This window comes from Electrona antarctica, assembly GCF_951216825.1.
Source record: "Electrona antarctica genome assembly, chromosome: 21".
Taxonomy (NCBI): domain Eukaryota; kingdom Metazoa; phylum Chordata; class Actinopteri; order Myctophiformes; family Myctophidae; genus Electrona; species Electrona antarctica.
In genome coordinates, this window is record NC_136802.1 from 1,370,710 (window position 1) to 1,440,396 (window position 69,687).

Sequence of the window (69,687 nt, forward strand, 5' to 3'; positions counted from 1 at the left end):
ACACTTATTGAAACCAAAGTGTTAACAAATAGATTCATTGGTTGTACTTTTATTGTTGACCAAAGGGTGGCGCTCTTTCACTCATCTGTGATGAGTGAAAGAGCATCACATTTGTGATGACGGCTATGGTCGTTTTTAGCCCAATGAGTGTTTTTTGTGCATAACTAATGCTTGGAATGGATTCAGAATCATGACAACCCCCTAGTTTGACACGTCACATGCTACTTAACACTTAGTCCACCATTGCTCTTCAAAATAAGAGTTAAACGGAATAATGCTGGCATGAATTATATCACAAGTTATCAAATGCTGGCGGCCTAATCGTTAAAGCATAATGAAATGTTGACATCTTGCCGTATATAGGTAATGATATGGTCACATATAAAACCTTATAAAATAGATTGCTCAATACCGACGGCCGGTCAGCAAGTGGACTCATTAATTTATGTAAGTATATAGGCAATATTTTAGGCCAACGATATAACACATTTCCTTCCTTATTCACTTAATTTCAGACCGGAGTCCAGACTGCAGGTGAAGACGAACTCTCCAGACTCATAAGAACTACAATACCCATGATGCATCACTCCCAGGTGAAGATGAACTCTCCAGACTCAGCCAGGGACGTTTCCATTAAACAGGAAGCTGAAGACGTTTCTATTAAACAGGAAGCTGAAGACGTTTCTATTAAACAGGAAGCTGAAGACGTTTCTTTTAAACAGGAAGCTGAAGACGTTTCTATTAAACAGGAAGCCGAAGACCAGCCACACCTCAGTAAGTTTCATGTGAAAGAAAATATTGTTCCTGAAGAAACAATGTATTTTGCTAAAATCTTTCAGAACAGTAATAACCTGTAGTTAGTAACGGTTTAGTCAATCTTATCTTGGTAGGTAATAGCTCATTTTGTACATGAAACATGTAAGAAGAATGGATTTACATTTTAGGAATCCAGTGTTGACCATCATGTTATGTTTCTGCTCCTAGACATCCTGCACATGGTTGTGTGTAAAGAGGAGGTTTCTCCTGAACAGGAGAGGAGCCCCAGTCTGCTCCAGGAGGAACCAGAGCCTCCACACTTTAAAGATGAACAGGAGGAGCTTAAAGAGGAACAGGAAGAACTACTTCAAAGACCAGAGGAACCTGTTGGGTCAACGTTGACATTACTAGCAGTGAAAGGTGAACAAGAAAATTATGATGATGAAGAAGAAGAACACATATCTTCCCACTGCTCTGAGATTGAAGTTGAACTTGAATCTGACACTGAAGTCACTGAAGACAGTGATGACGATGATGACAAACGGCGTGACAAGAGTTTCAGTGACGCAGGTTCCCTGAAGAATCACCAGCGTGTCCACACTGGAGAAAAACATTTTAACTGTAAACATTGTGACAAGAGTTTCAGTTACTCATCTGACCTGAAGCGTCACGTTCGTGTCCACACTGGAGAAAAACCTTTCCCATGTAAACATTGTGACAAGTGTTTCAGTCAGTCAGGTTACCTGAAGAAACACCTTCGTGTCCACACTGGAGAAAAACCTTTCCACTGTCAACATTGTGACAAGAGTTTCAGTCATTCAGGTCATTTGAAGACACACCTTCGTGTCCACACTGGAGAAAAACCTTTCCAATGTAACCATTGTGACAAGAGTTTCAATAATTCATTCATTTTGAAGTCACACCTTCGTGTCCACACTGGAGAAAAACCTTTCAAATGTAAACACTGTGACAAGAGTTTCAGGCATTCTAGTGGCCTAAAGACACACCTTCGTGTCCACACTGGAGAAAAACCTTTCCAATGTAAACATTGTGACAAGAGTTTCAATTTTTCATTAAATTTGAAGTCACACCTTCGTGTCCACACTGGAGAAAAACCTTTCCAATGTAAACACTGTGACAAGAGTTTCAGGCACTCATCTCTCCTGAAGCCACACCTTCGTGTCCACACTGGAGAAAAACCTTTCCAATGTAAACATTGTGACAAGAGTTTCAACATTTCAAGTAATCTGAAGAGACACCTTCGTGTCCACACTGGAGAAAAACCTTTCCAATGTAAACATTGTGACAAGAGTTTCAGTCACTCATCTCTCCTGAAGCCACACCTTCGTGTCCACACTGGAGAAAAACCTTTCCACTGTCAACATTGTGACAAGAGTTTCAGTCATTCAGGTCATTTGAAGACACACCTTCGTGTCCACACTGGAGAAAAACCTTTCAAATGTAAACACTGTGACAAGAGTTTCAGGCATTCTAGTGGCCTAAAGACACACCTTCGTGTCCACACTGGAGAAAAACCTTTCCAATGTAAACATTGTGACAAGAGTTTCAACATTTCAAGTAATCTGAAGAGACATCTTCGTGTCCACACTGGAGAAAAACCTTTCCAATGTAAACATTGTGACAAGAGTTTCAAGGTTTCAAGTAATCTGAAGAGCCACCTTCGTGCCCACAGTTCTCACAGGACAAATAAAAAGATGTCCACTGTAAACGGTTTGACCAAAGTTTAAATTTCTCGGGTCACTTGCTAAGACACCATTGCATTCACACCATGGGTAAAACATGGAAAGTTTACACTATAAATGAGCTCACTGGGAGGATCAAATTAAACAGCTGTATGTTCGTAGGGAGGTCGATAGACAAGGACAATATTATGGATTATTATACTGCTCCTATATTTCAAAACAAATATGGGTAAATTCTCCTTCTACAGCACGGCCACCCAGGCGTGGAATGCCCTGACCCCTTCCCTCAAAAAATGCAGATCACTTACATATTTTAAAACAGGCCTGAAAGTCCACCTTTCAGCAGGCCCAATGGAGAGTAAATGATCACTTCTCCTTTAACAGGTGACCACGCCCCCTCCTAACTTTCTCCCACTCTGTACATTTAGTGTTTTATTATTTCCTGTAATGATATATTTTGTTGTTGTTGTTTTTGATGATATTGAATTATTGTTGAGGGGCGCTAGCTCCTCCTATTGGGCTTTGTCTTTGTGTGAACACAAACACGATGATTTGATTGGCTGATCATCACCCCATAGCGATGCTTTGATTGGCTGATGTAAATATTGAGGATAAAAACAGTGAGGGCAGAAAAGTGAAGACGCTTAAAGTGATTGACCGGAATGACATTTGTGATGATATGATTGGCTGAGCATGGAATGTGATAAGAGCGCCCCTTCACACAGTGTGATTTTTGTTGTTCTGCTATTATGAATTGATTACATAGGACCTGAATGGAAACAAGACCGCCAGGACTTTGTTTTTGTGCTCTCCCTTTTGGAATCAGTGTTTGACTGAACTCTGTTGCTGTTTTACATTTATGTCTAATAAACTATTCAATCAATTCTGTCAATAGAGGCCTCCGTTCTCCTGATCTTTTGTTTTTCTCCTCAAGTTAAACCTTAAAGGAAAACTTTGGGTTTTCTTCAACCAAGGTTCAGTTTTTGGTTATTAGAGAAAGTAAAAGATGAGTGTTATATATATTTTCATTTGCTGCTTTATTTCGTTTAAACACTTTTTGGCAGGGGGCGGGGGCATTAAATGTATTTGTTTTACCAAATTGTACAGCGATTTCTTAATTATCGTTTTCTATAGTCCTACTAGACAGGGACGAAATATTCTTATAATCGTTGTGGCGGCACGCCACGCACCCCCCCACCCACCCCCCACCCCCGCAGACCCCCCCCCCCACCCCCAAGGTCCCGTTTTCGCTGGGTCATTTATTTACAGTTTGGTAATAAACACAGCGTGATCTGAGGGAGGACCGGCAACCCCCCGCCCCCAGACCGGCCGAGCATGCCCAGGGGCGGGGGGAGGTGTTAGGAATGTAGAAAAACTAGAAATACCCTAAAATCATCAAGGGGGCCCGAGCCCCCCAGCCCCCACGTAGTCGTCGTCACTGCTACTAGACCCCAGGAAATTACATCTGGCCACAAAAGATCACGGGATCTATTGAATGTGAAGAGGGAGGTGACAAACTGACATTTTGGAAAACAGTGCATTTTATTCCAAATACTATAGGGATGTGTCTGAATATAAACAGTATTTTTATTTTAAAACATCGGCTAATACCAATATTGCATTTTAAGGCCAACATCGACCCATAACGATTTGATAAAATATTGTCCATCCCTAGATAAAATACTTTGGAAGTTTTGAAAATTCATTGTTAACAATGTGTGTGAAAAATGTATTGAATTAAAAAATAAAGTAAGTAAAACAATGTTGAGTGTTCAACAGTCTGGCTGAACCTCTACCTAACCCAACTCCTGTCACATCTACAACACTTTGTTTGAAATCAAAGCCCAGCGAAGCATATGTCCCATGACGTGATGAAGATATGTACCAATGTCCCTTAGAATGCACGTGATATGATGTCATACGGACATACGGAAGCTGACCGTGCAGGTATGTTTTCCGTGAATCGTGATGAAGATTATGTACCAATGCCAGGGTATAATTGGTTGACGATGGTGACGTATTGATGATACGTTTCAGTGTCAAGTACATACGCATCAAACCACCCAGCCGATCACATTATACCACCAACCACTCAGAAAACTACATATACATACATAGACATGTACACATATATGGACATATGAGCATATGACGTGATGAATATATGTACCAATGCCAGGGTATAGTTGACGGTGACGTAACGATGATTTTACCATACTACTTTTTTTCCTTCAGAAGCAAGGTACGTAGCAAATAGGTAAATCTAATAATTCAATATGTGAGACTAAGATTTGAAAGTTTATAGCGGTCTACAGCACTTGCACGCTCTGCTTGCGCCTACTTGTGTGCAACAAGCAAGTAGGCACTCGACAGAGTGCAGTTCTAGTTTTGATTGTATTCAAATGACCTTTTATTGTGAATGCATCACACTTTACATTGCTCTCAACCCATTTAGACCCCCATGGACAGGCTGCAGTATGTCCAAAACTCTGCTGCCAGAGTTCTCACCGGCACCAAGCCTTGGCAGCACATCACCCCCACCCTCAAACAACTGCACTGGCTTCCTGTCAAGTTCCGCATCAATTATAAACTCCTCCTTCTCACCTACAAATGTCAAAAAGCCCTGTAGCTCCATAGTACCTCTCAGGCCTCCTCCATAAACCTCCTGTGACACGGAACCTGCGGTCCACAAATTTGGACCTCCTCTCTGTCCCCAAGGCAGTAAAGCGAACCTTCGGGGACAGAGCTTTCAGTGTGGCAGCCCCCACCCTGTGGAACTCTCTTCCAATAGAGATTCGCCATGCTCCAACACTGGACTCTTTTAAGGCTGCCTTGAAAAGACACTTATTCTCTCAGGCTTATGGCATATAGATTTTGATTGTTGTTGGTACATTTTGTAACATGAAAGGCGCTATATAAATTCAAGCTATTATTATTATTATTATCTGAAAATATGTTGTTCCAGGGACCCCCCAGGAGCAAAGATTTGAGTTAAAAACGTTTGCTGTGAAAGAATATATATTCAAAGGTTTACACCACATTTAAAAAAAAAAGCTAAAGTACAACATAATGCTTAAAACACCAAAAGGGGTTCCCGCCCAGATGTTGTGTGTGTAAAGCACACTGCCTTCCTTGTTGAAATGTACAAATAAACATGCTTACTCTAACGGGCAAAGCAGTGCTGTAACTTCATTACACTGTTTAGTAAATCAATTCATAAATCTAAATATTATTAGACAATGAATCAATTTGTATATTTATTCAAGAGTAGCCTACATTTGCCTTTTATGATCAAATAGAATAACAGAAATATAGCTGCAAGCAGCGATAAGGCGGGACCAAGAAAGAAGACAATACGCAATAAGAACAATATGCACAAATAAGAATAACAGGCTGAATTGTCTTTAACCGGATTTGAACACACAACCTTGTGGTCCAAAGGTGAGAGCTCAACCAACTGAGCTATCTGGACACAGTCAGTTGTTTCATTGTATACTGTAACAACGTTTCACGCAAAAATCAGGGCAGAAAAATCAGGTATAAGCATTTTTCAAACTGCTCAAAATGGCGGAAAATCTGAGGGCGTAGCTTACTTGTCAAAGTGACAGATGTGTTCCCCCTGAGTCAAGGAACATGTGGAAACAAGTGCCATGACTTTTGGCCAAACGAGGCATGAGTTAAGCCTGTTCAAAGGTTTCATTTTCAAAGAATTGCTATAGCGCCCCCCTTTGGCCAATTGGAGTAAGACTGCTTTCAGTGCTATTTGGCATGACCCTCTACCATACTGTAAAGTGTAATAAGCAAATGACGCTTCATGTAGGTATTAGGTGCAGAAGAAGTAGTCTCACAAAACATAAATTTTCATTGGCTCATAAAAACATTTTTTCACTTAATAAAAATGTGCTAAGATTTTTTGTCCGTATAGGTCCAAAGTTCTCGTGCATTTTGATCAAAGATCCTGGGAGCAGATACACTTTAACTGTTTTTCATATAATTCAAAATGGCGGGTGATCTAAAGGTCAGAGGTCAAAAGTCAGAACACGAAAGTTGTTCGGCATGAGGAGACACATATGTGTATCAAAGTGTCATTGCCAACGGTCAAACGGTTCATGAGATATGCACGTTCAAAGTTTGCATTTTCAATTGAGTGCTATAGCGCCACCATTTGGCCAATCGTCATGGGCTTCGCATAGTCACCGTTTGGCATGGCCCTCTACCAGATTACCGCGTTTCGCGAAAACCGACTGCACGGTTCAGCCAGAACAGCTATTTTTGGCGGAAGAAGAAGAAGAAGAAGAAGAAGAAGAAACACAAAAACAATAAGTGACCAAAGCCACTTTGTGACTTCTTGGTCCCTTAATAAAGTAAGTCTATGCCATAGACTCTATGGTACATGATGTGTATTGAAATCAGACACCTTAACGTCTCTCCATGTTGCAGTTGGCATACAGTCTGAGTCAGGATACACAAAGCAGCAGCAGATACAGTTAATTAAACATCTACTGATGCATGAACTTGGACACATCATCAGTGATGTAAACCTGGGATTGTTGGGTGTTTCTGGGTCTTACAACAGACACCCTCTTCCATGCGACCCAACCATGGCTGATCAGACCCGGCCTGTGTCCAAGTGGCATGCTACACTACAGCCCCCACTGTCTGTCCTGTGTCCAAGTGGCATGCTACACTACAGCCCCCACTGTCTGTCCTGTGTCCAAGTGGCATGCTACACTACAGCCCCCACTGTCTGTCCTGTGTCCAAGTGGCATGCTACACTACAGCCCCCACTGTCTGTCCTGTGTCCAAGTGGCATGCTACACTACAGCCCCCACTGTCTGTCCTGTGTCCAAGTGGCATCCGCTTCGGTACAACTCTAGCTATACAGCCAGCCTCTCAAGCTGCACCGAGGCAAATTTTAAACCCTCCTTGCAGGTGTTACTGCAGTCTGTAGCGTTTTGGGTTCCTCCTCACAGAAGAAGGGTTTTGGGCTGCCAACCCTCTCCACCATATATGATTGATTGATTGATTGATTCTTTATTTAAGTGTCATGCTTCCGAAGAAGCCCCGCCCATATGGACTTACAGGACACTTTTTACAGTTTACACGAACAATTACAATAAACCGACATGACGGTTTGCAAACAATGATCAATTGAATACCAAACTGACACTCCAGATCCTTACGAGCAGATTACATAATATATAACATAAAATAAAATAAAATACACCATTAGGCCTGTGACAGGAGACACATGTACCTACTTGAAGAGCTGGGATTGTCTTCTACTCCAGGCTCTAGAAACAAACTGGGCTGTCCTAAATACTTCATAATTAAATAACCAGTCTAACTTCTGTCCATCATCTTCCCAGAATAGATCAGGATTTCTTTGTTGCATTACCTCAAACAGTGGAACCCTCAAATCATCATACAGGGTACAATAAAACATAAAATGAAATTCATTTTCCACATCATTTAGGTCACATACAATGCATAATCTATTCTCTTCTGGGACCGCTGAAAACCGCCCTACCTCAATAGCCAGAGGCAGGATACCAGTTCTCAGCTGGGCACACAATGACCGCTGGTTTCTGGTCAGAAAGGATTTGACATACAGTTCAGTACCAAAACACTGTGTAGAAAACATCCTCACTGTTTTGTATGTCTATTTATTATTATCACAATTGTTGTAGCTATTTGGCATTATTGGGCATTATTTGGTTTGGTGGGTTGTAATTGAATTATTGTTTGGATAACAGGGGCACGCCTCCCCAGGCCTAATTGCTTGACAGAGGGTATAAGTAGGCCTGGGTGATTGGGGAGCGGCATGCACCTGGTGGACAAACAGTTTTTTACCAGATAGACAACACAGAAGATACAATGCCAGAATGAGTTATTTGTAATGTACTATCACTGCACTTTAAGGGAAGTAAATGCAACCAAAAACGACATTCAATCTGTTCCTTTATTCTGCGTACATCCAAAGTCTCTGGGTGCATCAGTGGGTTTGTTGGCTAAGGTGGAAATATTTGGAACCAACAAAAGAGCCACAACATAGTAAAAACTTGGTCCTATTGGATTTAGATGTTGGAATATTGGACATTCTGGGACAACAAGGGAACACAAGTGGACGCAACAGCAACAAAGACTCATCAATTTTAGTAGCCTGGTATGTAGTGGACACCGAATTTAAAAGCTGTATAGGAAAACAGCAATAACTATTGGAGTTATTTTATTTTCGTGTTTTTCCACTGCTTAACTTTTATTGGTGACTTGTTTGCTGGTCATTTGCTGCACTGCCGTCCATTATTATTCTTGTTTTGTCACTGCCGGACTTTTACTAGTGACACACCTGTTATTTTGCACTGCCTTTATTTATTTGGGCATTTGCGCTGCTGCACTTTCTTGGAAGTTACACTGCACTGCACTTTACGTGTGGTAAAAAGGGAATTGCAATGTCAGACTCTGATGTCACAAGAGCAGGAAGCGATGGTGCGCTACAACCCGTAGAAGACCGGTGGGAACCGTGGGAAGGTCCTCCAGAGCTCAGTCGAAAGGAGATTGAAATGATTGTGCAAAAGTGGATGGCACGAGAGATGGAGAGGGAGCACAGAGAAAGCATTTTGGCCACATATGACGTGGTGGAAGAAGATACAACCCCAGGAGAGGATGGCAGAGAGACATGGCAGGAAGGAGAGGACAGTGTCTCCGAGCCGAAGATCCCTCAGGCCCTGGAGGAGAACATTCTGCAGCTGAAAGAGATCCGACAGGAACAGCTGACCGACCCTGCAGAAGAGGACGGTGAGAATGAGATGGCTGTGGAGACGGGCGACTCCTCATCTTTCAGCGTCCTATCTGAAGCGGAAGAGGTCTATGGACAGATGTCTGAGGGAGAAGAAAACTGCAAGCAGGGTGCCATGATCAGCAGTTTGGCTGAATCAGCTGTCGTGAGGAGGCTGAGAAGAGAGGTGAGAAAGCCACTCGGTGGAGAAAGGCGTCCTTCCCCATTACAGCAAGCCAGTGGTGGAAAGACAAATGGCACCATAAAGAAAACCACATCTGACCATGACCAACAATGTGGCAAGAAAGAGCTGCCTCTGAAGAAGGAAATAAGCTGGCATAGGAACCGAAAGGAGGACAAAGGGCCTGTCCAGGAGAAGAGGGAGCAGAAGGAGAACGAGGAGGGTGATGTGCTGGAGGAAAGGGACAACCACCTGCTCCGCTTCCTGTGGTGGCTTGAGGGCTACATCAAGCCTTCTCCAGACCAGAGCTTTAACTTTTCTTTTCTCCATCTTTCCCTTTCTTTCTTTTTTGCAGTTTCAACAAAAAGAAGATTCAGTCAAGCTTAAATACAACACACATACCACATACCTTGAAAAATGTTTTTTGTGTTTGGCTTCTTTGAAATGTATTTTGTAATTGTGTCCATACTGTGCACAATTAGGGGGGAGTGTAGAAGCCATCCTCACTGTTTTGTATGTCTATTTATTATTATCACAATTGTTGTAGCTATTTGGCATTATTGGGCATTGGTTTGGTGGGTTGTAATTGAATTATTGTTTGGATAACAGGGGCACGCCTCCCCAGGCCTAATTGCTTGACAGAGGGTATAAGTAGGCCTGGGTGATTGGGGAGCGGCATGCACCTGGTGGACAAACAGTTTTTTACCAGATAGACAACACAGAAGATACAATGCCAGAATGAGTTATTTGTAATGTACTATCACTGCACTTTAAGGGAAGTAAATGCAACCAAAAACGACATTCAATCTGTTCCTTTATTCTGCGTACATCCAAAGTCTCTGGGTGCATCAGTGGGTTTGTTGGCTAAGGTGGAAATATTTGGAACCAACAAAAGAGCCACAACACACTGCTTCATCTGGACATATGATCTAAGTTTTGGTTTAGACCATATGTCATTTGACCATTTATCTTTGTAATTACTAAATAGTTTTTGTCTCAACCTATTGATATTACCACAAAGCATATTTTGAAAGATATACGACAGATCTGCCTCTCTAAAAATAGAAAAAACTTCCTTCATCCAGGGGCCATTGTGTGCCTTATCCCAATTGAATACCTTTTTTGTTAACCTATCTTCTGGCAGATTAATAAGACGGTTCCACAGGCGGATCACTTCTCCCTTTTGCCTAGTCTCCATCGGTTCCCAACCCATGTCTCCCTGGATTGCAAAAGAAGGGGCAAATGCATGTACCCCAAGGAAACACCTTATGGCTCTATTCTGGATAGAATTAACCTTTTTATCATCCTTAAAACCCCAAACACCAGCTGCATACGTGAGTATTGGAGAGACACATGCATCATAGAGCCTTGAGTATGTGGAATAACCTAGATCTTTACAAAATTTCATTTTACTAATTATTGACCCAACAGCTCTACCAGCAGAGTCCGCCAATGTTCCAATTCCAAGATCATAGGACATTAATTCATCCAGCATAAAACCCAAGTACTTATATGCTTCAGTATAGTCCAGAGGCAGAGTACCAAATGAGAAATTCAGAGAAGATCTTTCTGTACCTTTTTTTTTCCTAAAGTGCATAACCTGAATTTTACTCTGGTTAATCATAAGCCTCCATTTTGAGCACCAGGATTGAACAATATCCAGCATCTTCTGTAGAGCGTCTCCGGACTCTGCCAGGAGGACTATGTCATCTGCATAAAGTAAACAGCTTACAGCAACATCATCCAACATTACCCCTAAACCTGAATGTTTGATTTCTTGGACTAGATCGTTAACGAAGATAGCAAATAAAGTGGGAGATAAAACATCTCCCTGTTTCACCCCAAATGGTGTTGAAAACCAACCAGTAGTGAAATCATTCACTTGAACAGATGCTATATTATACAATTCCTATGATGGATAGACACATTTGGAACAACAACTTATTGTACGGGTGAGATTTAGAAAACCCTGTGGGGATTTATAAGGTTAATCTAATTTAACAAAATAAATCATAAAAATCAAACATAAATAATACAACAATGGTTATACAGTATAAATACATATTAGTAGAAATGTAAAGTGTATGTGTAGTGTGTGTGGAAGAGACTGACATTGAATTGTTAGATGTGATTCATCAAATGGTTTTAAGTTTATATTTATAATGATTTAGTGAAGATATACTTTGATGACATCACAGTATAGAACATAGAAGTGGGCGTGGTTTTCTGGACCCACTGAAAAAATCGACCATTCATTTTTTCCCCCACATTTTTTTATACATTTATTTAAAAAATCTACTTAAATGTATTAAAATATTTATATCAATTATTTTAAGCCTAGAATCAAGCCTTCCAGGATCCTGGTGAATCATGACCATAAAACCTCTGATTCTGTGAATAAATGAAAATGAAAGACGCTAAACAAAGAGCATTTATTAAATGTAGTAAATCATATAATTAAATATGCAATGTTGTTGTTTGTTTGTTTTCTCACAGAATCAGAGGTGTTATGGTCATGTCTCACCAGGATCCTGGATGGACTTATTCTAGGCTTAGAATAATTGATGTAAATATTTTAGTAAATCTCTATGGGAGAGTTTTCAGCTCTATAGCTGTTCCATAGCTGCTCCTCACTGTATTACACTGTACCATGGATCCCCCTAGTGACCGTTTATGGTAGGTGCACCGTGCACGCTCCAGGCTCCAGCAGGGCAGAGCCACAGAGAGAGTTACGACATTGAGGGGGAAGAAAACAGCCTGGTCACGTGGTTCATGTTCTCGCGCGAGCCTATAGACTCCAATGCATTCCGTAAACTCCCGGATGTCCCTTTTCAATAGAAGTCTATGTAGAAGAGCCGCCATTGGACTGAAGCCCCGTGACGTGAACAGAGTTGTCGTAACTCTGTCTCACTTTATATGGCTCTGCACCAGCAGGGCTAGTGCGCATGCGCACATCCCTTGCACAGTAGACCTATGTGCGTTCATACACAGCTAGCTGTTAGCATGTTAGCCTGTGGCAGCGGTGGCAGAACGGTTTGCGGAGCGGTCTAGATACCGGAAGATCGCCAGTTCGAATCCCCAGGACGGCACGTTAAAATTACCACCGCTGAAGTGCCCTTGAGCAAGGCATTGAACCCCTACCATGAAATGTTCTATGAGCAGGGCCTGGCTGGAAACAAGCATCTCGAGTTTAGTCCACTTCCCTGGGTAAACAAAGAACTTTGCTTAGCAGTGTGGTTTGAAAACATAATAATAATACTAATAGTAAAAGGTTTGTGTGGTCGTTAAGCAGCTCAACCCTGAAACACAGCAGGTAAGATGAACTGATTCACCTTGTTTTTACTACATTTATCTTTTACATTTTTGACTCATCTTTTAACATGGAACAACACGACGAGTATTTCTCTCATATCTGCTTGTTATAAAGGTACCAGGTCATCTCGCCCCTTTTCCAACTCTCCCCCGCGAAAAGTGAAGACGGCTCGCCACAGAATTTCGAAAAGTCATAGCACTTTAAAGTACACATGTATAATATATAATAAATTATAGTATGTATAGTATAGTATAGTAGTAGGCTATTATCTGTACATTATGCTATAAGTCTAAAAGGGGGTAATACGTCTAACTTCTAAGGTTTTAAATTCTCGGTCCGTTGGGGCGACCGCTCTTCCCGTTGGGGCGACCGATCTTCGCCGATTTGGGCGAGTTGGAAAAGGGGCGAGCCGTCTCGTATTCATTATAAATGATCCTAAACAAGCAGTAGTTAATACTAGCAGCAGTAATAATATTGTAACTTGTTATAAACCAGCAGTAGTTAATACTAGCAGCAGTAATAATATTGTAACTTGTTATAAACAAGCAGTAGTTAATACTAGCAGCAGTAATAATATTGTAACTTGTTTTAAGGCTGCAATTCGAAACTGGCCCCCTTTTCCCCTCACTATGGTAGCCTATATCTTGCACCACCCCTTATCCCTAAACTAATTTGTTATTTTTTAATATAAAAAAAACAAACATTTTAAAATAGTTCAAATAGCCGATCTAAAAGCTCACAACGTGTAGATGTAGATCGGCTTGTTGAACTATTTTAAAATGTTTTTCAAAATAGTAAAACATGGCGAATACGTTTAGGGATAGGGGTTAAGGGTGGCGCAAGATGGAGCCCTAAATGTTTTCCCCTTTTACCTCCTTTTATGATGATTTCCTGTTTTTGGTTACTATATAGAAGTGTATCTCTGTACGTCTCTACATGTTCTGATGAATTGAAAAGGGTGGACCCGATTGTAAACAAGTAATGCTTTCTGGTGTCGTCCACAGTCAACAGTTTTTGTATTGAGTTGTACTTGAAATGTACTGTAATTCTGCAAACTGTTAAAGGACCACTTCACCACTTTTCAACCTATCTTCATATAATAGGTCCTCATTAATAATCATGATAAAATGGCACAGTTCGGCAAACTGTTAATCAATACTTCAATCAATCAGTTTGGGGGGGGGGGGGGATCTTGACCCTTTTATGGGGACCACTTTTGAACTGCAGACGCCCATAGGTTTTGAAGGAATTTGGGATTCACATTTCTTAATTGCTGTTGGTAGGGCGTTCCACATTTTAGTGGCATAGGAGCAAAATTAATTGAATCCATTGTTTGAGCTGAATCTGGGTTGCATGTGGTTTGTTGAACTCCCTCTGGTGTTGAGATTGTGGACTTCATTTACATTAAGGGAAGTATTTCGACAGTTACATGGGTATCTTAAGGTGGTAGTGAAGGTAGTGAATCTTGTACGCCAGGCCCATTGCAAAATACTGTACTCTGTCGTCAACCTAAGCCATTCCAGCGGCAGCCTATGAAAATGGGCAGGGGTGAGGTGGGTTCGGGGAGTGAAGCCAAGTAGTAGCCTGACCAGTTTGTTTTGTGAAGTCTGGAGCCTTGTTTTAAGGGCCTTTGAGGCGCTGTGGTACCAAGAGGTGCATGCATAGTCGAAGACACCTTGTACGAGGGCTCCTGTTAGGGTCTTCAACGGGTTTTTGTTGACCAGTGAGGAGATCCTTTATAGGAATCTTGTTCTTTGGTTGACCTTTTTTTTTTTTTTTTTTTTTTTAACTTTGGTGGCCATTTTATCACAGGGAAAATTGGCCTCCAGGATGGAACCTAGGTAGGTAATTTCCTCTTTCCGTGTGATAATATTGTCACCCACTCTAACCAAGATGCCCTTGCTGAGGTTACTATTTGATCCAAAGAGACTAGATTCAGTTTTTCCCAGGTGTAATGATAGTTTGTTCTCAGCAAGCCAGGTGCAGATTCTACCGAGTTCAGAGCTGAGCTGAAGGCCTTTTCAAGCTGTAAATGAGCAGGATTTGTACTCTGTCCACTGTAGTGTTAACACGTACATCTTAGTCAATCTGAATTTGTTTTTGTATTATTTATTCGACTTGACTCCTGTTGCGAGTTGACTTTTGTCAATGAAGTCGATTTGTTGAGAAGTCGACTTTGGTTACTTGCCCTATTGTGTTGTGGTGCACACACCATTGAAATGTAACCCTAACACACACCATTGAAATGTAACCCTAACACACACCATTGAAATGTAAGCCTAACACACACCATTGAAATGTAACCCTAACACACACCATTGAAATGTAACCCTAACACACACCATTGAAATGTAACCATAACACACACCATTGTGACACATCTTAACACGGTATTGGTTTGTTGTTCGTCACCACACTCCTTGAAACCAAAGGGTGGCGCTCCTTCACTCATCTGTGATGTGTGAAAGAGCATCACATTTGTGATGACGGCTATGGCCGTTTTTAGTCCAATGAGTGTTTTTGTGCAAAACGAATGCTTGGAATGGATTCAGAATTACCACAACCCCCTAGTTTGACACATCACATGCTACTTAACACTTAGTCCGCCATTGCCATAGATCAACAGCAATTGGTCTTTTATAGTGCTTTTGATTGATCAAGTCATAATGCTACTCACGTTAGCATCGGGTTGCTAGTTGGCTAGTCAATAACACCGTCTTGAGCGTCGTGCCCATAAACATCCATTCTATTCTATCCGTTTCTTTCATTCGCCTGTATCTCCTATTCCTTGTCCCAGATGGCATTTTTGGTCCAAACAAGGTTTATTCCACGGCCCAGAGCCGGCGCTGTGATGCGCCTCCATTATGTTTTAGCAGCACCCGCGGTAAACATGGAATGATGATGCATCGTCACACACCCTAACATAAGATCATAACTTCCGGTCTGGGTTTTTTTGCTCTTCAACATAAGAGTTAAACAGGAAAAAATGGTGGCGTGAATTTTATCACAAGTTATCAATAAGTGCTGGCGGCCTTAGCGTTATACCATATAGGTAATGGTATGGTCACATATAAAACCTTATCAAATAAATTGCTCAATACCGACAGCCGGTCAGCAAGTGGATTCATTAATTTATGTAAGTATATATACCCAGGGGGCAAAGGGGGTTGACCTGCATTTGTCATAACATACAAAGTTGTCCACCAGAAATAATATCTATGACCCAGTAGGATCACAACCTATATGGACAACCCGGTAAATTTAGGGGCGAAAGTCCAATATGGCCGCCCCAATATTAGCCCCTATTAGTTATAATGGGTGAATAGGGCAAAGTTTTAAACAGAGATATTTCCACAACTTCTCAGGTTGATCAATGATATGAATACGAAAATGTTTTGTATTGCAAGTTTCAATGAAATCCAATATGGCCGCCACAATATGGCCGCCACAATATTAGCACCAAGAATTTTTTTGGTTTTGGCACTAACTTCTGAACCAGATGAGCTAGAAATGCAAACTTGGTGTCTATTTCATGGTTTCTGACCATGAGAGACTCAATGGGATACCTATTTTTATTATTGGGTGTGTCTGGACCCTTATTGTGCATATTTACAAGATAGTGGCTACCCGAAATAGTGCTTTAGCATGATTTCTACCATGATTGTTGACTGTTTTGGCAAACACAAGCAATATTAATCCATTTGCTAAGATTCATGGCACAGAAGACATATATTCTTGAGCTTGCATATTGTCAAAATGGCTGCAAACATGGAAAATAAAAGTGACATTACATTTCCTGTCAGATCCTATTACCCAGGGGGGCAAACCACCCCTTTTTTTGTATACCTGCATTTGCCATAACATCAAAGGTTGTCCACCAGAAATATCTATGACCCAATAGAATCACAACCTATATGGATATACCGGTCAATTTCTTTGCTGGAAATCCAATATGGCCGCCACAATATTAGCCCCCATTAGCCTATATATAATGTGGGTGAATAGGGCAACATCTTTAACTGAGGGATATTTCTATAACTGCACAGGTTGATCAATGATATGAATATCATATTTTTTTTATTGGAAGTTTCCATGATATCCAATATGGCCACCACAATACTAGCACCCAGAAAATAGGTTTGGCTCTAAATTCTGAACCAGATGAGCCACGAAACCACAAACCATTGTTCTCGGGTGTTTCTTTGCAGAAAGACATCCCTCTGGCTGTATTTTGGTTTTGTTCTACTGTTTGTTGGCATTTCCTCTGTTTATGTTGACGGCTGCCGGACTATACGTCTCCAGCTATTAAAGTCCTTCCTTATTCACTTGATTTCAGACCGGAGTCCAGACTGCAGGTGAAGACGAACTCTCCAGAATCATAAGAACTACAAAATACCCATGATGCATCACTCCCAGGTGAAGATGAACTCTCCAGACTCAGCCAGGGACGTTTCTATTAAACAGGAAGCTGAAGACGTTTCTATTAAACAGGAAGCTGAAGACGTTTCTATTAAACAGGAAGCTGAAGACGTTTCCATTAAACAGGAAGTTGAAGACCAGCCACACCTCAGTAAGTTTCATGTTCTCTTAATTTCTTTAATATGTTCTGTTCCGTAGGGCTGCCACAATGTCTTATTATCACTGGACAATAACAATGGCAAACTAGAAAATGTTAAATGTTATGTTTCTGCTCCTAGACATCCTGCACATGGTTGTGTGTAAAGAGGAGGTTTCTCCTGAACATGAGAGGAGCCCCAGTCTGCTCCAGGAGGAACCAGAGCCTCCACACATTAATGATGAACAGGAGGAGCTTAAAGATGAACAGGAGGAGCTTAAAGAGGAACAGGAGGAGCTACTTCAACAACCAGAAGAACCTGTTGGGTCAACATTGACATTACTAGCAGTGAAAGGTGGTGGTGATGATGATGAAGAAGAAGAAGAAGACATATCTTCCCACTGCTCTGAGGTTGAAGTTGAACTTGAATCTGACACTGAAGTCACTGAAGAAAGTGATGATTGGGAGGAGACCAGTGAAGACGATGATGACGAACGGCATGACAAGAATTTCAGTGACTCAGGTTCCCTGAAGAAGCACCAGCGTGTCCACACTGGAGAAAAACCCTTTAACTGTAAACATTGTGACAAGAGTTTCAGTAACTCATCTCTCCTGAAGAGACACCTTCGTGTCCATACTGGAGAAAAACCTTTCCAATGTAAACATTGTGACAAGAGTTTCAGTTGGTCAGGTCACCTGAAGTCACATCTTCATGTCCACACTGGAAAAAAACCTTTCCAATGTAAACTTTGTGACAAGAGTTTCAGTCAGTCAAGTAATTTGAAGAGACACCTTTTTGTCCACACAGGAGAAAAACCTTTTAACTGTAAACATTGTAACAAGAGTTTTAAAGTTACAGCTTCCATGAAGAAGCACCACCGTATCCACACTGGAGAAAAACCTTTCCAATGTAAACATTGTGACAAGAGTTTCAGCCGTTCAGATGACATGAACAGACACCAGTATGTCCACACTGGAGAAAAACCTTTCCAATGTAATTATTGTGACAAGAGTTTCAAGAGTTCAAGTCATCTGAAGTCACACCTTCGTGTCCACACTGGAGAAAAACCTTTTAATTGTAAGCATTGTAACAAGAGTTTCAGTTGGTCAGGTCACCTGAAGTCACATCTTCATTTCCACACTGGAAAAAAACCTTTCCAATGTAAACTTTGTGACAAGAGTTTCAGTCAGTCAGGTAATTTGAATTCACACCTTCGTGTCCACACTGGAAAAACACCTTTCCAATGTAAACTTTGTGACAAGAGTTTCAGTCAGTCAGGTAATTTGAAGAGACACCTTTTTGTCCACACAGGAGAAAAACCTTTTAATTGTAAGCATTGTAACAAGAGTTTTACTACAGTACAATCCCTGAAAACACACCAGCGTGTCCACACAGGAGAAAAACATTTCCAATGTAATGATTGTGACAAGAGTTTCAGTCGGTCATCTCACCTGAATTCACACCTTCGTGTCCACACTGGAAAAACACCTTTCCAATGTAAACTTTGTGACAAGAGTTTCAGTCAGTCAAGTAATTTGAAGAGACACCTTTTTGTCCACACTGGAGAAAAACCTTTCCAATGTAAATATTGTGACAAGAGTTTCAGTCGTTCAGATGACATGTACAGTCACCAGTATGTCCACACTGGAGAAAAACCTTTCCAATGTAAACATTGTGACAAGAGTTTCAACAGTTCAAGTCATCTAAAGTCACACCTTCGTGTCCATACTGGAGAAAAACCTTTCCATTGTAAATATTGTGACAAGAGTTACAGGGAGCCATCTCACCTGAAGAAACACCAGCATATCCATACTGGAGAAAAACCTTTCCAATGTAAACATTGTGACAAGAGTTTCAAAATTTCAAGTAATCTGAAGACACCTTCGTGTCCACACTGGAGAAAAACCTTTCCAATGTAGACATTGTGTCAAGAGTTTCAATTGCTCCAGTTATCTGAAGAGACACCTTTGTGTCCACAGTTCTCACAGGACAATAAAATAGATGTCCACTTTAAACGGTGTGACCTAAGTTTAAATAACTCGAGTCACTTGCTAAAACACCATTGCATTCACACCATGGGGTAAAAAAAAGAAAGTTTCCACTATGTGTTCCTGTCTGTCTTGGATTATGGAGACATAATCTATAGACATGCAGCAGCATCCACTCTTAAATCCCTAGACTATGTTTATCACTCATCGATTAGATTTATTACAGGTTATAGCTATGGTACTCACCAATGTATCTTATATAACAAGGTTGGATGGTCCTCCCTGACAGAGAGACGAAAACTGCATTGGCACCTGTTCTTGTATAAAGCCATGCTTGGAGATTGTCCTAAATACATCTCATATTTTCTGAAGTACACCCGCACCCGGTCAAGTAGTTTCCCCAAATTCAAGGTACCAAAAGTTAGCTCTGAACTTGCTTTTGGCTTTTGTGGCCCAAATACATGGAATGACCTGCAAACGACATTGAAACTGACATTGTTACCCTTAACACTTAGAACGCCATTGGCCGAGATCTACGTCAATTAAAGCTCATTATTTAATAAAACCCTCAACGCCGTTGCCGTAGATCAATGGCAATTGCGCTTTTATAGCGCTTTCGATCGATCAAGCCATAATGCTACTTACGTTAGCATCTGGTTGCTGCTGTTGCTCTCAATAACATAGGATCCCAGCATTAAAATCATCATGGCCATAATCACCCACCCGTTTGACTTCCTAGTTTATGTTCAGTACCGGTAGTCTGGAAATGTGGCTTTTCAAAATAAGAGTTCAATGGGAAAATGCTGGTGTGAATTAGTAAGTGTTAAGTCGTTTTAAAACCTTGGTGAGCATACAGATCCCCACAATATGTAACTGTTTTTAGATCGTTTTGAAATTTGTCTTGGCTTTTTATTTGTAAACCTATGTAATTCACATGTATATCTTTTGTTTTTCTTTTCCTGATCTTCTGATGTATTGTGATGTTTTTTCTATATGATATTGTATTACTGGACGACACTGAAAATGAGTTTGATTACTCAGTGTAATTTCGAGAGTAAACAGGGAGGATCAAATTAAACAGCTGTATGTTCGTAGGGAGGTCGATAGACAAGGACAATATTATGGATTATTATACTGCTCCTATATTTCAAAACAAAAATGGGTAAATTCTCCTTCTACAGCATGGCCACCCAGGCATGGAATGCCCTGACCCCTTCCCTCAAAAAAATGCAGATCACTTACATCTTTTAAAACAGGCCTGAAAGTCCACCTTTCAGCAGGCCCAAAGGAGAGGAAATTATCACTTCTCCTTTAAACAGGTGACCACGCCCCCTCCTAACTTTCTCCCACTCTGTACATTTAGTGTTTTATTATTTCCTGTAATGATATATTTTCTTGTTGTTTTTGAGGATATTGATTTTTTTGTTGAGGGGCGCTAGCTCATCCTATTGGGCTTTGTCTTTGTGTGAACACAAACACGATGATTTGATTGGTTGATAAAAAGTTGTTTTTCAAACAAAGTTTATGTTTTAGGTTTTATATTTTCATTTGCTGCTTTATTTTGTTTATACACTTTTTGGCAGGGGGCGGGGGCGTTAAATGTATTTGTTTTACCAAATTGTACAGCGATTTCTTAATTATCGTTTTATATAGTCCTACTAGACCCCAGGAAATTACATCTGGCCACAAAAGATCACGGGATCTATTGAATGTGAAGAGGGAGGTGACAAACTGACATTTTGGAAAACAGTGCATTTTATTCCAAATACTATAGGGATTCACAGTTATTGAAATGTTTGCCCATGTCTGGATATAAACAGCTTCGATGTAGTATTTTTATTTTAAAACATCGGCTAATACCAATATTGCATTTTAAGGCCAACATCGACCCATAACGATTTGATAAAATATTGTCCATCCCTAGATAAAATACTTTGGAAGTTTTGAAAATGTATTGTTAACAATGTGTGGAAAAATATATTGAATTAAAGAATAAAGTAAGTAAAACAATGTTGAGTGTTCAACAGTCTGGCTGAACCTCTACCTAACCCAACTCCTGTCACATCTACAACACTTTGTTTGAAATCAAAGCCCAAGATGTTTCTGTTTACTGCTGCTTTTTACTGAGGTTTATGGGTCTGTATTCAGTTTGCTTTTTTATTTTATTCTTATTTTTCTATTCTAAACCAATAGTTTTGATTGTATTCAAATTACCTTTTATTGTGAATGCATCACACTTTACATTGCTCTCAACCCATTTAGACCCCCATGGACAGGCTGCAGTATGTCCAAAACTCTGCTGCCAGAGTTCTCACCGGCACCAAGCCTTGGCAGCACATCACCCCCACCCTCAAACAACTGCACTGGCTTCCTGTCAAGTTCCGCATCAATTATAAACTCCTCCTTCTCACCTACAAATGTCAAAAAGCCCTGTAGCTCCATAGTACCTCTCAGGCCTCCTCTATAAACCTCCTGTGACACGGAACCTGCGGTCCACAAATTTGGACCTCCTCTCCGTCCCCAAGGCAGTCAAGCGAACCTTCGGGGACAGAGCGTTCAGTGTGGCAGCCCCCACCCTGTGGAACTCTCTTCCAATAGAGATTCGCCATGCTCCAACACTGGACTCTTTTAAGGCTGCCTTGAAAAGACACTTATTCTCTCAGGCTTATGGCATATAGTTTTTGATTGTTGTTGGTACATTTTGTAACATGAAAGGCGCTATATAAATTCAAGCTATTATTATTATTATTATCTGAAAATATGTTGTTCCAGGGACCCCCCAGGAGCAAAGATTTGAGTTAAAAACGTTCGCTGTGAAAGAATATATATTCAAAGGTTCACACCACATTTAAAAAAAAAGCTAAAGTATAACCTAATGCTTAAAACACCAAAAGGGGTTCCCGCCCAGATGTTGTGTGTGTAAAGCACACTGCCTTCCTTGTTGAAATGTACAAATAAACATGCTTACTCTAACGGGCAAAGCAGTGCTGTAACTTCATTACACTGTTTAGTAAATCAATTCATAAATCAAAATATTATTAGACAATGAATCAATTTGTATTTTTTTTCAAGAGTAGCCTACATTTGCCTTTTATGATCAAATAGAATAACAGAAATATAGCTGCAAGCAGCGATAAGGCGGGACCAAGAAAGAAGACAATACGCAATAAGAACAATATGCACAAATAAGAATAACAGGCTGAATTGTCTTTAACCGGATTTGAACACACAACCTTGTGGTCCAAAGGTGAGAGCTCAACCAACTGAGCTATCTGGACACAGTCAGTTGTTTCATTGTATACTGTAACAACGTTTCACGCAAAAATCAGGGCAGAAAATCAGGTATAAGCATTTTTCAAACTGCTCAAAATGGCGGAAAATCTGAGGGCGGAGCTTACTTGTCAAAGTGACAGATGTGTTCCCCCTGAGTCAAGGAACATGTGGAAACAAGTGCCATGACTTTTGGCCAAACGAGGCATGAGTTAAGCCTGTTCAAAGGTTTCATTTTCAAAAAATTGCTATAGCGCCCCCCTTTGGCCAATTGGAGTAAGACTGCTTTCAGTGCTATTTGGCATGACCCTCTACCATACTGTAAAGTGTAATAAGCAATTGACGCTTCATGTAGGTATTAGGTGCAGAAGAAGTAGTCTCACAAAACAGCAATTTTCATTGGCTCATAAAAACTTCATTTTTTTCACTTAATACAAATTTGTCCAAAGTTCACGTGTACAAGTTTTCGTGCATTTTGATCAAAGATCCTGGGAGCAGATACACTTTAACTGTTTTTCATATAATTCAAAATGGCGGGTGATCTAAAGGTCAGAGGTCAAAAGACAGAACACGAAAGTTGTTCGGCATGAGGAGACACATATGTGTATCAAAGTGTCATTGCCAACAGTCAAACGGTTCATGAGATATGCACGTTCAAAGTTTGCATTTTCAATTGAGTGCTATAGCGCCACCATTTGGCCAATCGTCATGGGCTTCGCATAGTCACCGTTTGGCATGGCCCTCTACCAGATTACCGCGTTTTGCGAAAACCGACTGCACGGTTCAGCCAGAACAGCTATTTTTGGCGGAAGAAGAAGAAGAAGAAGAAGGAGAAGAAGAAGAAGAAGAAGAAAAATAAACACAAAAACAATAAGTGACCAAAGTCACTTTGTGACTTCTTGGTCCCTTAATAAAGGAAGTCTATGCCATAGACTCTATGGTACATGTATTGAAATCAGACACCTTAACGTCTCTCCATGTTGCAGTTGGCATACAGTCTGAGTCAGGATACACAAAGCAGCAGCAGATACAGTTAATTAAACATCTACTGATGCATGAACTTGGACACATCATCAGTGATGTAAACCTGGGATTGTTGGGTGTTTCTGGGTCTTACAACCTCTTCCATGCGACCCAACCATGGCTGATCAGACCCGGCCTGTGTCCAAGTGGCATGCTACACTACAGCCCCCACTGTCTGTCCTGTGTCCAAGTGGCATTCTACACTACAGCCCCCACTGTCTGTCCTGTGTCCAAGTGGCATGCTACACTACAGCCCCCACTGTCTGTCCCGTGTCCAAGTGGCATGCTACACTACAGCCCCCACTGTCTGTCCCGTGTCCAAGTGGCATGCTACACTACAGCCCCCACTGTCTGTCCTGTGTCCAAGTGGCATGCTACACTACAGCCCCCACTGTCTGTCCTGTGTCCAAGTGGCATGCTACACTACAACCCCCACTGTCTGTCCCGTGTCCAAGTGGCATGCTACACTACAGCCCCCACTGTCTGTCCTGTGTCCAAGTGGCATCCGCTTCGGTACAACTCCAGCTATACAGCCAGCCTCTCAAGCTGCACCGAGGCTAATTTTAAACCCTCCTTGCAGGTGTTACTGCAGTCTGTAGCGTTTTGGGTTCCTCCTCACAGAAGAAGGGTTTTGGGCTGCCAACCCTCTCCACCATATATTATACAATTCCTATGATGGATAGGATAATTTTTATTTTTTTATTCGCACATTTTAAAACATCACATTTGGAACAACAACATATTGTAGGGTGAGATTTAGAAAACCCTGTGGGGATTTATAAGGTTAATCTAATTTAACAAAATAAATCATAAAAATCAAACATAAATAATACAACAATGGTTATAGTTGTTGTTACAGTATAAATACATATTAGTAGAAATGTAAAGTGTATGTGTAGTGTGTGTGGAAGAGACTGACATTGAATTGTTAGATGTGATTCATCAAATGGTTTTAAGTTTATATTTATAATGATTTAGTGAAGATATACTTTGATGACATCACAGTATAGAACATATAAGTGGGCGTGGTTTTCTGGACCCACTGAAAAATTCGACCATTCATTTTTTCCCCAATTTTTTTTATACATTTATTTAAAAAATATACTTAAATGTATTAAAATATTTATATCAATTATTTTAAGCCTAGAATCAAGCCTTCCAGGATCCTGGTGAATCATGACCATAAAACCTCTGATTCTGTGAATAAATGAAAATGAAAGACGCTAAACAAAGAGCATTTATTAAATGTAGTAAATCATATAATTAAATATGCAATCTTTTTGTTTGTTTGTTTTCTCACAGAATCAGAGGTGTTATGGTCATGACTCACCAGGATCCTGGATGGATTGATTCTAAGCTTAGAATAATTTATATCAATATTTTAGTAAATCTCTATGGGAGAGTTTTCAGCTCTATAGCTGTTCCATAGCTGCTCCCCACTGTATTACACTGTACCATGGCTCCCCCTAGTGACCGTTTATGGTACGTGCACCGTGCACGCTCCAGGCTCCAGCAGGGCAGAGCATAGAGTATATATATAAGGGCAGAGCCACAGAGAGAGTTACGACATTGATGGGGCAGAAAACAGCCTGGTCACGTGGTTCATGTTCTCGCGCGAGCCCATAGACTCCAATGCATTCCGTAAACTCCCGGAAGTCCCAAATCAATAGAAGTCTATGTAGAAGAGCCGCCATTGGACTGAAGCCCCGTGACGTGAACAGAGTTGTCGTAACTCTGTCTCACTTTATAAGGCTCTGCAGCAGGGCTAGTGCGCATGCGCACATGCCTTGGACAGTAGCCCTATGTGCGTTCACACACAGCTAGCTGTTAGCCTGTTAGCAGTGTGGTTAGAAAACACAATAATACTAATAATACTAATAGTAGTCGTTAGATAATTAATAATAATACTAATAGTAAAATGTTTGAAAACAGTGTGATCGTTAAGCAGCTCAACCCTGAAACACAGCAGGTAAGATGAACTGATTCACCTTGTTTTTACTACATTTATCTTTTATATTATTGACTCATCTTTTAACATGGAACAACACGACGAGTATTTCTCTCATATCTGCTAGTTAGTTTTAAATTATCCTAAACAAGCAGTAGTTAATACTAGCAGCAGTAATAATAGTGTAACTTGTTATAAACAAGCAGTAGTTAATACTAGCAGCAGTAATAATATTGTAACTTGTTATAAACAAGCAGTAGTTAATACTAGCAGCAGTAATAATATTGTAACTTGTTTTAAGGCCACCTACGGACGGCTGCGAATATGTTTAGGGATAAGGGTTAAAAGGGTGGCGCAAGATGGAGCCCTAGATGTTTTTCCCCTTGTACCTCCTTTTATGATGATTTCCTGTTTTTGGTTACTATATAGAAGTGTATCTCGGTACGTCTCTACATGTTCTGATGAATTGAAAAGGGTGGACCCGATTGTAAACAAGTAATGCTCTCTGGTGTCGTCCACAGTCAACAGTTTCTTTATTGAGTTGTACTTGAAATGTACTGTAATTCTGCAAACTGTTAATAAATACATCAATCAATCAGTTCGTTATAAATGATCCTAAACAAGCAGTAGTTAATAGTAGCAGCAGTAATACTATGGTAACTTGTTGGTGGGGGGGGGGGGGGGGGGGGGGAGGAGGATTTGGGATTCACATTACTTAATTGCTGTTGATAGGGCGTTCCACATGGCATAGGAGCAAAATTAATTTAATCCATTGTTTGAGCCGAATCTGGGTTGCATGTAGTTTGTTGAACTCCCTCTGGTGTTGTGATTGTGGACTTCATTTACATCAAGGAAGTATTTCGACAGTTACATGGGTATCTTAAGGTGGTAGTGAATCTTGTAGGCCAGGCCCATTGCAAAATGCTGTACTGTTGTCAACCTAAGCCTTGTTTTAAGGGCCTTTGAGGCGCTGTGGTACCAAGAGGTGCATGCATAGTCGAAGAAACCTTGTACTAGGGCTCCTGTTAGGGTCTTCAAGGTGTTTTTGTTGACCAGTGAGGAGATCCTTTACAGGAATCTTGTTTTTTGGTTGACTTTTTCTTCTTTTTTTTTTTTACATTGGTGGCCATTTTATCACAGGGAAAATTGGCCTCCAGGATGGAACCTAAGTAGGTAATTTCCTCTTTCCGTGTGATAATATTGTCACCCACTCTAACCAAGATCCCATCTGCCTTGTTGAGATTACTATTTGATCCAAAGAGAATGGATTCAGTTTTTCCCAGGTGTAATGATAGTTTGTTATCAGCGAGCCAGGTGCAGATTCTACTCTATTCTAGAGTTCCTTGGCAACGTCTAACAATCCGCGTGGCTGTCTCCCGTATAGGAGTTCAAATGGTGTGAAGCCGGTGGAGGCTTGCGGTACTTCTCGTATGGCGAATAGAACATACGTCCTCTTCGGCCACCCGTTTTAACATTTTCTTCAGCGTGCGATTAAACCGTTCTACCAGCCCGTCTGTCTGTGGGTGGTAAGCGGAGGTGCGGATTTGTTTCACTTTCAGCCAGCTATATAGCGCTTTTATGATGCGTGAGACGAAACAAGTACCTTGATCCGTCAGAATTTCGTCCACTAAGCCCACTCGGCTAAAGAGCATCATGAGCTCGTGAGAGACTGTTTTCGCATTGGCTACCCGTAGTGGTATGGCCTCGGGGGACCGTGTGGCATAATCAAGTATGACGAGAATGTATCGGTGCCCGCGCGCCGACTTGGGCAGGGGTCCCACTATGTCCATCGCTATTCTCGAGAATGGGATGCCGATAATAGGCATGGGAATGAGAGGGCTGTGCGGGACCCCCCGCGGGGCCGTGAGTTGGCATTCTTCGCACGATTTGCAAAAATCCTCCACAGCCCTTTTCACTCCAGGCCAATAGAAACGAGCCAATATACGATCATAAGTCTTTTGTACTGCTAGATGAGCGCCTAGCTGGTGTGAGTGGGCCAGATACAACACGCGTAATACATGATATTTAGGTACGAGTAATTGCTCTATTACTGCGCCTACTCTATCTTTGACCGCACGATAGAGTAAGCCATTTCGTACTAAAAAATGAGGAAAGGTCATTTCACTCACCCCGCCGCTCTGCTTCCCCTCCATGCTGGTGATATTTCGTCGCGCACCGGCGAGGTTCGGATCCGTCCACTGGGCTGTGGCAAACTCTCCTTGGAAGCGGGTGGGCGGTGCGTCCACCTGGGGGAAATCGACAAAGGGGTCCTCGTCAGGTGGTGGTGTTTGTGGTCCCTCCTCCGAGGTGCGGGGCCCGTCTGGGTCTGTATCGTCGGAGGCGGCGGTCGGTGCCGGCGAGGCTGGGTCGGCGGCTGGGTCCCCGAGGGCGGGGCAGGCGCGGTGTCCACCTGTCTGGGGTCGGGGCCGGCGTCTTCTCCTTTTCTTCGGCGGCGTGGGGCGGAGGCCCGGTTCCCAGTACTTTGAGAAGAGTGGGCAGTCCGTCCCGATCAGGAGGGGGACCGGGAGGTCCGGGACCACTCCGGCGGGGACGGTAGCGCTGCCTCGGGGGGTCTGGATGTATATCTGGGCGACGGGGTATCGGCGCAGGTCGCCATGGACGCAGCTGACTGGCATCGTATCGGGGCCGGCGCTGGTCACCAGGTCCCCTCTCACCAGCGTCACCACACTGCCGGAATCTACTAGGGCATGTGTGTCGGTGCCATCCACCCGGACTGGCAGAGCTGCTTGGCACTGGTTCGAGCTCCCCGAGTGAAGGCAGGGCCTGGAGCTTACCATACTGGCGGCTGACGCCATGGAGACATCAGGGTCCCGCGCTCGGTCTGGACACGCCCAGGAGAGGTGGTCCTCATGCCCGCAGACATAGCATCTCCTGGACTGGCCACGCTCCGAGGGCGGGTTCGTTCGTGGTTTTGGCGTGGGCGCCGCCTGGGTCTGGCGGCGGCGGTCCCGCCCTTGACGGCTGTCGGTCTTGGCTGGTTAATTTTTGGAGGCTTGGAGCATCTGAGTGCCAACCTGATAGTTTTCTACCAGGGTGACTAGCTCTTCAACAGAGGTGGGGCAGGCCTGGACGGCCAGTTTCTTCGCGTCGGGGGGCAAGGCTCTCATGCCGTGGTCGACCACTATTCGGTCGAGCAGTGGAACTTCGTCGCCGGTGGTGAGCCAGTTCTGTGTGAGTCTGCATAGTTCAGCGAACTGGGTGCGCGCCGGCTGCGCAATGTGGAACTCCCATTGGTGGAACCTGTGTGCTCTGGCAGGAAGGCTGTAGCCTAGGCTGGACAGAATGGCGGCCTTTAGTTTTCCGTAGTCGAGCGCGTCTCTGGCTGTGAGATCTCGGCATGCTTGTTGTGGAAATCGACAAAGGGGTCCTCGTCAGGTGGTGGTGTTTGTGGTCCCTCCTCCGAGGTGCGGGGCCCGTCTGGGTCTGTATCGTCGGAGGCGGCGGTCGGTGCCGGCGAGGCTGGGTCGGCGGCTGGGTCCCCGAGGGCGGGGCAGGCGCGGTGTCCACCTGTCTCGGGTCGGGGCCGGCGTCTTCTCCTTTTCTTCGGCGAAGTGGGGCGGAGGCCCGGTTCCCAGTACTTTGAGAAGAGTGGGCAGTCCGTGCCGATCAGGAGGGGGACCGGGAGGTCCGGGACCACTCCGGCGGGGACGGTAGCGCTGCCTCGGGGGGTCTGGATGTATATCTGGGCGACGGGGTATCGGCGCAGGTCGCCATGGACGCAGCTGACTGGCATCGTATCGGGGCCGGCGCTGGTCACCAGGTCCCCTCTCACCAGCGTCACCACACTGCCGGAATCTACTAGGGCATGTGTGTCGGTGCCATCCACCCGGACTGGCAGAGCTGCTTGGCACTGGTTCGAGCTCCCCGAGTGGAGGCAGGGCCTGGAGCTTACCATACTGGCGGCTGACGCCATGGAGACATCAGGGTCTCGCGCTCGGTCTGGACACGCCCAGGAGAGGTGGTCCTCATGCCCGCAGACATAGCATCTCCTGGACTGGCCACGCTCCGAGGGCGGGTTCGTTCGTGGTTTTGGCGTGGGCGCCGCCTGGGTCTGGCGGCGGCGGTCCCGCCCTTGACGGCTGTCGGTCTTGGCTGTTTAATTTTTGGAGGCTTGGAGCATCTGAGTGCCAACCTGATAGTTTTCTACCAGGGTGACTAGCTCTTCAACAGAGGTGGGGCAGGCCTGGACGGCCAGTTTCTTCGCGTCGGGGGGCAAGGCTCTCATGCCGTGGTCGACCACTATTCGGTCGATCAGTGGAACTTCGTCGCCGGTGGTGAGCCAGTTCTGTGTGAGTCTGCATAGTTCAGCGAACTGGGTGCGCGCCGGCTGCGCAATGTGGAACTCCCATTGGTGGAACCTGTGTGCTCTGGCAGGAAGGCTGTAGCCTAGGCTGGACAGAATGGTGGCCTTTAGTTTTCCGTATTCGAGCGCGTCTCTGGCTGTGAGATCTCGGCATGCTTGTTGTGCCGGCCCGGACAGGTAGGGGGCTACGATGCCACCCCAGTCGGCCGGTGGCCACCTCTCACGGGTGGCGGAGCGCTCGAACACTTCTAGGAACGCCTCTATGTCGTCCTCGGCCGTTTGTTTTGTGAGTACGGCTGCTGGTGGTCTGGTCGCTGGTACATCCCTGTCCATTCTAGGCAGGACCTCCCGCATGCATGTCTGGAGGTCTGCGTTGCTTTTTAGCAACGCGTTTAGTGCCGCTGTGTGTTCCATGGCAGGCGGTGGCTAGGATCAGACAGTGTACCCACACTTCTCCGCCAATTGTAGAATGTCTGTGATCAAGAAGCAGGCAGGACAGGTAAGTGCAGCAGTTCAATGGCTGTTTATTTGAGCAAACTAGAAATCATACAGGAGAAACCCCACATAGGCCTCCTTCACAGGGGTTCAGTCCACAAACAATGCCGGCTCTGTTCCTCAGGCGTTTCCTCTGCCTGGATAGGATGAGAGCAGGGTATTAGGTTTTGTATTAAAGTTATACAGTCTGTTTCCGAGCGCACTCCTCACTGGAGGCGCGAGTTAGTCTGACAGGAGTTCCCTTTCTTCGGGTGACGTCATCCGTCTTTATCGTTAGCAGTCCCTCTCTCCCTGTTGACAGGGGTCCAGCTCAGCTAGAGCGTATAGCTAGATGAGCCGAACTCGGCAACTCAAATGAACGACTACCCAGGGCAGTGCTCAATATAATATATAAGAATGATAGGTTTCTTTCCGACCTTAAATGCTCCACGTCACCGCTGCTGTGGCGGGGCTGCGCTCCTCCCGCAGCGTGGTGCGTGGACTGGGAATCCCCTTCCCTGTTCTATTCGTACAGTCCGGTCGTTTCCTCCGTCCCTCTGACGTTGCCTGGACCGTTCCTGAAAGCCCCCCGACGGTATTCTCTGTGCGTGCCTCTGTGATCGTGTGAACAAGCCGCTGTCAGACTCAGAAGTGAGATCCTCTTCTTATACTGCGGCTGTGGCTGATTGTTGATTTGGGTGTGGTCGTTCTGTCATCTCAATCTGGCGGAGGAGGAGATTTGGGATGTAGACGTGCCCTGCTACGAGGCCGAGGGCGGGCCTAGCTGCCCGAGGCGTCTTCTGTCTGACAGCGTGTTTGGTTGCCCTGGCAACGCACTTACCGTCTCGGGGGGTCGCTAGCGAGACCCCACACACTCCCCCCCTAAGTTTCTTGTCGGGGCAAGGAGCTTGATTCTCTTCCTCTTCCTCATACATCCGGGACATCGCGTCGGCATGGCGCATTTTTTCCCGGGCCGGTGCTCTACCGTGAATGTGTAGTTCTGTAGTTCGAGGAACCACCGGGTGACCCGCTCGTTCCGATCCTTGTTGGTGGCCATCCACTTGAGTTGTGCATGATCGGTCACCAAGGTGAATCTCCGTCCCCACAAATAGTAGCGGAGGTGGTGGATGGCCCACTTCACCGCAAGACATTCTTTCTCTACTGTAGAGTAGTTTCTCTCGTGCTTGAGTAACTTTCTACGTATGAACGTGACTGGGTGTTCGTCTCCATCTAGTGGCTGGGCCAGGACAGCGCCTACGCCCGTGTTAGACGCATCTGTGTGGAGAACAAATGGGTGATTAAAGTTAGGGGTGATTAGTACTGGGCTTTTACAGAGGGCGTCTTTCAGCGCTTGGAACGCGCTCTCCGTTTCCTCAGTCCACCGTACATGGTGGGGCAGACTTTTTCTCGTGAGATCGTGCAACGGGCTTGCCAGTGTGGCGAAATCTTTCACAAATTTCTGATAATAGGCGACTAGTCCGAGGAAGGACTTCACCTGTTTTTTTGTGGCAGGTCGAGGCCAGTTCTGTATTTTCTCAACCTTTTTTTCTTGTGGCTTGATGCAGCCGCGTCCAATTGTGTAGCCTAGATAGTCTGTTTCGCTCCAGGCGATACGGCTCTTCTTCGCATTAACGGCGAGGCCGGCCTGCCGCAGTGCGTTTAACACCGCCTCTAGTCGCTCCAGGTGTTGCCGCCAGGTGGCGCTGTGGATGATCACGTCGTCTAAGTAGGCCGCCGCGTAGGCGGCGGCGCTATGGGGTCTAAGGACTTTATCCATTAACCTTTGAAAGGTGGCCGGGGCGCCGTGTACACTAGGGATGCCAAACGACTCATATTTGGCCAATCGATAAATCGAGGCCGCAAATCGACGAGTCGATCGACTTTTTTTCCTATTTATTTTCCATTATTTTTTATTTTTTTATTTTTGTTGTTGCTGCGCAGCAGTTGAGGAGAACGCAACTATGCATTCCTTTAAGCAACACAACTTCTGCAGCTGCATCCATATGTTTAGAATTTGCATCAATGATCAAAGCCCAATAATAAAAAATAAACTTTATTTTGTAAACAACGACACTGAAGGAGCAGCGGCGCTATCGGCTGCTATGCTATCAGCTAGTCCCAACTCAAGTGTCTGCAGCAGCCTGTCACAAGTCCCGTAATGAACTGATACGGGACGCACGTTGTTCCGTATTTTAATGTCGGGTCGGGGAATAAATACAGTATGAATGACGGCGGGACTTATTTGACAACGCTGTCCTGCTTTCTTCACGAGAAGAGAAGAGCGCTCACAGCTCAGAACAGAGCGGACCTGTGGAACACTGTCTTTGAGCGTGAGCCCTTGATGCGAACCTGGGGTCTGGGGGCTCAGAGCTGCAGCCATTGGCTCATGATACGAGCACACGACCAATGGGACAGAGCATTCAGTGTTGCTAAGATACCCTTCCCCTTCACCCCACACCCTTGGACGATGGCGCTCTAACTGCAGCCAGGGCATGCATGTGAGGTGCGGCGCTGACAGGCGCAAAAAAAATAAAAAATAAAATAAAAACGACTTTTCGACTCATACGTTTTTGAGTCGCGGAAGGCATGAGTCGAAAATCGAATCGATTTTCAACTTTTTTCAACATCCCTAGTGTAACCGAAGGGCATGACTTTATATTGAAATAATCCGTCTGGGGTAGTAAAGGCCGTTTTTGGTTTGGCGCGCTCAGTTAAGCCAACTTGCCAATAACCTTTAGTCAAATATAGGGTGCTAATGTGTCTAGCTGGGCCCAACCGATCAATCAATTCGTCTACGCGAGCCATAGGATAGGCGTCAAATTGTGATATCTCATTTAGTTTTCGAAAGTCATTACAGAAGCGAAGGCTTCCATCAGGCTTGGGGACGATAACTATGGGGCTCGACCAGGGGCTATGTGACTCTTCTATGACATCAAGCTCGAGCATTTTCTTTACTTCCTCCTGGATGGCCCGCCTCCGGGCTTCCAGGATCCTATACGGGCGTAATCTGACCACCTTACCGGGGGTCGTGTCGATGTCGTGTTGCACCACCGAGGTGCATCCGGGCAGCTCGGAGAAGACATCGCGCCTGCCCCGCCCTCAGGCGTTTCCTCTGCCTGGATAGGATGAGAGCAGGGTATTAGGTTTTGTATTAAAGTTATACAGTCTGTTTCCGAGCGCACTCCTCACTGGAGGCGCGAGTTAGTCTGACAGGAGTTCCCTTTCTTCGGGTGACGTCATCCGTCTTTATCGTTAGCAGTCCCTCTCTCCCTGTTGACAGGGGTCCAGCTCAGCTAGAGCGTATAGCTAGATGAGCCGAACTCGGCAACTCAAATGAGCGACTACCCAGGGCAGTGCTCAATATAATATATAAGAATTATAGGTTTCTTTCCGACCTTAAATGCTCCACGTCACCGCTGCTGTGGCGGGGCTGCGCTCCTCCCGCAGCGTGGTGCGTGGACTGGGAATCCCCTTCCCTGTTCTATTCGTACAGTCCGGTCGTTTCCTCCGTCCCTCTGACGTTGCCTGGACCGTTCCTGAAAGCCCCCCGACGGTATTCTCTGTGCGTGCCTCTGTGATCGTGTGAACCAGCCGCTGTCAGACTCAGAAGTGAGATCCTCTTCTTATACTGCGGCTGTGGCTGATTGTTGATTTGGGTGTGGTCGTTCTGTCATCTCAATCTGGCGGAGGAGGAGATTTGGGATGTAGACGTGCCCTGCTACGAGGCCGAGGGCGGGCCTAGCTGCCCGAGGCGTCTTCTGTCTGACAGCGTGTTTGGTTGCCCTGGCAACGCACTTACCGTCTCGGGGGGTCGCTAGCGAGACCCCACACACTCCCCCCCTAAGTTTCTTGTCGGGGCAAGGAGCTTGATTCTCTTCCTCTTCCTCATACATCCGGGACATCGCGTCGGCATGGCGCATTTTTTCCCGGGCCGGTGCTCTACCGTGAATGTGTAGTTCTGTAGTTCGAGGAACCACCGGGTGACCCGCTCGTTCCGATCCTTGTTGGTGGCCATCCACTTGAGTTGTGCATGATCGGTCACCAAGGTGAATCTCCGTCCCCACAAATAGTAGCGGAGGTGGTGGATGGCCCACTTCACCGCAAGACATTCTTTCTCTACTGTAGAGTAGTTTCTCTCGTGCTTGAGTAACTTTCTACGTATGAACGTGACTGGGTGTTCGTCTCCATCTAGTGGCTGGGCCAGGACAGCGCCTCCGCCCGTGTTAGACGCATCTGTGTGGAGAACAAATGGGTGATTAAAGTTAGGGGTGATTAGTACTGGGCTTTTACAGAGGGCGTCTTTCAGCGCTTGGAACGCGCTCTCCGTTTCCTCAGTCCACCGTACATGGTGGGGCAGACTTTTTCTCGTGAGATCGTGCAACGGGCTTGCCAGTGTGGCGAAATCTTTCACAAATTTCTGATAATAGGCGACTAGTCCGAGGAAGGACTTCACCTGTTTTTTTGTGGCAGGTCGAGGCCAGTTCTGTATTTTCTCAACCTTTTTTTCTTGTGGCTTGATGCAGCCGCGTCCAATTGTGTAGCCTAGATAGTCTGTTTCGCTCCAGGCGATACGGCTCTTCTTCGCATTAACGGCGAGGCCGGCCTGCCGCAGTGCGTTTAACACCGCCTCTAGTCGCTCCAGGTGTTGCCGCCAGGTGGCGCTGTGGATGATCACGTCGTCTAAGTAGGCCGCCGCGTAGGCGCTATGGGGTCTAAGGACTTTATCCATTAACCTTTGAAAGGTGGCCGGGGCGCCGTGTACACTAGGGATGCCAAACGACTCATATTTGGCCAATCGATAAATCGAGGCCGCAAATCGACGAGTCGATCGACTTTTTTTCCTATTTATTTTCCATTATGTTTTATTTTTTTATTTTTGTTGTTGCTGCGCAGCAGTTGAGGAGAACGCAACTATGCATTCCTTTAAGCAACACAACTTCTGCAGCTGCATCCATATGTTTAGAATTTGCATCAATGCTCAAAGCCCAATAATAAAAAATAAACTTTATTTTGTAAACAACGACACTGAAGGAGCAGCGGCGCTATCGGCTGCTATGCTATCAGCTAGTCCCAACTCAAGTGTCTGCAGCAGCCTGTCACAAGTCCCGTAATGAACTGATACGGGACGCACGTTGTTCCGTATTTTAATGTCGGGTCGGGGAATAAATACAGTATGAATGACGGCGGGACTTATTTGACAACGCTGTCCTGCTTTCTTCACGAGAAGAGAAGAGCGCTCACAGCTCAGAACAGAGCGGACCTGTGGAACACTGTCTTTGAGCGTGAGCCCTTGATGCGAACCTGGGGTCTGGGGGCTCAGAGCTGCAGCCATTGGCTCATGATACGAGCACACGACCAATGGGACAGAGCATTCAGTGTTGCTAAGATACCCTTCCCCTTCACCCCACACCCTTGGACGATGGCGCTCTAACTGCAGCCAGGGCATGCATGTGAGGTGCGGCGCTGACAGGCGCAAAAAAAAAATAATAATAAATAAAAACGATTTTTCGACTCATACGTTTTTGAGTCGCGGAAGGCATGAGTCGAAAATCGAGTCGATTTTCAACTTTTTTCAACATCCCTAGTGTACACCGAAGGGCATGACTTTATATTGAAATAACCCGTCTGGGGTAGTAAAGGCCGTTTTTGGTTTGGCACGCTCAGTTAAGCCAACTTGCCAATAACCTTTAGTCAAATATAGGGTGCTAATGTGTCTAGCTGGGCCCAACCGATCAATCAATTCGTCTACGCGAGCCATAGGATAGGCGTCAAATTGTGATATCTCATTTAGTTTTCGAAAGTCATTACAGAAGCGAAGGCTTCCATCAGGCTTGGGGACGATAACTATGGGGCTCGACCAGGGGCTATGTGACTCTTCTATGACATCAAGCTCGAGCATTTTCTTTACTTCCTCCTGGATGGCCCGCCTCCGGGCTTCCAGGATCCTATACGGGCGTAATCTGACCACCTTACCGGGGGTCGTGTCGATGTCGTGTTGCACCACCGAGGTGCATCCGGGCAGCTCGGAGAAGACATCGCGGTTCCGGTCCAGGAGCTCCTGGATATCCTGTTGCTGCTGAGGCGCAAGGCCCTCCCCCACGGCCACTGGAGGAGTCTGGGGAGGGAGACGGGTTAACAAGGCAGGCAACGGCATGGTTTCCGCCGGAAACCATTTTTTTAGAATGTTGATGTGGTATACCTGGTATCCCCGCCTCCTCCCTGGCTGTGCCACTCGGTAGTTGACAGGGCTGAGTTTCTTCACTATCTCGTAGGGCCCTTTCCAGCGGGCTAGGAATTTGCATTCTGTGGTGGGCACAAGAACGAGCACCTGGTCCCCAGGCTGAAACTCACGAATCTGGGCACCTTTATTATACACTCTGCTTTGGGCGGCCTGTGCCTCTGCCATATGCTGTCGGACGAGCGGCCAGACGCGCTTTGCGCGCGCCTGTAGGGTTTCGACATGCTCAATGACGCTTCGCAAAGGAGAGGGCTGACTCTCCCAGGTTTCCTTGGCAACGTCTAACAATCCGCGTGGCTGTCTCCCGTATAGGAGTTCAAATGGTGTGAAGCCGGTGGAGGCTTGCGGTACTTCTCGTATGGCGAATAGAACATACGTCCTCTTCGGCCACCCGTTTTAACATTTTCTTCAGCGTGCGATTAAACCGTTCTACCAGCCCGTCTGTCTGTGGGTGGTAAGCGGAGGTGCGGATTTGTTTCACTTTCAGCCAGCTATATAGCGCTTTTATGATGCGTGAGACGAAACAAGTACCTTGATCCGTCAGAATTTCGTCCACTAAGCCCACTCGGCTAAAGAGCATCATGAGCTCGTGAGAGACTGTTTTCGCATTGGCTACCCGTAGTGGTATGGCCTCGGGGGACCGTGTGGCATAATCAAGTATGACGAGAATGTATCGGTGCCCGCGCGCCGACTTGGGCAGGGGTCCCACTATGTCCATCGCTATTCTCGAGAATGGGATGCCGATAATAGGCATGGGAATGAGAGGGCTGTGCGGGACCCCCCGCGGGGCCGTGAGTTGGCATTCTTCGCACGCTTTGCAAAAATCCTCCACAGCCCTTTTCACTCCAGGCCAATAGAAACGAGCCAATATACGATCATAAGTCTTTTGTACTGCTAGATGAGCGCCTAGCTGGTGTGAGTGGGCCAGATACAACACGCGTAATACATGAGATTTAGGTACGAGTAATTGCTCTATTACTGCGCCTACTCTATCTTTGACCGCACGATAGAGTAAGCCATTTCGTACAAAAAAATGAGGAAAGGTCATTTCACTCACCCCGCCGCTCTGCTTCCCCTCCATGCTGGTGATATTTCGTCGCGCACCGGCGAGGTTCGGATCCGTCCACTGGGCTGTGGCAAACTCTCCTTGGAAGCGGGTGGGCGGTGCGTCCACCTGGGGGAAATCGACAAAGGGGTCCTCGTCAGGTGGTGGTGTTTGTGGTCCCTCCTCCGAGGTGCGGGGCCCGTCTGGGTCTGTATCGTCGGAGGCGGCGGTCGGTGCCGGCGAGGCTGGGTCGGCGGCTGGGTCCCCGAGGGCGGGGCAGGCGCGGTGTCCACCTGTCTCGGGTCGGGGCCGGCGTCTTCTCCTTTTCTTCGGCGGCGTGGGGCGGAGGCCCGGTTCCCAGTACTTTGAGAAGAGTGGGCAGTCCGTGCCAATCAGGAGGGGGACCGGGAGGTCCGGGACCACTCCGGCGGGGACGGTAGCACTGCCTCGGGGGGTCTGGATGTATATCTGGGCGACGGGGTATCGGCGCAGGTCGCCATGGACGCAGCTGACTGGCATCGTATCGGGGCCGGCGCTGGTCACCAGGTCCCCTCTCACCAGCGTCACCACACTGCCGGAATCTACTAGGGCATGTGTGTCGGTGCCATCCACCCGGACTGGCAGAGCTGCTTGTCACTGGTTCGAGCTCCCCGAGTGAAGGCAGGGCCTGGAGCTTACCATACTGGCGGCTGACGCCATGGAGACATCAGGGTCCCGCGCTCGGTCTGGACACGCCCAGGAGAGGTGGTCCTCATGCCCGCAGACATAGCATCTCCTGGACTGGCCACGCTCCGAGGGCGGGTTCGTTCGTGGTTTTGGCGTGGGCGCCGCCTGGGTCTGGCGGCGGCGGTCCCGCCCTTGACGGCTGTCGGTCTTGGCTGGTTAATTTTTGGAGGCTTGGAGCATCTGAGTGCCAACCTGATAGTTTTCTACCAGGGTGACTAGCTCTTCAACAGAGGTGGGGCAGGCCTGGACGGCCAGTTTCTTCGCGTCGGGGGGCAAGGCTCTCATGCCGTGGTCGACCACTATTCGGTCGAGCAGTGGAACTTCGTCGCCGGTGGTGAGCCAGTTCTGTGTGAGTCTGCATAGTTCAGCGAACTGGGTGCGCGCCGGCTGCGCAATGTGGAACTCCCATTGGTGGAACCTGTGTGCTCTGGCAGGAAGGCTGTAGCCTAGGCTGGACAGAATGGCGGCCTTTAGTTTTCCGTAGTCGAGCGCGTCTCTGGCTGTGAGATCTCGGCATGCTTGTTGTGGAAATCGACAAAGGGGTCCTCGTCAGGTGGTGGTGTTTGTGGTCCCTCCTCCGAGGTGCGGGGCCCGTCTGGCTCTGTATCGTCGGAGGCGGCGGTCGGTGCCGGCGAGGCTGGGTCGGCGGCTGGGTCCCCGAGGGCGGGGCAGGCGCGGTGTCCACCTGTCTCGGGTCGGGGCCGGCGTCTTCTCCTTTTCTTCGGCGGCGTGGGGCGGAGGCCCGGTTCCCAGTACTTTGAGAAGAGTGGGCAGTCCGTGCCGATCAGGAGGGGGACCGGGAGGTCCGGGACCACTCCGGCGGGGACGGTAGCGCTGCCTCGGGGGGTCTGGATGTATATCTGGGCGACGGGGTATCGGCGCAGGTCGCCATGGACGCAGCTGACTGGCATCGTATCGGGGCCGGCGCTGGTCACCAGGTCCCCTCTCACCAGCGTCACCACACTGCCGGAATCTACTAGGGCATGTGTGTCGCTGCCATCCACCCGGACTGGCAGAGCTGCTTGGCACTGGTTCGAGCTCCCCGAGTGGAGGCAGGGCCTGGAGCTTACCATACTGGCGGCTGACGCCATGGAGACATCAGGGTCCCGCGCTCGGTCTGGACACGCCCAGGAGAGGTGGTCCTCATGCCCGCAGACATAGCATCTCCTGGACTGGCCACGCTCCGAGGGCGGGTTCGTTCGTGGTTTTGGCGTGGGCGCCGCCTGGGTCTGGCGGCGGCGGTCCCGCCCTTGACGGCTGTCGGTCTTGGCTGGTTAATTTTTGGAGGCTTGGAGCATCTGAGTGCCAACCTGATAGTTTTCTACCAGGGTGACTAGCTCTTCAACAGAGGTGGGGCAGGCCTGGACGGCCAGTTTCTTCGCGTCGGGGGGCAAGGCTCTCATGCCGTGGTCGACCACTATTCGGTCGAGCAGTGGAACTTCGTCGCCGGTGGTGAGCCAGTTCTGTGTGAGTCTGCATAGTTCAGCGAACTGGGTGCGCGCCGGCTGCGCAATGTGGAACTCCCATTGGTGGAACCTGTGTGCTCTGGCAGGAAGGCTGTAGCCTAGGCTGGACAGAATGGTGGCCTTTAGTTTTCCGTATTCGAGCGCGTCTCTGGCTGTGAGATCTCGGCATGCTTGTTGTGCCGGCCCGGACAGGTAGGGGGCTACGATGCCACCCCAGTCGGCCGGTGGCCACCTCTCACGGGTGGCGGAGCGCTCGAACACTTCTAGGAACGCCTCTATGTCGTCCTCGGCCGTTTGTTTTGTGAGTACGGCTGCTGGTGGTCTGGTCGCTGGTACATCCCTGTCCATTCTATGCAGGACCTCCCGCATGCATGTCTGGAGGTCTGCGTTGCTTTTTAGCAACGCGTTTAGTGCCGCTGTGTGTTCCATGGCAGGCGGTGGCTAGGATCAGACAGTGTACCCACACTTCTCCGCCAATTGTAGAATGTCTGTGATCAAGAAGCAGGCAGGACAGGTAAGTGCAGCAGTTCAATGGCTGTTTATTTGAGCAAACTAGAAATCATACAGGAGAAACCCCACATAGGCCTCCTTCACAGGGGTTCAGTCCACAAACAATGCCGGCTCTGTTCCTCAGGCGTTTCCTCTGCCTGGATAGGATGAGAGCAGGGTATTAGGTTTTGTATTAAAGTTATACAGTCTGTTTCCGAGCGCACTCCTCACTGGAGGCGCGAGTTAGTCTGACAGGAGTTCCCTTTCTTCGGGTGACGTCATCAGTCTTTATCGTTAGCAGTCCCTCTCTCCCTGTTGACAGGGGTCCAGCTCAGCTAGAGCGTATAGCTAGATGAGCCGAACTCGGCAACTCAAATGAGCGACTACCCAGGGCAGTGCTCAATATAATATATAAGAATTATAGGTTTCTTTCCGACCTTAAATGCTCCACGTCACCGCTGCTGTGGCGGGGCTGCGCTCCTCCCGCAGCGTGGTGCGTGGACTGGGAATCCCCTTCCCTGTTCTATTCGTACAGTCCGGTCGTTTCCTCCGTCCCTCTGACGTTGCCTGGACCGTTCCTGAAAGCCCCCCGACGGTATTCTCTGTGCGTGCCTCTGTGATCGTGTGAACAAGCCGCTGTCAGACTCAGAAGTGAGATCCTCTTCTTATACTGCGGCTGTGGCTGATTGTTGATTTGGGTGTGGTCGTTCTGTCATCTCAATCTGGCAGAGGAGGAGATTTGGGATGTAGACGTGCCCTGCTACGAGGCCGAGGGCGGGCCTAGCTGCCCGAGGCGTCTTCTGTCTGACAGCGTGTTTGGTTGCCCTGGCAACGCACTTACCGTCTCGGGGGGTCGCTAGCGAGACCCCACAATAGTCACTAGCTCTCTCTCTGCTCTGCCCACAGGACTAAAAGCCCAAGCCCCAGACAGGAGGAACCCTGAGTTGATGTTTTGCCCCGTTTTCCCCTTTCCCTAACAAGTTAATAAAAGACAATTTATGTTGATTCTGACTCTGAGCCTCTTATTTTATTGTGAATCTTGCCTATTCTCCCCTGGGTTGCCACAACACACCATTGAAATGTAACCCTAACACACACCATTGAAATGTAACCCTAACACACACCATTTAAATGTAACCCTAACACACCATTTAAATGTACCCTAACACACCATTGAAATGTAACCCTAACACACACCATTGAAATGTAACACTAACACACACCATTGAAATGTAACCCTAACACACACCATTGAAATGTAACACTAACATGCACCATTGAAATGTATCCCTAACACACACCATTGAAATGTAACCCTAACACACACCATTGAAATGTAACCCTAACACACACCATTGAAATGTAACCCTAACACACACCATTGAAATGTAACCCTAACACACACCATTGAAATGTAACCCTAACACACACCATTGAAATGTAACCCTAACACACACCATTTAAATGTAACCCTAACACACACCATTGAAATGTAACCCTAACACACACCATTGAAATGTAACCCTAACACACACCATTGAAATGTAACCCTAACACACCATTGAAATGTAACCATAACACACACCATTGAAATTTACCCTAACACACACCATTGAAATGTAACCATAACACACACCATTGAAATTTACCCTAACACACACCATTGAAATGTAACCATAACACACACACCATTGTGACACATCTTAACACGGTAGTGGCGCTCCTTCACTCATCTGTGATGTGTGAAAGAGCATCACATTTGTGATGACGGCTATGGCCGTTTTTTATCCAATGAGTGTTTTTGTGCAAAACTAATGCTTGGAAGGGATTCAGAATTATCACAACCCCCTAGTTTGACACATCACATGCTACTTAACACTTAGTCCGCCATTGCCATAGATCAACAGCAATTGGTCTTTTATAGTGCTTTTGATTGATCAAGTCATAATGCTACTCACGTTAGCATCGGGTTGCTAGTTGGTGTCAATAACACCGTCTTGATCGTCGTGCCCATAAACATCCATTCTATCTGTTTCTTTCATTCGCCTGTATCTCCTATTCCTTGTCCCAGGTGGTATTTTTGGTCCAAACAAGGTTTATTCCACGGCCCAGAGCCGGCGCTGTGATGCGCCTCCATTATGTTTTAGCAGCACCCGCGGTAAACATGGAATGATGATGCATCGTCACACACCCTAACATAAGATCATAACTTCCGGTCTGGGTTTTTTGCTCTTCAACATAAGAGTTAAACAGGAAAAAATGCTGGCGTGAATTATATCACAAGTTATCAATAAATGCTGGCGGCCTTAGCGTTATACCATATAGGTAATGGTATGGTCACATATAAAACCTTATAAAATAAATTGCTCAATACCGACAGCCGGTCAGCAAGTGGGTTCATTAATTTATGTAAGTATATATACCCAGGGGGCAAAGGGGGTTGACCTGCATTTGTCATAACATACAAAGTTGTCCACCAGAAATAATATCTATGACCCAGTAGGATCACAACCTATATGGACAACCCGGTAAATTTAGGGGCGAAAGTCCAATATGGCCGCCCCAATATTAGCCCCTATTAGTTATAATGGGTGAATAGGGCAAAGTTTTAAACAGAGATATTTCCACAACTTCTCAGGTTGATCAATGATATGAATACGAACATTTTTTGTATTGCAAGTTTCCATGAAATCCAATATGGCCGCCACAATATGGCCGCCACAATATTAGCACCAAGACATTTTTTGGTTTTGGCACTAACTTCTGAACCAGATGAGCTAGAAATGCAAGCTTGGTGTCTATTTCATGGTTTCTGACCATGAGAGACTCAATGGGATACCTCTTTTTATTATTGGGTGTGTCTGGACCCTTATTGTGCATATTTACAAGATAGTGGCTACCCGAAATAGTGCTTTACCATGATTTCTACCATGATTGTTGACTGTTTTGGCAAACACAAGCAATATTAATCCATTTGCTAAGATTCATGGCACAGAAGACATATATTCTTGAGCTTGCATATTGTCAAAATGGCTGCAAACATGGAAAAGAAAAGAGACATTACATTTCCTGTCAGATCCTATTACCCAGGGGGGCAAACCACCCCTTTTTTGGATACCTGCATTTGCCATAACATCAAAGGTTGTCCACCAGTAATATCTATGACCCAATAGAATCACAACCTATATGGACATACCGGTCAATTGCTTTGCTGGAAATCCAATATGGCCGCCACAATATTAGCCCCCATTAGCCTATATATAATGTGGGTGAATAGGGCAACATCTTTAACTGAGGGATATTTCTATAACTGCACAGGTTGATCAATGATATGAATACCATATTCTTTTTTATTGGAAGTTTCCATGATATCCAATATGGCCACCACAATACTAGCACCCAGAAAATAGGTTTGGCTCTAAATTCTGAACCAGATGAGCCACGAAACCACAAACCATTGTTCTCGGGTGTTTCTTTGCAGAAAGACAACCCTCTGGCTGTATTTTGGTTTTGTTCTACTGTTTGTTGGCATTTCCTCTGTTTATGTTGACGGCTGCCGGACTATAGGTCTCCAGTTATTAAAGTCCTTCCTGATTCACTTGATTTCAGACCGGAGTCCAGACTGCAGGTGAAGACGAACTCTCCAGACTCATAAGAACTACAAAATACCCATGATGCATCACTCCCAGGTGAAGATGAACTCTCCAGACTCAGCCAGGGACGTTTCTATTAAACAGGAAGCTGAAGACGTTTCTATTAAACAGGAAGCTGAAGACGTTTCCATTAAACAGGAAGTTGAAGACCAGCCACACCTCAGTAAGTTTCATGTTCTCTTAATGTATTTAATATGTTCTGTTCCGTAGGGCTGCCACAATGTCTTATGGCAAACTAGAAAATGTTAAATGTTATGTTTCTGCTCCTAGACATCCTGCACATGGTTGTGTGTAAAGAGGAGGTTTCTCCTGAACATGAGAGGAGCCCCAGTCTGCTCCAGGAGGAACCAGAGCCTCCACACATTAAAGATGAACAGGAGGAGCTTAAAGATGAACAGGAGGAGCTTAAAGAGGAACAGGAGGAGCTACTTCAACAACCAGAGGAACCTGTTGGGTCAACATTGACATTACTAGCAGTGAAAGGTGGTGATGATGATGATGAAGAAGAAGAAGAGGAAGAAGAAGAAGACATATCTTCCCACTGCTCTGAGGTTGAAGTTGAACTTGAATCTGACACTGAAGTCACTGAAGAAAGTGATGATTGGGAGGAGACCAGTGAAGACGATGATGACGAACGGCATGACAAGAATTTCAGTGACTCAGGTTCCCTGAAGAAGCACCAGCGTGTCCACACTGGAGAAAAACCCTTTAACTGTAAACATTGTGACAAGAGTTTCAGTAACTCATATCTCCTGAAGAGACACCTTCGTGTCCATACTGGAGAAAAACCTTTCCAATGTAAACTTTGTGACAAGAGTTTCAACGTTTCAAGTAATCTGAATTCACACCTTCGTGTCCACACTGGAGAAAAACCTTTCCAATGTAATGATTGTGACAAGAGTTTCAGTCGGTCATCTACCCTGAATTCACACCTTTGTGTCCACACTGTAAAAACACCTTTCCAATGTAAACTTTGTGACAAGAGTTTCAGTGAGTCAAGTAATTTGAAGAAACACCTTTTTGTCCACACAGGAGAAAAACCTTTTAATTGTAAGCATTGTAACAAGAGTTTTACTACAGTACAAAACCTGAAAACACACCAGCGTATCCACACTGGAGAAAAACCTTTCCAATGTAAACATTGTGACAAGAGTTTCAGTCGTTCAGATGACATGAACAGTCACCAGTATGTCCACACTGGAGAAAAACCTTTCCAATGTAAACATTGTGACAAGAGTTTCAGTAACTCATATCTCCTGAAGAGACACCTTCGTGTCCATACTGGAGAAAAACCTTTCCAATGTAAACTTTGTGACAAGAGTTTCAGTGAGTCAAGTAATTTGAAGAAACACCTTTTTGTCCACACAGGAGAAAAACCTTTTAATTGTAAGCATTGTAACAAGAGTTTTACTACAGTACAAAACCTGAAAACACACCAGCGTATCCACACTGGAGAAAAACCTTTCCAATGTAAACATTGTGACAAGAGTTTCAGTCGTTCAGATGACATGAACAGTCACCAGTATGTCCACACTGGAGAAAAACCTTTCCAATGTAAACATTGTGACAAGAGTTTCAACGTTTCAAGTAATCTGAATTCACACCTTCGTGTCCACACTGGAGAAAAACCTTTCCAATGTAATGATTGTGACAAGAGTTTCAGTCGGTCATCTCACCTGAATTCACACCTTTGTGTCCACACTGGAAAAACACCTTTCCAATGTAAACTTTGTGACAAGAGTTTCAGTCAGTCAAGTAATTTGAACAGTCACCAGTATGTCCACACTGGAGAAAAACCTTTCCAATGTAAACATTGTGACAAGAGTTACAGGGAGTCATCTCACCTGAAGAAACACCATCGTATCCATACTGGAGAAAAACCTTTCCAATGTAAACATTGTGACAAGAGTTTCAGTCACTCATATCTCCTGAAGCCACACCTTCGTGTCCACACTGGAGAAAAACCTTTCCAATGTAAACATTGTGACAAGAGTTTCAGTCACTCATATCTCCTGAAGCCACACCTTCGTGTCCACACTGGAGAAAAACCTTTCCAATGTAAACACTGTGTCAAGAGTTTCAGGCATTCAAGTGGCCTAAAGACACACCTTCGTGTCCACACTGGAGAAAAACCTTTCCAATGTAAACATTGTGACAAGAGTTTCAACATTTCAAGTAATCTGAATTCACACCTTCGTGTCCACACTGGAGAAAAACCTTTCCAATGTAATGATTGTGACAAGAGTTTCAGTCGGTCATCTCACCTGAATTCACACCTTCGTGTCCACACTGGAAAAACACCTTTCCAATGTAAACTTTGTGACAAGAGTTTCAATCAGTCAAGTAATTTGGCCACACCTTCGTGTCCACACTGGAGAAAAACCTTTCCAATGTAAACATTGTGACAAGAGTTTCAATCAGTTATCTAATTCTAAGTCTCACATGCGTGTCCACACTGGAGAAAAACCTTTCCAATGTAAACATTGTGACAAGAGTTTCAGACAGTCAGGTAACCTGAAGACACACCTTCGTGTCCATACTGGAGAAAAACCTTTCCAATGTGAACACTGTGACAAGAGTTTCAGTAGGCCAGATGAACTGAACAGACACCAGTATGTCCACACAGGACATACTGAGTTTCAAGGATTCAAGTAATCTGAAGAGCCACCTTCGTGCCCACAGTTCTCACAGGACAAATAAAAATATGTCCACTGTAAACGGTTTGACCAAAGTTTAAATTTCTCGGGTCACTTGCTAAGACACCATTGCATTCACACCATGGGGTAAAACATGGAAAGTTTACACTATAAATGAGCTCACTGGGAGCATCAAATGAAACAGCTGTATGTTCGTAGGGAGGTCGATTATGGATTATTATACTGCTCCTATTTTTCAAAACAAATATGGGTAAATTATTCTTCTACAGCACGGCCACCCAGGCGTGGAATGCCCTGACCCCTTCCCTCAAAAAATGCAGATCACTTACATCTTTTAAAACAGGCCTGAAAGTCCACCTTTCAGCAGGCCCAATGGAGAGGAAATGATCACTTCTCCTTTAAACAGGTGACCACGCCCCCTCCTAACTTTCTCCCACTCTGTACATTTAGTGTTTTATTATTTCCTGTAATGATATATTTTGTTGTTGTTTTTGATGATATTGAATTATTGTTGAGGGGCGCTAGCTCCTCCTATTGGGCTTTGTCTTTGTGTGAACACAAACACGATGATTTGATTGGCTGATCATCACCCCATAGCGATGCTTTGATTGGCTGATGTACATATTGAGGATAAAAACAGTGAGGGCAGAAAAGTGAAGACGCTTAAAGTGATCGACCCGAATTACATTTGTGATGATTTGATTGGCTGAGCATGGAATGTGATAAGAGCGCCCCTTCACACAAAGTGTGATTTTTGTTGTTCTGCTATTATGAATTGATTACATAGGACCTGAATGGAAACAAGACCGCCAGGACTTTGTTTTTGTGCTCTCCCTTTTGGAATCAGTGTTTGACTGAACTCTGTTGCTGTTTTACATTTATGTCTAATAAACTATTCAATCAATCCTGTCAATAGAGGCCTCCGTTCTCCTGATCTTTAGTTTTTCTCCTCATGTTAAACTTTGGGTTTTCTTCAACCAAGGTTCATGTTTTTGGTTATTAGAGAAAGTAAAAGATGAGTGTTATATATATTTTCATTTGCTGCTTTATTTCGTTTAAACACTTTTTGGCAGGGGGTGGGGGCATTAAATGTATTTGTTTTACCAAATTGTACAGCGATTTCTTAATTATCGTTTTCTATAGTCCTACTAGACCCCAGGAAATTACATCTGGCCACAAAAGATCACAGGATCTATTGAATGTGAAGAGGGAGGTGACAAACTGACATTTTGGAAAACAGTGCATTTTATTCCAAATACTATAGGGATTCCTAGTTATTGAAATGTTAGCCCATGTCTGAATATAAACAGCTTCGATGTAGTATTTTTATTTTAAAACATCGGCTAATACCAATATTGCATTTTAAGGCCAACATCGACCCATAACGATTTGATAAAATATTGTCCATCCCTAGATAAAATACTTTGGAGGTTTTAAAAATTAATTGTTAACAAAATGTATTGAATTAAAAATAAAGTAAGTAAAACAATGTTGAGTGTTCAACAGTCTGGCTGAACCTCTACCTAACCCAACTCCTGTCACATCTACAACACTTTTCTGTTTGAAATCAAAGCCCAAGACGTTTATGTTTACTGCTGCTTTTTACTGAGGTTTATGGGTCTGTATTCAGTTTGCTTTTTATTTTATTCTTATTTTTCTATTCTAAACCAATAGTTTTAAATGTATTCAAATGTCCTTTTATTGTGAATGCATCACACTTTACATTGCTCTTAACCCATTTAGACCCCCCATCTGAAAATATGTAGTTCCAGGGACCCCCCAGGAGCAAAGATTAGAGTTAAAAACGTTCGCTGTGAAAGAATATATATTCAAAGATTTGCACCACATTTTGTAGCACGGCACTCGGTGCCATGCTACAAGCTTGTAGATCTGCTATTTTTCAATAGCTAAAGTAACATAATAACATAGTAACATAATGCTTAAAACACCAAATGGGGTTTCCGCCCAGATGTGTGTGTGTTAAGCACACTGCCTTCCTTGTTGAAATGTACAAATAAACATGCTTACTCTAATGGGTTTAGTGAATCAATTCATAAATCAAAATATTATTATTATTATTATTATTAGACAATGAATCAATTTGTATATTTAGTACATTTGCCTCTTATGATCAAATAGGATAACAGAATAAAGTAAGTCTATGCCATAGACTCTATGGTACATGATGTGTATTGAAATCAGACACCTTGACGTCTCTCCATGTTGCAGTTGGCATACAGTCTGAGTCAGGATACACAAAGCAGCAGCAGATACAGTTAATTAAACATCTACTGATGCATGAACTTGGACACATCATCAGTGTTGTAAACCTGGGATCGTTGGGTATTTCTGGGTCTTACAACAGGCACCCTCCTCCATGCGACTCAACCATGGCTGATCAGACCCCGGCCTGTGTCCAAGTGGCATGCTACACTACAGCCCCCACTGTCTGTCCTGTGTCCTAGTGGCATGCTACACTACAGCCCCCACTGTCTGTCCTGTGTCCTAGTGGCATGCTACACTACAGCCCCCACTGTCTCTGTCCTGTGTCCAAGTGGCATGCTACACTACAGCCCCCACTGTCTCTGTCCTGTGTCCTATAGTGGCATGCTACACTACAGCCCCCACTGTCTGTCCTGTGTCCAAGTGGCATCAGCTTCGGTACAACTCCAGCTATACAGCCAGCCTCTCAAGCTGCACCGAGGCTAATTTTAAACCCTCCTTGCAGGTGTTACTGCAGTCTGTAGCGTTTTGGGTTCCTCCTCACAGAAGAAGGGTTTTGGGCTGCCAACTCTCCACCCTCTCCGGCCGTCCTCTGTCTCTCCAGATGTCACCACCCTCTTGGTGGTCGTCACCCAGGCTGTTCCTGGTTGTCACTGGTACTACAACTCCCAGAGTTCTTCAGTCTGTTCCTGGTTGTCACTGGTACTACAACTCCCAGAGTTCTTCAGTCTGTTCCTGGTTGTCACTGGTACTACAACTCCCAGAGTTCTTCAGTCTGTTCCTGGTTGTCACTGGTACTACAACTCCCAGAGTTCTTCAGTCTGTTCCTGGTTGTCACTGGTACTGCAACACTTCCAGAGTTCTTCAGTTAATGAAACATCATGAACTTGGACACATCATCAGTGTTGTAAACCAAGACTTGTTTACATCAGGGTCCTCCATTTTCAATTCATCAATAAATCTGTATATTTCTATATTGCAGGAAGTATACAGAAGAAAGGAGGGAATGGAAAGAGCTGGATTAGCTGGAGTTAGAATAAAGGGAATATTGGTGTAATGTATTCGCTATCATACAATTCCTATGATGGATTAACCTGACTCCGCCAGATGGGGCAGCAGAGAGTACACTGGGTGCAAGAGGGGGGACCCCAGTGTACTCTCTGCTGCCCCATCTGGCGGAGTCAGGTTAATGATGGATAGGATTATTTTAATTTTTTTATTCGCACATTTTAAAACAACACATTTGGAACAACAACATATTGTAGGGTGAGATTTAGAAAACCCTGTGGGGATTTATAAGGTTAATCTAATTTAACAAAATAAATCATAAAAATCAAACATAAATAATACAACAATGGATAGCCTACACAGTATAAATGAAAAAGTAAAAATACATATTAGTAGAAATGTAAAGTGTATGTGTGTGGAAGAGACTGACATTGAATTGTTAGATGTGATTCATCAAATGGTTTTAAGTTTATATTTAAAATTATTTAGTGAAGATAGACTTTGATGACATCACAGTATAGAACATACATACTACCACTGAAAAAATCGACCATTCATTTTCCCCCAAAAAAAATATTTATAGATTTATTTAAAAAATATACTTAAATGTATTCAAATATTTATATCAATTTAATATTTTAAGCTATAGAATCAAGCCTAGAATCAAGCCTAGAATCAAGCCTAGAATCAAGCCTAGAATCATGAACATAAAACCTCTGATTCTGTGAATAAATTAAAATGAAAGACACTAAACAAAGAGCATTTATTAAATGTAGTAAATCATATGTTAACGAAGTCCACACCCACAACACCAGAGGGAGTGCAACGAACCATGTACAACCCAGATTCACAAAAACAAGGGACTAAATTCTTTTCGCTCCTATGCCACCAAAATCTGGAACGCCCTACCAACTGTCATTAAGACATGCGAATCCCTTGACTCTTTCAAAACCGCTCTCAAAGGGCACCTACGGACGGCTGCAATTCGAAACTGGCCCCTGTAAAATCGGAATCCCTCAAACACGAACGCAAGGACAACACAAGAGACGGTCGCGGCCACACAGCCAACTCAAGGTATGGCCACGGAGCCGACTTGGGGACCCAACGCAAGGACAACACAAGAGACGGTCACGGCCACACAGCCAACTCAAGGTACGGCCACGGAGCCGACTTGGGGACCCAACGCAGCTCCTCCAAGGAAAACAAACAAATTAACGGAGCTGAACGTGAATCCCCCCCACCGCCCACCCCTTACTGTATATGTTTCTTTTCCCTTTATGATGAATTCCTGTTCTGTCTATAGAAGTGTCTATTTGTACGTCTCTAAATGTTTTGATGATTTGAACATGGTGGACCCTATTGGAAACAAGTGTAATGCTTAATTGGGTCGTCCACTCACAGTTAACAGCCTTTGTATTGAGTTTGTGCTTGAAATGTACTGTAATTCTGCAAACTGTTAATAAATTCTTCAATCAATCAATCAATATAATTAAATATGCAATCTTGTTGTTTGTTTGTTTTCTCACAGAATCAGAGGTGTTATGGTCATGACTCACCAGGATCCTGGATGGATTGATTCTAAGCTTAGAATAATTTATATCAATATTTTAGTAAATCTTTATGGGAGAGTTTTCAGCTCTATAGCTGTTCCATAGCTGCTCCCCACTGTATTACACTGTACCATGGCTCCCCCTAGTGACCGTTTATGGTACGTGCACCGTGCACGCTCCAGCAGGGCAGAGCCACAGAGAGAGTTACGACATTGAGGTGGCAGAAAACAGCCTGGTCACGTGGTTCTTGTTCTCGCGCGAGCCCATAGACTCCAATGCATTCCCGGATGTCCCGCTTCAATAGAAGTCTATGTAGAAGAGCCGCCATTGGACTGAAGCCCCGTGACGTGAACAGAGTTGTCGTAACTCTGTCTCACTTTATATGGCTCTGCAGCAGCAGGGCTAGTGCGCATGCGCACAACCCTTGCACAGTAGGCCTATGTGCGTTCACACACAGCTAGCTGTTAGCCTGTTAGCAGTGTGGTTAGAAAACACTTTAATAATAATAATAATAAATTAATAATAGTAATATTAAAGGTTTGAAAACAGTGTGGTTGTTAAGCAGCTCAACCCTGAAACACAGCAGGTAAGATGAACTGATTCACCTTGTTTTTACTACATTTATCTTTTATATTATTGACTCATCTTTTAACATGGAACAACACGACGAGTATTTCTCTCATATCTGCTGTTAGTTATAAATTATCCTAAACAAGCAGTAATTAATACTAGCAGCAGTAATAATATTGTAACTTGTTATAAACAAGCAGTAGTTAATACTAGCAGCAGTAATAATATTGTAAATAAACTTCTTCATGGTGTTTTTGTTGACCAGTGAGAGTGAGAAGATCCTGTATAGGAATTGTTCTTTGAGGTTTTTTTTACATTGGTTGCCATTTTATCACAGGAAAAAATTGCCTCCAGGATGGAACCTAGGTAGGTAATTTCATCTTTCCGTGTGATAATATTGTCACCCACTCTAACCAAGAAGCCATCTGCCTTGCTGAGATTACTATCTGATCCAAAGATTCAGTTTTTCCCAGGTGTAATGATAGTTTTTTTTTATCAGCGAGCCAGGTGCAGATTGAGTTCAGAGCTGAGATGAAGGCCTTTTCAAGCTGCAGGTTGTCAAACGTAGTTTGTAAATGAGCAGGATTTGTAATCTGTCCACTGTAATGTTAACACGTGCATCTTAGTCAATCTGATTTTTTAACTCTTTTTTTGACCCCTCCTGGTGGGAGTTTACTTGTGACAATGAAGTTGATTTGTTGAAAAGTCGACTTTGGTTAATGTCCTATTGTGTTGTGGTGCACACACCATTGAAATGTAACCCTAACACACACCATTGTAACAAATCTTAACACGATATTGGTCTCTTGTTCCTCACCACACTCCTTGAAACCAAAGTGTTTCCAAATAGATTAATTGGTTGTACTTTTATTGTTGACCAAAGGGTGGCGCTCTTTCACTCATCTGTGATGAGTGAAAGAGCATCACATTTGTGATGACGGCTAATCGGCTATGGCCGTTTTTAGCCCAATGAGTGTTTTTTGTGCATAACTAATGCTTGGAATGGATTCAGAATCACCTGTATCTCCTATTCCTTGTGCATTGGCATGGCATGGCATTTTTGGTCCAAACTAGGTTTATTCCACGGCCCAGAGCCGGCGCTGTGATGCGCCTCCATTATGTTTTAGCAGCACCCGCGGTAAACATGGAATGATGATGCATCGTCACACACCCTAACATAAGATCATAACTTCCGGTCTGGGTTTTTTGCTCTTCAAAATAAGAGTTAAACAGGAAAAATGCTGGCGTGAATTATATCACAAGTTATCAATAAATGCTGGCGGCCATAGCTTTATACCATATAGGTAATGCCATGCAAAAAAAAAAAGTGGTCTCCGATTGGCTGTCATTTTTGGGCTGAGTAGGTAGGGATTATTTTTTTTTTTTCATGGGAAGGAGGGTAGCAAGGATTTTATTTTATTTTTTATTTTATTTATTTTTCCTTATGGCAATGATGGATAGGCATCTTTTTTAATAACTTCAATATTTGCCTGATTTACCATCTTTTAAATAATTCTAATTCTAAAGTACACTGTAGGCTATACTTACAAAAGAGTGTCAGAAACATAACACTGTATGCCTACAGCATTTGAAAACTTTGAATAGAATGTCCACATACTGGTTGAATACTTTTGAGTTTTAACTTAAGTAATGCTGATGTTTAACAATAATTCAACTCTTGAGAGTGGAAAATGGAACCACATGGACCCATAAGGGTCCACTTGGTTTCATTTTACACTCAAGAGTTAAAGATCTACTGGTATAGGGGTTCATTTGGTTACCAACTCTCCATAGCTGGGGACCACTTGGAACCCCCTCAAGGACCACTGGTGGTCCCCGGACCATTGGTTGAGAACCACTGAATGAAAGGAATGATAGACAGTATGTAGAGCACAGGCTGGGGCTGGCTGGGGTGAGAGAGAACTCCCTCAAGGACCACCTGGGTCACTGGTTCAGAACCACTGACTTGAACAGATCGTTTTTAATACACCGTACAGGCGTACACACACACACTCTCTCAGACCCCCCCCCCCCTCACTCTCTCCCGCACACACGTCAGTATGTTGTTAGCGTTAGCAGTCAACATTAGCATGAGTGTAGCTTCAAGCTTTCACAACTAACTGCTATCTTTGTCAAACAAAACTGTCAGAGCTTTTGTTTTTGACCATCTGATCTTACACGTGGAGCAAATTAATTAATAATGAGCTACTGACAGTGTTGGGTAAAAGACAACTAGCTCCGCGATGAGTACAGGGAGAGAGGCAGCCCTGCCTGCTTGCTGCACTGCTGCTGATTCTGATTGAATGATCAGAGCGGAGAGAGAGAGAGGGAGGCATGCACTCTTTCAAACTTCACCGTGCGTTGCGTTAATCGCGTGTCAATGCAATTGACGCCGTTAAAAGGAATTTGCGTGCGTTAACTTTGACAGCCTTATACAAATGTAAAAAGAAATCTTCAAGTAATAAAGCTGAAACATGAACTAGTGTTTTGAAGCAGAGAGCTACTGACTATCTTGTTTGACTCGGTCGGATTTTGACTTTTTTTCATTTTTTTTTCACCAAATGCCAATAAAATAATTTGGGTCGCACATATTTAATAGAGTCGGTCGGAAACCGGAGACCAATGTATTATTTTGCGTGGCCTAATGGTATGGTCACAAAACCTTGTAAAATAAATTGCTCAATACCGACAGCCGGTCAGCAAGTGGATTCATTAATGTATCTAAGTATATATACCCAGGGGGCAAAGGGGGTTGACCTGCATTTGTCATAACATAAAAGATAAAGATAGTTATAAAGATAACAAAGTTGTCCACCAGAAATAATATCTATGACCCAGTAGGATCACAACCTATATGGACAACCCGGTAATTTTTTGGGCGAATGTCCAATATGGCCGCCCCAATATTAGCCCCTAGGCTATTAGTTATAATGGGGGGTGAATAGGGCAAAGTTTTAAACAGAGATATTTCCACGAAACGTCTCAGGTTGATCAATGATATGAATACGAACATTTTTTGTATGCAAGTTTCCATGAAATCCAATATGGCCGCCACAATATTAGCACCAAGAAAATAGGTTTTGGCTCTAACTTCTGAACCAGATGAGCTAGAAATGCAAACTTGGTGTCTATTTCATGGTTTCTGACCATGAGAGACTCAATGGGATACCCATTTTTATTATTGGGTGTGTCTGGACCCTTATTCTGCATATGTACAAGATAGTGGCTACCCGAAATAGTGCTTTACCATGATTTCTACCATGATTGTTGACTGTTTTGGCAAACACAAGCAATATTAATCCATTGGCTAAGATTCATGGCACAGAAGACATATATTCTTGATCTTGCATATTGTCAAAATGGCTGCAAACATTAAAAAGAAAAGAGACATTACATTTCCTGTCTATTACCCAGGGGGGCAAACCACCCCTTTTTTGGATACGTGCATTTGCCACAGTGTTTCCTGCAGGAAAAAGCTTTGGCATGGAGCTGGGCCTGGGGGGACCTTCTGGCGTGCTGACATTTTTGATTAATTAATTAATTAATTTGATTAATACATTAAGATTCATTTGTATTATTGCTCTTGTATTGCTATTGGAGACACTGGGGAGGCACTGGGGAGGCACTGGGCAGGCACTGGGGAGGCACTGGGAAGACACTGGGGAGGCACTGGGGAGACACTGGGGGGACACTGGGGAGGCACTGGGGGGACACTGGGGAGGCACTGGGGGGACACTGGGGAGGCACTGGGGGGACACTGGGGAGAAACTGGGGAGGCACTGGGGAGGCACTGGGGGGACACGTGGGAGGCACTGTGGGGACACTGGGGAGGCACTGAGGAGGCACTCAGGGGCACACTGGGGAGGCACTGGGGGGACACTGGGGAGGCACTGGGCAGGCACTCAGGGGGACACTGGGGAGGCACTGGGCAGGCACTGGGGAGGCACTCAGGGGGACACTGGGGAGGCACTGGGCAGACACTGGGGAGGTACTGGACATTTCATATCACACACACCATGATTCACTAGCCCCCTCACAAAAAAGTTTTTTTTTTTCTTTTCTTTTTTGTTTGCAGCTTGGCATGGCGCGATTTATTTCAAGCATGGCGCAGCGCCATGCCAACAACATTGCGCAGGAAACCCTGATAACATCAAAGGTTGTCCACCAGAAATATCTATGACCCAATAGAATCACAACCTATATGGACATACCGGTCAATTTCTTTGCTGGAAATCCAATATGGCCGCCACAATATTAGCCCCCATTAGCCTATAATGCGGGTGAATAGGGCAACATTTTTAACTGAGGGATATTTCCACGAAACTTCACAGGTGATCAATGATATGAATACCATATTTGTTTGTATTGGAAGTTTCCATGATATCCAATATGGCCACCACAATACTAGCACCCAGAAAATAGGTTTGGCTCTAAATTCTGAACCAGATGAGCCACGAAGCCACGAACCATTGTTCTGGGGTGTTTCTTTGCAGAAAGACATCCCTCTGGCTGTATTTTGGTTTTGTTCTACTGTTTGTTGGCATTTCCTCTGTTGTTGACGGCTGCCGGACTATACGTCTCCAGCTATTAAAGTCCTTCCTTATTCACTTGATTTCAGACCGGAGTCCAGACTGCAGGTGAAGACGAACTCTCCAGACTCACAAGAACTACAATATCCATGATTCATCGCTCCCAAGTGAATATGAACTCTCCAGACTCAGCCAGGGACGTTTCTATTAAACAGGAAGCTGAAGACGTTTCTATTAAACAGGAAGCTGAAGACTTTTCTATTAAACAGGAAGCTGAAGACGTTTCTATTAAACAGGAATACGTTTCTATTAAACAGGAAGCTGAAGACGTTTCTATTAAACAGGAAGCTGAAGACGTTTCTATTGAACAGGAAGTTGAAGACCAGCCACACCTCAGTAAGTTTCATGTTCTCTTCCTTTCTTTAATATGTTCTGTTCTGTAGGGTTTAGGTTTTTAGGTTAGGGTGCATTTTGAGAACACACACATTTTCCGCGTGCCACAAATGGCACAAAGCGTGCTGTGTGGCCCCGCCCCCACACAATCATTCTACAGCTGTGGCCCCCTAGTGGCCTAATCTAGTTGAATACCCCTGGCTTAGAATCTGCACTTTCTTACTCGTTACACAACTGAAACATTACCTTTATGTGCAACACAATTTCTATCAGGTGTGGAGAAATACTTGCTCGGCCGACTGGCAGCGTGAACAAGACATTTAGCACTGATCGCTACTGTAGTTTGTGAGATTTGCCCCAGACACACAGGCAGACAGATTCACAGGCTCAGACACATTTACAGACATACAGACACACAGGCAGACAGACTCAGAGACCCATTTCCAGACGTACAGACACACAGGCAGACAGACTCAGAGACCCATTTCCAGACGTACAGAGCTACTCAGTGGAAATCTTTTACATAGATTGTTAAGCTACCGGTACTTCCGGTCCACATTTCAAGCTTTCATTGTCAAAAGTGCTTCTTTTTCATAACGTCATGCACTGAGTGGCATGACTAATGTACTTCCAAATCAGAGCTCGGGTTTGAAGTAACATGTTTTTAACATTGTTTCAAAATGTCATGATTCAAATTAAATATTTGCTGTAATATCATTATTCATTTTGATGTTAAAGTAACTAAATGTATATTACTTCACATTACTTTTTCAGTATTTTGCTAAAATCTTTCAGAACAGTAATAACCTCTAGTTAGTAACGGTTTAGTCAATCTTATCTTGGTAGGTAATAATTAATTTTGTACATGGAACATGGAAGAAGAATGTATTTACATTTTAGTAATCCAGTGTTGACCATCATGTTATGTTTCTGCTCCTAGACATCCTGCACATGGTTGTGTGTAAAGAGGAGGTTTCTCCTGAACAGGAGAGGAGCCCCAGTCTGCTCCAGGAGGAACCAGAGCCTCCACACATTAAGGATGAACAGGAGGAGCTTAAAGTTGAACAGGAGGAGCTTAAAGAGGAACAGGAGGAACTAATTCAAAGACCAGAGGAACCTGTTGGGTCAATGTTGACATTACTAGCAGTGAAAGGTGAAGAAGTAGATGATGATGATGATGTAGAAGAACACATATCTTCCCACTGCTCTGAGGTTGAAGTTGAAGTTGAATCTGACACTGAAGTCACTGAAGACAGTGATGATTGGGAGGAGACCAGTGAAGACGATGATGACGAATGGCGTGACAAGAGTTTCAGTGACTCAGGTTCCCTGAAGAAGCACCAGCGTATCCATACTGGAAAAAAACCTTTCCAATGTAAACATTGTGACAAGAGTTTCAGTCAGTCAGGTAACCTGAAGACACACCTTCATGTCCACACTGGAGAAAAACCTTTCCAATGTAAACATTGTGACAAGAGTTTCAAAGTGGCAGGTGGCCTGAACAGACACCTGCGTGTCCACACTGGAGAAAAACCTTTCCAATGTAAAAATTGTGACAAGAGTTTCAAAGTGGCAGGTGACCTGAAAATACACCAGCGTGTCCACACAGGAGAAAAACCTTTCCAATGTAAACATTGTGACAAGAGTTTCTGTCAGTCAGGTCACCTGAAGACACATCTTCGTGTCCACACAGGAGAAAAACCTTTCCACTGTAAACACTGTAACAAGAGTTTCAGTGGGTCAAGTAACCTGAAGGAACACCTTCGTGTCCACACAGGAGAAAAACCTTTCCACTGTAAACATTGTAACAAGAGTTTCAGTAAGTCAGATCAACTGAAGACACACCTTCGTGTCCACACAGGAGAAAAACCTTTCCACTGTAAACATTGTAACAAGAGTTTCAGTGTGTCAGATCAACTGAAGACACACCTTCGTGTCCACACTGGAGAAAAACCTTTCCAATGTAAATATTGCAACAAGAGTTTCAGCGTTTCAAGTACCCTGAAGAAGCACCAGTATGTCCATACTGGAGAAAAACCTTTCCACTGTAAACATTGTGACAAGAGTTTCAGTCAGTCAGGTAACCTGAAGACACACCTTCATGTCCACACTGGAGAAAAACCGTTCCAATGTAAACATTGTGACAAGAGTTTCAGTCACTCATCTCTCCTGAAGCCACACCTTCGTGTCCACACTGGAGAAAAACCTTTCCAATGTAGACATTGTAACAAGAGTTTCATTCAGTTATCTCACCTGATTAAACACCAGCGTGTCCACACTGGAGAAAAACCTTTCCAATGTAAACATTGTGACAAGAGTTTCAATGATTCAAGTAATCTGAAGAGACACCTTCGTGTCCACAGTTCTCACAGGACAAATAAAAAGATGTCCACTGTAAACGGTGTGACCAAAGTTTAAATTTCTCGGGTCACTTGCTAAGACACCATTGCATTCACACCATGGGGTAAAACATGGAAAGTTTACACTATAAATGAGCTCACTGGGAGCATCAAATTAAACAGCTGTATGTTCGTAGGGAGGTCGATAGACAAGGACAATATTATGGATTATTATACTGCTCCTATATTTCAAAACAAATATGGGTAAATTCTCCTTCTACAGCACGGCCACCCAGGCGTGGAATGCCCTGACCCCTTCCCTCAAAAAATGCAGATCACTTACATCTTTTAAAACAGGCCTGAAAGTCCACCTTTCAGCAGGCCCAATGGAGAGGAAATGATCACTTCTCCTTTAAACAGGTGACCACGCCCCCTCCTAACTTTCTCCCACTCTGTACATTTAGTGTTTTATTATTTCCTGTAATGATATATTTTGTTGTTGTTTTTGATGATATTGAATTATTGTTGAGGGGCGCTAGCTCCTCCTATTGGGCTTTGTCTTTGTGTGAACACAAACACGATGATTTGATTGGCTGATCATCACCCCATAGCGATGCTTTGATTGGCTGATGTACATTGAGGATAAAAACAGTGAGGGCAGAAAAGTGAAGACGCTTAAAGTGATCGACCCGAATTACATTTGTGATGATTTGATTGGCTGAGCATGGAATGTGATAAGAGCGCCCCTTCACACAAAGTGTGATTTTTGTTGTTCTGCTATTATGAATTGATTACATAGGACCTGAATGGAAACAAGACCGCCAGGACTTTGTTTTTGTGCTCTCCCTTTTGGAATCAGTGTTTGACTGAACTCTTCAATCAATCCTGTCAATAGAGGCCTCCGTTCTCCTGATCTTTAGTTTTTCTCCTCATGTTAAACTTTGGGTTTTCTTCAACCAAGGTTCATGTTTTTGGTTATTAGAGAAAGTAAAAGATGAGTGTTATATATATTTTCATTTGCTGCTTTATTTCGTTTAAACACTTTTTGGCAGGGGGCGGGGGCATTAAATGTATTTGTTTTACCAAATTGTACAGCGATTTCTTAATTATCGTTTTCTATAGTCCTACTAGACCCCAGGAAATTACATCTGGCCACAAAAGATCACAGGATCTATTGAATGTGAAGAGGGAGGTGACAAACTGACATTTTGGAAAACAGTGCATTTTATTCCAAATACTATAGGGATTCCTAGTTATTGAAATGTTAGCCCATGTCTGAATATAAACAACTTCGATGTAGTATTTTATTTTAAAACATCGGCTAATACCAATATTGCATTTTAAGGCCAACATCGACCCATAACGATTTGATAAAATATTGTCCATCCCTAGATAAAATACTTTGGAAGTTTTAAAAATTAATTGTTAACCAAATGTATTGAATTAAAAATAAAGTAAGTAAAACAATGTTGAGTGTTCAACAGTCTGGCTGAACCTCTACCTAACCCAACTCCTGTCACATTCTGTTTGAAATCAAAGCCCAAGACGTTTATGTTTACTGCTGCTTTTTACTGAGGTTTATGGGTCTGTATTCAGTTTGCTTTTTATTTTATTCTTATTTTTCTATTCTAAACCAATAGTTTTAAATGTATTCAAATGTCCTTTTATTGTGAATGCATCACCCTTTACATTGCTCTTAACCCATTTAGACCCCCCATCTGGAAATATGTAGTTCCAGGGACCCCCCAGGAGCAAAGATTAGAGTTAAAAACTTTCGCTGTGAAAGAATATATATTCAAAGATTTGCACCACATTTTGTAGCGCGGCACTCGGTGCCACGCTACAAGCTTGTAGATCTGCTATTTTTCAATAGCTAAAGTAACATAATAACATAGTAACATAATGCTTAAAACACCAAATGGGGGTTTCCGCCCAGATGTGTGTGTGTTAAGAATAAAGGGAATATTGATGATGATGATGGATTAACCTGACTCCGCCAGATGGGGCAGCAGAGAGTACACTGGGTGCAAGAGGGGGGACCCCAGTGTACTCTCTGCTGCCCCATCTGGCGGAGTCAGGTTAATGATGGATAGGATTATTTTAATTTTTTTATTCGCACATTTTAAAACAACACATTTGGAACAACAACATATTGTAGGGTGAGATTTAGAAAACCCTGTGGGGATTTATAAGGTTAATCTAATTTAACAAAATAAATCATAAAAATCAAACATAAATAATACAACAATGGATAGCCTACACAGTATAAATGAAAAAGTAAAAATACATATTAGTAGAAATGTAAAGTGTATGTGTAATGTGTGTGGAATAGACTGACATTGAATTGTTAGATGTGATTCATCAAATGGTTTTAAGTTTATATTTAAAATTATTTAGTGAAGATAGACTTTGATGACATCACAGTATAGAACATACATACTACCACTGAAAAAATCGACCATTCATTTTTCCCCCAAAAAAATATTTATAGATTTATTTAAAAAATATACTTAAATGTATTCAAATATTTATATCAATTTAATATTTTAAGCTATAGAATCAAGCCTAGAATCAAGCCTAGAATCATGAACATAAAACCTCTGATTCTGTGAATAAATGAAAATGAAAGACACTAAACAAAGAGCATTTATTAAATGTAGTAAATCATATGTTAACGAAGTCCACACCCACAACACCAGAGGGAGTGCAACGAACCATGTACAACCCAGATTCGGCACAAACAAGGGACTAAATTATTTTCGCTCCTATGCCACCAAAATGTGGAACGCCCTACCAACTGTCATTAAGACATGCGAATCCCTTGACTCTTTCAAAACCGCTCTCAAAGGGCACCTACGGACGGCTGCAATTCGAAACTGGCCCCTGTAAAATCGGAATCCCTCAAACACGAACGCAAGGACAACACAAGAGACGGTCGCGGCCACACAGCCAACTCAAGGTATGGCCACTGAGCCGACTTGGGGACCCAACGCAAGGACAACACAAGAGACGGTCACGGCCACACAGCCAACTCAAGGTACGGCCACGGAGCCGACTTGGGGACCCAACGCAGCTCCTAAAAACAAATTAACGGAGCTGAACGTGAATCCCCCCCACCGCCCACCCCTTTTTTTCCCCTCACTGTATATGTTTCTTTTCCCTTTATGATGAATTCCTGTTCTGTCTATAGAAGTGTCTATTTGTACGTCTCTAAATGTTTTGATGATTTGAACATGGTGGACCCTATTGGAAACAAGTGTAATGCTTAATTGGGTCGTCCACTCACAGTTAACAGCCTTTGTATTGAGTTTGTGCTTGAAATGTACTGTAATTCTGCAAACTGTTAATAAATTCTTCAATCAATCAATCAATATAATTAAATATGCAATCTTGTTGTTTGTTTGTTTTCTCACAGAATCAGAGGTGTTATGGTCATGACTCACCAGGATCCTGGATGGATTGATTCTAAGCTTAGAATAATTTATATCAATATTTTAGTAAATCTCTATGGGAGAGTTTTCAGCTCTATAGCTGTTCCATAGCTGCTCCCCACTGTATTACACTGTACCATGGCTCCCCCTAGTGACCGTTTATGGTACGTGCACCGTGCACGCTCCAGCAGGGCAGAGCCACAGAGAGAGTTACGACATTGAGGGGGCCGAAAACAGCCTGGTCACGTGGTTCATGTTCTCGCGCGAGCCCATAGACTCCAATGCATTCCGTAAACTCCCGGATGTCCCTTTTCAATAGAAGTCTATGTAGAAGAGCCGCCATTGGACTGAAGCCCCGTGACGTGAACAGAGTTGTCGTAACTCTGTCTCACTTTATATGGCTCTGCAGCAGCAGGGCTAGTGCGCATGCGCACAACCCTTGCACAGTAGGCCTATGTGCGTTCACATACAGCTAGCTGTTAGCCTGTTAGCAGTGTGGTTAGAAAACACTTTAATAATAATAATAATAAATTAATAATAGTAATATTAAAGGTTTGAAAACAGTGTGGTTGTTAAGCAGCTCAACCCTGAAACACAGCAGGTAAGATGAACTGATTCACCTTGTTTTTACTACATTTATCTTTTATATTATTGACTCATCTTTTAACATGGAACAACACGACGAGTATTTCTCTCATATGAAATGAAATGAAATGAAATGAAATCTATATTTACCCAGGGTATCTGGGCTAAGCTCAAGAACTTGTTTCCAGCCAGGCCCTGCTTCATAGAACACATTTCATCGTAGTGGTTGATGACTTGTTCAAGGGCATTTCAGCGGTGGTAATTTTAACGTGTCGGACGGCTGATTCGAACTGGGAACCTTCCGGTATCTAGACCGCGCCGCTATCCGTTCGGCCACCGCTGCCACTAATCTGCTTGTTAGTTATAAATTATCCTAAACAAGCAGTAGTTAATACTAGCAGCAGTAATAATATTGTAACTTGTTATAAACAAGCAGTAGTTAATACTAGCAGCAGTAATAATATTGTAAATAAACTTCTTCATGGTGTTTTTGTTGACCAGTGAGAGTGAGAAGATCCTTTTTTTTTACATTGGTTGCCATTTTATCACAGGAAAAAATTGCCTCCAGGATGGAACCTAGGTAGGTAATTTCATCTTTCCGTGTGATAATATTGTCACCCACTCTAACCAAGAAGCCATCTGATCCAAAGATTCAGTTTTTCCCAGGTGTAATGATAGTTTTTTTTATCAGCGAGCCAGGTGCAGATTGAGTTCAGAGCTGAGATGAAGGCCTTTTCAAGCTGCAGGTTGTCAAACGTAGTTTGTAAATGAGCAGGCTTTGTAATCTGTCCACTGTAATGTTAACACGTCGTACATCTTAGTCAATCTGATTTTTGTCTCCACCAGGCCAAAGGCATGGGGAGAGAGTATGTTTTGCACTCCGTCCGTGTGTGCGTCCGTCCGTCCGTCCGTTACCAGCTAATCTCCGACACCTTTAAACCGGTCGATGCCAAACTTTGCATACACACTCCCTGGATGCCAACGATGAACCTCTGCCCCACATTTCCCAGAACGGCCTATTATAGCGCTACCATGAGGCAGCTTTTCACATTTTTTACCTATAACTGCACCAATCTGCGTGAAACGTTGTATGCACACTCCCAAGGACAAACCTTTGACCTACATTTTTCACATCTGCCTTTTATAGCCCCACCAGGAGGCCGACTTTTGTAAAACACATTTGGTCTCTAAAAATCTTGTGAGTATGTCTACAGTCATATGCTCAAGTCGGATCTGTCCGATATTTCATATTCCATCCTAATTGGCTATAATGGCAATATAATGCACACACTTTCTTACTAGGCTGAGGATTATAGCCACAACCTGACCTGGCTTGGTGGAGACCTGTGCCCCGAGGGCCACTTTTTCTAGTTTAATTATTTGTTCGACTTCTTCTGGTGCGAGTTGACTTGTGACAATGAAGTCGACTTGTTGAGAAGTCGACTTTGGTTACTGCCCTATTGTGTTGTGGTGCACACACCATTGAAATGTAACCCTAACACACACCATTGAAATGTAACCCTAACACACCATTGAAATGTAACCCTAACACACACCATTGAAATGTAACCCTAACACACACCATTGAAATGTAACCCTAACACACACCATTGAAATGTAACCCTCACACACACCATTGAAATGTAACCCTAACACACACCATTGAAATGTAACCCTAACACACACCATTGAAATGTAACCCTAACACACACCATTGAAATGTAACCATAACACACACCATTGAAATTTACCCTAACACACACCATTGAAATGTAACCATAACACACACACACCATTGTGACACATCTTAACACGGTAGTGGCGCTCCTTCACTCATCTGTGATGAGTGAAAGAGCATCACATTTGTGATGACGGATATGGCCGTTTTTAGTCCAATGAGTGTTTTTGTGCAAAACGAATGCTTGGAATGGATTCAGAATTATCACAACCCCCTAGTTTGACACATCACATGCTACTTAACACTTTGCCATTGCCATAGATCAACAGCAATTGGTCTTTTATAGTGCTTTTGATTGATCAAGTCATAATGCTACTCACGTTAGCATCGGGTTGCTAGTTGGTGTTGTCAATAACACCGTCTTGATCGTCGTGCCCATAAACATCCATTCTATTCTATCTGTTTCTTTCATTCGCCTGTATCTCCTATTCCTTGTCCCAGGTGGTATTTTTGGTCCAAACAAGGTTTATTCCACGGCCCAGAGCCAGCGCTGTGATGCACCTCCATTATGTTTTAGCAGCACCCGCGGTAAACATGGAATGATGATGCATCGTCACACACCCTAACATAAGAGCATAACTTCCGGTCTGGGTTTTTTGCTCTTCAACATAAGAGTTAAACAGGAAAAAATGCTGGCGTGAATTATATCACAAGTTATCAATCAAGTGCTGGCGGCCTTAGCGTTATACCATATAGGTAATGGTATGGTCACATATAAAACCTTATAAAATAAATTGCTCAATACCGACAGCCGGTCAGCAAGTGGATTCATTAATTTATGTAAGTATATATACCCAGGGGGAAAAGGGGGTTGACCTGCATTTGTCATAACATACAAAGTTGTCCACCAGAAATAATATCTATGACCCAGTAGGATCACAACCTATATGGACAACCCGGTAAATTTAGGGGCGAAAGTCCAATATGGCCGCCCCAATATTAGCCCCTATTAGTTATAATGGGTGAATAGGGCAAAGTTTTAAACAGAGATATTTCCACAACTTCTCAGGTTGATCAATGATATGAATACGAACATTTTTTATATTGCAAGTTTCCATGAAATCCAATATGGCCGCCACAATATTAGCACCAAGACATTTTTTGGTTTTGGCACTAACTTCTGAACCAGATGAGCTAGAAATGCAAGCTTGGTGTCTATTTCATGGTTTCTGACCATGAGAGACTCAATGGGATACCTCTTTTTATTATTGGGTGTGTCTGGACCCTTATTGTGCATATTTACAAGATAGTGGCTACCCGAAATAGTGCTTTACCATGATTTCTACCATGATTGTTGACTGTTTTGGTAAACACAAGCAATATTAATCCATTTGCTAAGATTCATGGCACAGAAGACATATATTCTTGAGCTTGCATATTGTCAAAATGGCTGCAAACATGGAAAAGAAAAGAGACATTACATTTCCTGTCAGATCCTATTACCCAGGGGGGCAAACCACCCCTTTTTTGGATACCTGCATTTGCCATAACATCAAAGGTTGTCCACCAGAAATATCTATGACCCAATAGAATCACAACCTATATGGACATACCGGTCAATTGCTTTGCTGGAAATCCAATATGGCCGCCACAATATTAGCCCCCATTAGCCTATATATAATGTGGGTGAATAGGGCAACATCTTTAACTGAGGGATATTTCTATAACTGCACAGGTTGATCAATGATATGAATACCATATTCTTTTTTATTGGAAGTTTCCATGATATCCAATATGGCCACCACAATACTAGCACCCAGAAAATAGGTTTGGCTCTAAATTCTGAACCAGATGAGCCACGAAACCACAAACCATTGTTCTCGGGTGTTTCTTTGCAGAAAGACAACCCTCTGGCTGTATTTTGGTTTTGTTCTACTGTTTGTTGGCATTTCCTCTGTTTATGTTGACGGCTGCCGGACTATAGGTCTCCAGTTATTAAAGTCCTTCCTGATTCACTTGATTTCAGACCGGAGTCCAGACTGCAGGTGAAGACGAACTCTCCAGACTCATAAGAACTACAAAATACCCATGATGCATCACTCCCAGGTGAAGATGAACTCTCCAGACTCAGCCAGGGACGTTTCTATTAAACAGGAAGCTGAAGACGTTTCTATTAAACAGGAAGCTGAAGACGTTTCCATTAAACAGGAAGTTGAAGACCAGCCACACCTCAGTAAGTTTCATGTTCTCTTAATGTATTTAATATGTTCTGTTCCGTAGGGCTGCCACAATGTCTTATGGCAAACTAGAAAATGTTAAATGTTATGTTTCTGCTCCTAGACATCCTGCACATGGTTGTGTGTAAAAAGGAGGTTTCTCCTGAACATGAGAGGAGCCCCAGTCTGCTCCAGGAGGAACCAGAGCCTCCACACATTAAAGATGAACAGGAGGAGCTTAAAGATGAACAGGAGGAGCTTAAAGAGGAACAGGAGGAGCTACTTCAACAACCAGATGAACCTGTTGGGTCAACATTGACATTACTAGCAGTGAAAGGTGGTGATGATGATGATGATGATGAAGAAGAAGACATATCTTCCCACTGCTCTGAGGTTGAAGTTGAACTTGAATCTGACACTGAAGTCACTGAAGAAAGTGATGATTGGGAGGAGACCAGTGAAGACGATGATGACGAACGGCATGACAAGAATTTCAGTGACTCAGGTTCCCTGAAGAAGCACCAGCGTGTCCACACTGGAGAAAAACCCTTTAACTGTAAACATTGTGACAAGAGTTTCAGTAACTCATCTCTCCTGAAGAGACACCTTCGTGTCCATACTGGAGAAAAACCTTTCCAATGTAAACATTGTGACAAGAGTTTCAGTTGGTCAGGTCACCTGAAGTCACATCTTCATGTCCACACTGGAGAAAAACCCTTTAACTGTAAACATTGTGACAAGAGTTTCAGTAACTCATATCTCCTGAAGAGACACCTTCGTGTCCATACTGGAGAAAAACCTTTCCAATGTAAACTTTGTGACAAGAGTTTCAGTGAGTCAAGTAATTTGAAGAAACACCTTTTTGTCCACACAGGAGAAAAACCTTTTAATTGTAAGCATTGTAACAAGAGTTTTACTACAGTACAAAACCTGAAAACACACCAGCGTATCCACACTGGAGAAAAACCTTTCCAATGTAAACATTGTGACAAGAGTTTCAGTCGTTCAGATGAAATGAACAGTCACCAGTATGTCCACACAGGAGAAAAACCTTTTAATTGTAAGCATTGTAACAAGAGTTTTACTACAGTACAAAACCTGAAAACACACCAGCGTATCCACACTGGAGAAAAACCTTTCCAATGTAAACATTGTGACAAGAGTTTCAGTCGTTCAGTTGAAATGAACAGTCACCAGTATGTCCACACTGGAGAAAAACCTTTCCAATGTAAACATTGTGACAAGAGTTTCAACGTTTCAAGTAATCTGAATTCACACCTTCGTGTCCACACTGGAGAAAAACCTTTCCAATGTAATGATTGTGACAAGAGTTTCAGTCGGTCATCTCACCTGAATTCACACCTTTGTGTCCACACTGGAAAAACACCTTTCCAATGTAAACTTTGTGACAAGAGTTTCAGTCAGTCAAGTAATTTGAAGAGACACCTTTTTGTCCACACTGGAGAAAAACCTTTCCAATGTAAACATTGTGACAAGAGTTTCAGTCGTTCAGATGACATGAACAGTCACCAGTATGTCCACACTGGAGAAAAACCTTTCCAATGTAAACATTGTGACAAGAGTTACAGGGAGTCATCTCACCTGAAGAAACACCATCGTATCCATACTGGAGAAAAACCTTTCCAATGTAAACATTGTGACAAGAGTTTCAGTCACTCATATCTCCTGAAGCCACACCTTCGTGTCCACACTGGAGAAAAACCTTTCCAATGTAAACATTGTGACAAGAGTTTCAATTATTCATTAAATTTGAAGTCACACCTTCGTGTCCACACTGGAGAAAAACCTTTCCAATGTAAACACTGTGACAAGAGTTTCAGGCATTCAAGTGGCCTAAGGACACACCTTCGTGTCCACACTGGAGAAAAGCCTTTCCAATGTAAACATTGTGACAAGAGTTTCAGTCACTCCTCTCTCCTGAAGCCACACCTTCGTGTCCACACTGGAGAAAAACCTTTCCAATGTAAACATTGTGACAAGAGTTTCAACATTTCAAGTAATCTGAATTCACACCTTCGTGTCCACACTGGAGAAAAACCTTTCCAATGTAATGATTGTGACAAGAGTTTCAGTCGGTCATCTCACCTGAATTCACACCTTCGTGTCCACACTGGAAAAACACCTTTCCAATGTAAACTTTGTGACAAGAGTTTCAGTCAGTCAAGTAATTTGAAGAGACACCTTTTTGTCCACACTGGAGAAAAACCTTTCCAATGTAAACATTGTGACAAGAGTTTCAGGTACTCATCTCTCCTGAAGCCACACCTTCGTGTCCACACTGGAGAAAAACCTTTCCAATGTAAATATTGTGACAAGAGTTTCAATCAGTTATCTAATTATAAGTCTCACATGCGTGTCCACACTGGAGAAAAACCTTTCCAATGTAAACATTGTGACAAGAGTTTCAGACAGTCAGGTAACCTGAAGACACACCTTCGTGTCCATACTGGAGAAAAACCTTTCCAATGTGAACACTGTGACAAGAGTTTCAGTAGGCCAGATGAACTGAACAGACACCAGTATGTCCACACAGGAGAAAACCCTTTCCAATGTAAA

General features: G+C 43.9%; 2 protein-coding genes across 2 annotated transcripts in view; both read left to right on the plus strand.

Annotated features, from left to right (window-relative positions):
- Positions 1–3,247, plus strand: part of LOC306913708 (uncharacterized protein) — a 7,843-nt gene extending 4,596 nt beyond the window's left edge. Inside the window, exons 2-3 of the mRNA XM_079490523.1 lie at positions 516–774; positions 985–3,247. Of these exons, the coding sequence (XP_079346649.1) occupies positions 516–774; positions 985–2,504 (1,779 nt within the window). The 3' untranslated portion in view covers positions 2,505–3,247. The remainder of the gene's footprint in view (positions 1–515; positions 775–984) is intronic.
- A 37,473-nt stretch (positions 3,248–40,720) lies between these two features.
- Positions 40,721–60,104, plus strand: LOC306913785 (uncharacterized protein; the record flags this gene model as incomplete). The annotated part of the gene is made up of 5 exons (XM_079490597.1): positions 40,721–40,873; positions 43,968–44,094; positions 44,202–44,594; positions 56,655–56,864; positions 57,802–60,104. The coding sequence occupies 5 exons, from the start codon at positions 40,721–40,723 to the stop codon at positions 59,277–59,279; spliced, it is 2,361 nt and encodes a 786-aa protein (XP_079346723.1). The 3' UTR covers positions 59,280–60,104.
- Positions 60,105–69,687: the final 9,583 nt, after the last annotated feature.